This window comes from Ranitomeya variabilis, chromosome 1, assembly GCF_051348905.1.
Source record: "Ranitomeya variabilis isolate aRanVar5 chromosome 1, aRanVar5.hap1, whole genome shotgun sequence".
Taxonomy (NCBI): domain Eukaryota; kingdom Metazoa; phylum Chordata; class Amphibia; order Anura; family Dendrobatidae; genus Ranitomeya; species Ranitomeya variabilis.
The window spans coordinates 327923226-327995314 of record NC_135232.1 but is presented as its reverse complement, the minus strand read 5'-3'; the positions used below and the strand labels follow the sequence as shown (position 1 = coordinate 327995314).

General features: G+C 46.9%; 1 protein-coding gene across 1 annotated transcript; it reads left to right on the top strand.

Moving 5' to 3' along the window:
- The first annotated feature begins 32364 nt into the window (after positions 1 to 32364).
- Positions 32365 to 50644, top strand: LOC143795407 (uncharacterized). Its single transcript, XM_077281009.1, has 5 exons — positions 32365 to 32638; positions 43286 to 43363; positions 43445 to 43537; positions 43614 to 43688; positions 50477 to 50644. Exons 1-5 carry the CDS (start codon positions 32365 to 32367, stop codon positions 50602 to 50604), a joined length of 648 nt encoding a protein of 215 aa, XP_077137124.1. The 3' UTR covers positions 50605 to 50644.
- Positions 50645 to 72089: the final 21445 nt, after the last annotated feature.

Sequence of the window (72089 nt, the reverse complement as noted above, 5' to 3'; positions counted from 1 at the left end):
CATTGAGGTGAGCACTGGCGGGTGCAGCAGACTCGGCTACCATTGAAGGAAGCACTGGCTGGTGCAGCAGACTGAGATGCTAGTGCAGCGCCCCAGAGTCATGGTCGTTGCAGTACTGTGGCTCCGCCGCTAAGGGGGGCTATGGTACGTCTGATGGCACTGAAGGAGTTCATCTGACCAGGTATCACATACACCAATACATTTCACAGTCGGGCCTCCAGGGGGAGCTAAGGGTGCTATTTATTAGGCCACTCCTCACCACTGTGGGTAAACTGGGGGTCAGGCAGGAAGTTAGAGGAGAAAGCTGACTGGGTTGGACCAGGCAACACCTTGTGGCAGAGGGTGTTGTGGGGGAAGATTCGGTAGGGTCCCTGTCAGGTTTGGGACCCTGACAGAGGCCTGGCTACAAGAAAGAACGTCACGGGACCGTGCCTGCTCAGCATAGCGGCGGTGCCCTAAGAAAGGATTAGAAGCGAGATATATTGTGCTGAGTGAGAAACAAGATCAAAGCAAGAGGAGAAATACCAGTAGGAGTCGTGCTGTAAGACCGAGGCAACATCCTACTGAGGCGCACAACCGGCGGCCGGAACGCCGAGGGAGTATTTATATATCTAGCTCCAAGCAATACTTCAAACCAACGGCAGGACAGTCAGTCTCAGGCGGGCTGTCTCACATACATCACCTATGAAGACATGGGGGGCGCACTAGGAGAGGGGCGACTCTAGGGTCCCGGAAGAGCTCCGAGCCTACTCGTCATACGGGTGCCGTCCTAACCAAAACATCAGGGAGGGACGGAGGAGAAGAACATCATCCGAACGAGTTGTGAGGGAACATCAGAAACAGACACAACAGTTGTGGGGTACTATCCCGTAAGCACAGCAGGGGAGGACCACAACACATAGCGCTAGCAGGAAGGCACAGATTTCCACCTGCAAAGAGAACTCTGGAGGTGCTATTGGACCGGCCGGACTTGCGCAGCCTGGTGAACCGTATTCCGGACTGAGGACCTAGAGATCTTCAGTAAAGAGGTAAAGAGACTGCAACCTGGTGTCCTCGTCATTTACTGCACCGCACCACCACCACCACTACCATCATTTACATCTATCATTCACTGTGCGCCCCTCGGCAGGGTCACGGACCGGGGCCTAGCCACCGTGACAACCCCAGAGCAGAGACTCAGAGGCCCGGTACCGGGTACCCCTCGGCCCTGCGGCAGTGGGGGCGCTGCACTAGTACAGGGACCTGAGAACTGACAAACGTTTAAGGAATGCACAGACACCTCCATGTTGGAGGAGATGTTTTAAATAGTAAGAGACCTCCAGCCATTGGCTGGGAACACTTTAGAGGAACGTGTGTGGCCCAATTAAGAAAGAGGAAGTGTGTGTGCGCACGCTCTGAGCACAGTGCCTGGAGACCCGCTAGGAGTGTAGCACCCCAGGCAGCAGCAGACCCGAAGGAGCAGGACGGGAGCCTTGGCAGTGAGTACGCTGATGTCTCTGCAGGGAGAGAGGAACTGCAGGCAGAGATGCAGGTGCTACATTCAGATGATGCTCCTGTGATCTGTTGTAGCCATTTTCCCAACTTAGTGGTCTCTGCTCCAAGTGCTCCTTTCACCACAGGAATCACTGTTGCCTTCACCTTCCATATGTTCTCCAGCTCTCCTTTGAGGTCCTGGTATTTCTCCAGCTTCTCATATTTCTTCTTTCTGATGTTGCTGTCACCTGGCACTGCCATATCTATTATAATTGCTGTCTTCTGATCCTTGTCTACTAACAAAATGTCTGGTTGGTTAGCCAAGACCTGAAGACCTGGAAGAACATGTGCAACCCCCGTTTTTGCATACATATATATTATACTGTGCTATGTCCGATTTCATAGTGGTTAACAAGTCTGCCAACTCTGTCTTCCCCAATTTGTTCAATAAACCACTAATATTAAAGTATCTGAAAAACCCTGGCTAATATTTATGACTTCTGGAAGGACACGAATACTTCTGCAGAAAACATCTGTAAAAAGATGTGTCACAGGTTTGGAATACCTCAAGAGGGCCGGTTTTCATCATCAATTTTGTCTGCGTGGCAATGGGTTCTTGATAATTTGAGGAAGATAGGGTCCAAATATAAGAGTGTGACTGATCAGAGACAATGGTGGGTCTTGGGGACTTGATGTGGTTGTCCACAAGGAATATTAACTTGAAGGTGGAAACTGGGTACCAAGTTTATCAGTCATTAGAAGAGTGTGACCGTCATCAATCCCGTAGCATTCCGCCTTGCTTTGCCGCCCACTTTTAGGATCCATAATGTGTTTTATTGCTCTCTACTCAAAAATTACATTGCGTTTTCTCTACCATCATCACTACCGCCGTCATCTCTGATCATTGTGGATGGAAATTTGGAATTTTAAATAGCTGAGATTGTTGATTCTCGCTTAGATAATACGGTCCTGAAGAGAGGATGTACCGTGTTTTTCATATTATAAGACGCACTTTTTTTCACCCAAATTGGGGGGGGGGGGGGGGGGATGGGGGTGCATCTTATAATGCGGATATACCTTACCGGTACCGTTGCTGCAGGCCGCAGGCTGGTATGAGTGGGTGTCCGGCGGTGCTGTGGTAGCTCTGCCGACATTTTGTGAAAGGCCAGAGCCCCTGCAGTTCCATGGTTTCCTATGCGGTGGACTCCGGGAAAATGGCCGCTGGGGTGCGGCACATGCACAGATGGAGATCTCTGTGGTCGGCGCTCATAGCAAGAGAGCAATTCTGCTACATACAGGCGATCTGATTATCGCCTGCATGTAGCAGAGCCGATTGGGTTATGGCAGCTTTTAGTCTGCCATGGAGACTATTGAAGCATGCCAAAAGTAAAAAAAAAATGTTTTTAAAAATATATAAAAAAAAAAATTGAACTTCAAATTACCCCCCCCCCCTTCACTCCAGTGAAAATAAAACAATAAGAAAAAAATCAAACATACACATATTTGGTATCGCCGAATTCAGGTTGCCCAATCTATCAATATACAAAAAGAATTAACCTGTCCACTAAATGCCAGAATTACGTTTTTTTGGTTGCTGCAACATTGCATTAAAATGCGATGATGGGCAATCAAAAGATCGCATCTGCACGAAAATAAATAAAAACTCAGCTTGGCATGCAAAAAAAAGCCCTCACTCGACCCCAGATCACGAGTGGAGACGCTATAGGATTCGCAAAATGGCGCAATTTTGTTTCCAAAAAATTTTGGATTTTTTCTTTCACCACTTAAGAAAGAACCTATACATGTTTGGTGTCTATGAACTCATAATGACCTGGAGATAATGGTAGGTCAGTTTTAGGCTATGCGCACACATTGCGGAATAGGCTTAGGAACTTTCTGGTGCGGATTTGTCACGTTTTTTGTGCGTTTTTGTTGCAGATTTTTTGCGTATTTAATACGTTTTTTACCCCTGCGGATTTCTATAATGGAATGGGTACAAAAACGCTGCAGATCTGCAAAAAAGAAGTGACATGCTACTTCTTTTAATCCGCAGCGTTTCCGCATGGAATTTTCCGCACCAACTGCACAGCGGTTTTTTTTCTCATTGATTTACATTGTACTGTAAATCAATTGCGGATCTGCAGCGTTTCTGCACTGCAAAAAAATGCTGCGGATCCGCAGGAAATCCGCAACGTGTGCACATACCCTCAGCATTTAGTGAATATGGTAAAAAAGAAAACTTTTTTGCAATTTCACCCCACTTGGAATTGTTTTCACATTTTTCAGTACATGATATGTTAAAACCAATTGTGTAATTCAAAATTACAACTCGTCCCGTAAAAAATAAGCCCTCACATGGCCATTTTCACCCAAAAATAAAAAAGTTATGGCTCTGGGAAGAAGGGGAGCAAAAAATGAAAATCCAAAACCAAACGTACCTCTGGTGATTAAGGGGTTAATTTATAAGTCTGAGTCCATGGTCTACTGCAATTTGAGGCAAGGCAATCCTTTCACATGCCCATATCAGGTTTCTCACCAGTAAGGACAATTTAATTAGCCATGTTTGTAGATCTTGCTCAAAATTATGATTTTAATTTTCAGAGAATAAATAATAATCTTTATTTTTATATAGCGCTAACATATTCCGCAGCACTTTAAAGTTTGCACACATTATCATCGCTGTCCCCAATGGGGCTCACAATCTAAATTCCCTATCAGTATGTCTTTGGAATGTGGGAGGAAACCGGAGAACTCGGAGGAAACCCACACAAACACAGGGAGAACATACAAACTCTTTGCAGATGTTGTGCAGGGTGGGGCTTGAACCCAGGACTCCAGCGCTGCAAGGCTGCTATCCACTGAGGCAGAGAACCCTTGGAAGCTTGCCTTGCATGCATGACAGTACATTTAAGTGACAAACCGCCATCTAGTGATTTTGAAGTCTATCTTCGAAAAAGACTACATAAAGTTGCAAATATACTGAATAAATATAACCTAAATAGTGTAACTTGTGCTGTATACCTTAATATCAATGAATATAACGAACAATAAATAAATCGCTCAACATTATACAATTTAATTGTAGTCCTGAATCTTCCACTCTCTTAGTGCCACATCCTTTCACTGTTTAGCGTAGAAGTCTGTGCTTTAGATTTTATTCTATGGATTGTAATTTAGGATGTTAGGCCAGTGTCACACTTGCAACTGCAATGCGAGAAACTCACGCAACTCTCTCGCCTCAATACCCGTCACTGCCACCGGCACTAGGGACGGAGTGTGTGATGCATGCATTTCTATACAGCTCCGGTCCGAACCGCCGGCAGCAGTGCCAGGTATTGAGACTCGCACGAGTTTCTCGCATTAGAGTTGCAAGTGTGACAGCGACCTTTCAAACAGAGTCATAAAATAGAGAGCTGCTTTAAAGGGTTCTGGAACATGATCTGATAATACCACATTTCCTGGGCAGGAGGGAAAGCAAAAGAGAGTTTACAAACATTACAGCATGGGATTGGAGTGCCCCCATGGGGCCGTGGGGTACTCGGTACCGGGTCCTTCTGTTCACTGGAGGATGTCACGGTGGCTGACCCGGTCCGTGGCCCTGGGACGTCCATATTAAATGGAAAGGTCTTTAAAGGGATAGAGTTTATGTTCGTGAAGCCACCTGTGGTTTTCGGTCAGAGTGACCGACGCTGCTTTAAGGGGTCCGCTGGGGTGATGTTAAGGCAGCTGGATGGTATACCTTCCCACAAGTGAAGTATATCCCCAGGGCTCCCGGTGTGTAGATGGTGATATGGTGAGAGGGTGCAGATAAGAACGAGGACACAAGGTTGCAGTCTCTTTACCTTTACTGAAGGCTTCAGCATCCACTGTCCAGAGCACCAGATCACAGGGCAGGCAGAGAAGTCTGGGCAGTCCAGAGACAAGCAAGTTCCCCTGGGTAAGCAGGGGGGAGCCTACCACTCTGCGCTTTCTGTCTCCTTAAGTCCCTGCTGCCACTAAGTGTCTCAACAAGGTCTGTAATCGTTCTGCTGTCCTAGGACAGGTACCTGTATGGCAGGCAGCTCGGGCCGTGTGAACTGGGGTCTGTTTGACTCCAGGCTCCTAGGTGCTGCCGTTCCACAGGTAGTTATGGGCAAAGTCCTTGTAGAACAATACCCTCCAGTTCTGCTCTGTGTTTTATAATCCACAAAAGCCTCGGGCTCCCGGTACCCGGATTCTTGCGCTGATACTCTTCAGAGGCCTGCTTGTGGCCTCCTGGAGCTTTCACTTTCCACTCTGTGCTCCACTCCTGTCTGTCCTCACACACAGACTTCTGCTACAAACTGAAATCTCTCTGCCTCCAAACCAAGATCTTTATTGAAGGAAGCTGCCCTAAAACAGGGCTTGGAGCTCCCCCTCCTGGCCTGGAAGTGGAAGGTGTTGTGTGTGTGTAAACCTACCAAAGGAAATCTCATTTGTCTCCAGACATAGCACTATCCTCCCCGTGAGGAAGACAGTACTACGGTGGTACCCGAACTCCTGGAGTGCCCCAGGATCACAGTTTAAAAACTTGTTTACCTCACTGGAAAAATCAGCTGTGATCCCCTGCTGTAATGTCTGTATACTCTTTTGTTTTCTTCCCTGCCCAGGCGCTGTGGTATATACGACCATGTTCCTGTATGGTCAGCCACATCCATTACAAAAGGACACATTTATAAGATTATCTCAGAACAGGAACAATTTTTTAAACCATCCAATTGTGGAACTTACTTTTATTCTGAAATCTATTAATTAAAATCTACTTTGTGAAAAAACCTCTTTAAGGCTACTTTCACACATCAGGCTTTCGCGCCATGCTGATTCCGGCGTCTCGCCGCAGCGCCGGATCCAGCATAGTTTTAGAAAATCAGATGGAACGGATCCAGTATTCTGCCTAATCCGTTTTTTAAAAACGCCCCTGGGAGGCTCCAAAATGTGATTGGCCCCTGAAAACTATATATACAGTGTTCCTACAACCCATCAGTGACAAGTTGGAGAGGAGCAAGTGTTTGGAGAGCAAGATGGATGTCATTATTGCGAAGATTCTGCAGAATAACATGGATTTCATTGTGGAGGCGAATTGCTTGAAAGAAATTGTTCTGGAGAAGGACCGAGAGAGACAACGCATCATGCGTCTGCGCCGACGCCGTTTGTGGATCCACCCCATCACCGCACAGAGAATGACACATGGGGTGTTTTATACACTGTACATGGAGTTACGAGGAGACCCAGAGAAATTTTTCTCATATGTGCGGATAAAAGCGGAGAACTTCGATGGATTGGTGGACTGAATTGGACATGTAATCCGAAGGAGTGATACGTATTGCCGATTCTCTATTTCACCGGCCGAGCGTCTGATGGTCACTTTTTGGTAAGCCATTTTTATTGTATGTACTCCTATAGTACACTTTAATTGATTGTAATTTGATTTTGTAGTACTTTCTGCCTTCCTTTTGTTCACAGATTCCTTGCTACTGGAGAATCCCTTTCATCACTAAATTTCCAGTTCAGACTGAGAATTTCCACCATCTCCGAAATTGTCAAGCACACTTGCCGTGCACTGTGGGACTCTTTGCCCGGTGAATTGATACCACATCCCACAATGCAGAATTGGTTGGAAGTAGCCAAGAAATTCCAGCAAGTGTGTCAGTTTCCCAATTGCTTGGGCGCAGTGAACATATCCGTATCGTGAAACCGGCTGGTTCTGGCTTGGAATATTTTAACTATGAAAAATACTTTTCCATTGTGCTGATGGCCATCGCCGATGCGGAGTACAAATTTATAGCGGTGGATATTGGGGCGCATGGCCGCTCAAATGATTCCCAAGTTTTCAAACTGTCTGCAATGGGGCGTCATCTGTATGGAAATGCAGCGCCCCAGAGTCCTGGTCGTTGCAGTACTGTGGCTCCGCCACTATGGGGAGCTATGGTACGTCTGATTGCACTAACGGAGTTTCTCTGACCAGGTAACACCTCACTACACTTCACACTCCGGCCACCAGGGGGGGTGGTTTTATCTACTAGGCCACTCCTCACATTCTGGTAAAACTGGGGGTTGGACAGGAAGACAGGGAGAAGTAGCTGGGAAGAGCTAGCGAGAGGACCTGTCAGGGATGGGATCCTGGCAGACTCCTCAGAGCAGGACTAACCAGTGCACAACGGGAATACAGTAAAGAGGAATTGGGACCAGAAGGAGTCGTGCTGTTAGACCGAGGCAACATCCTTCTGAGGCGCAAACAGTCGGTGGCCGGAACGCCGAGCAAGTAAGAGACTTTAAGTACACTGCAAACCACGGCCGGACAGCCAATTACAGGTTGGCTGTCTCACTTAACACCTAAGCAGACAACGGAGGCAGCTGTGGGAGAGGGGCGACTCTAGGGTCCCGGAAGAACTCCAGGCCTACCCCGTCATACGGGTGCGTCCTACCATATCACCTGGAGGACGGAGAGAACGAACATTAGAGAAAGACAGAACCAGTTGTGAGGACTATCCCGGGAGCTCAGCAGGGAAGGACTACAACACCCAGCGCTAGAAGGTAGACACTGATCCCCACCTGTAAAGAGAACTCCTGATGTGCCTTTGGACCGGCCGGTCTCTGACAACCCTGTTAACAGCGCTCTGGACTGAGGACTCTAAAACCTTCAGTAAAGAGGTAAAGAGACTACAACCTGGTGTCCTCATTATTTACCGCGACCTGCACCCCACAACCGCACCATTATCACCACTTATTGCACCGGACATCCCCCACTGATAGACAGGGCCACGGACCGGGTCTAGCCACCGTGACCACTCCAGGACTGAGACTCAGAGGCCCGGTACCGGGTACCCCTCGACCCTGCGGCGGTGTGGGGGCGCTCCATTTTTGGCGTCACGAACAGGATCTACTTAAGCCTGAAGAATCAGGTCATGTGTGCCTTGGAACTGTGAATTATTGTGCTCGAACTGTACTTTATTGAAAGGACTGTGTATTGCCAATTTCCGCCAAAATTCGCCATTGCCGCGCACGGAGGGAGGAGCCTTAGCTACGTGGGCGGAACCAGCCAAAAGAAGCGCGGAACGGAAAGCGCGGTAAGGCGCCAATCCCGGAAGAGGAACTCCGACCTCCAGCAGGTTAGTGGGAGGAAGGGACAGCCATGTCCGAGTCGGGAGGAGAGGAGGTGGCGGTCACAGCCGCGGACGCAGGGGCAGCTCCGGTCCCCGCAGCGGGCGAAGCCGCGGCCCTAATACCACCACCGGTTGCCGCAGAACCCGCTGCCCCCGTCAGCCAGTCGGACAATGCCGCTAACGCAAATGGCATAATGCCCTTCTCTATGCCCTACCTGCCCGGAGCGGCCTGGCTCCCACGATACTCTGGGGAGTCGCATACATTCACTGACTTTAAAGAGGGGCTCTGCAGCCTGCTCGAGTTCTATCCCCTAACCGAGCCTCAGAAGGTCCATATGATAACCGGCCAACTCTTTGGGGCGGCTCTGAGAGAATTGAAATCCTGGCCCGCTGAGGATAAAGGAACTGCACAACAGATTTTTGCCAAGCTTAAAGCCACCTTTGATACTCGCACTGCTACAGAAATTAAACTGACTTTTTATGGATGCAAACAAAGGCCACAGGATAGCTTACGGGACTATGCCCTTAATCTCCAGGAGGCGATGCGGGCCATTAAGCAGAGTGACTCCGGCAGCATGCAGGATGAGGATAAACTTCTGAAGGAGCGGTTCATTGAGGGGCTCCTGTGCAGTCACCAGCGGGGCCAATTGCACTTCCTGGCCATGCAAAATCCAGACTTGACTTTTGCGCAATTCAAAGATAAAGCTATCCAGGCATTGCAGGAGCGACAGCCCAGCCGTGCAATACCACCCAGGCGCCCCGCTATCACATACCACCAGGAGGTGGCATCGGATACCCCAGTTGCCGCGGAGGTCGACACCCAGAGCTTCGAGGACGACTCCCCTGCAGGACTCCGTCTTCAGATGCAGGAGCGTTGCTGCCCTAGCCCGGACGGTGCAGTCCCTACAGGAGGCCCCCAAAGAAAAGATCCAGCTAGCCTCCGGACCAGAGGATGTTCCCTGGACTCGACAGAAGAGGACCCCACCGACCAGAGGCCGGGACAGCGATCGCTTCCATCAGGACGGACGACCCATCTGCCGCCGATGTCACCAGGTGGGCCATCTTGCAAGGTACTGTCCTTTAAACGAGCAACCCCTGGGGCAAAGGGCCAACCCCCAGGAGTAGGACGGTCAGGCCCGCAGCATTGGAGAACCAAGTATATTGGAGGACGACCAGTTCTCCCTGTAGTGATTGATGGAATCCCCTTGAATGCTTTGCTGGACACCGGTTCTCAGGTGACGACTATACCTTACGTGCTCTACAAACGGTATTGGGAGGACGCTGATATTACTGGCCCTGACGATGATTTCACCATAATAGCTAGTAATGGTCAGCCGTTGCCACAAGTGGGGTATAAGGAGGTCACCATCAAAGTGGGGCGGGTGGAATTGAAAGCCCAAGGGATTGTGATTGTTGATATTGATCGTCGAGAATGTAATCCCATGATGACTCTTGGTACTAATGTTATAGAAAATTGTCTTGCAGAAGTGATTGTTTTGTTGCAACAGGTGGCAGAAACCGCTGGCCACAGTGAGCAACGCGCCCTGCAGAAGGAAATCAGGGCTCTGATGCAGAGACAGCAGGTAGAGCTGACTGGTGGTGAGATTGGTCGTGTCACTGTGAGTGATTCAAACCCCATCGCGATACCCCCCAAGAGCGAAATGTTAATATGGTGTCAAGCAGCCATAGGTCTCAGGGGTAAGGACTACCAGGCCTTGGTAGAACCCGTATATTCAGACAATAGGCCTACTGTTCTGACAGCCCGGGGGGTGGTCGACGTCCGTCAGGGGAGAGTGCCTGTACGTGTCCTCAATTGTGGGGAGGAAGAGGTCCACCTAACCAAGTATACCACGCTCGCCAAACTGTTCACTGTCAATAATAGTGTAATACAGACACCTGAACCCTTGGTCCCGTCAAACGTGGCGGAGAACAAAGGTTCTGCAGAGCACTCGAAAGACTGGTGTCGGGAATTGCATGTGGGCACTGACTCTACCCCATCTCATCAAATACAGGGAGCTTACAGGGTGGTACACGAGTACGAGCAGGTATTCAGCAAACACCCCTTAGATTTTGGGCAGGTGAAAGGGATCCAACATCACATCCCCACGGGAGATCACCGACCCATAAAAGAGAGATATCGCCCTGTACCCCCAGCTCATTACCAGTGTGCCAAGGACATGTTGCGGGAAATGAAGGAGGCTGGGGTGGTGAGAGACAGCTGTAGCCCCTGGGCAGCTCCGTTAGTCCTTGTTAAAAAAAAAGATGGTACAATGAGGATGTGTGTGGATTACAGGCAGTTGAATCGCATTACACATAAGGACGCATACCCACTGCCCAGGATAGAGGAGTCCCTGGCTGCTTTAAAATCTGCTAACTACTTCTCTACCTTAGATCTCACCGGTGGGTACTGGCAGGTTCCTGTAGCGGAGGCGGACAAAGAGAAGACGGCCTTCACGACACCAATGGGTCTCTGCGAGTTCAACTACATGCCCTTCGGATTGTGCAATGCTCCCGGGACGTTCCAGAGGATGATGGAGTGCTGCCTGGGACACATGAACTTTGAAACTGTGCTGCTGTATCTGGATGACGTCATAGTCTTCTCTAAGACCTACGAAGACCATCTGAAGCACCTGGCCGAGGTGTTTGAAGCCTTGTCCAACTTCGGCCTAAAGGTGAAAACCGTCCAAGTGTCATCTGCTGAAACCTAAAGTGCAGTACCTGGGCCATGTGGTGAGCACTGAAGGAGTGGCCCCAGACCCCGACAAGGTCACAGTGATCAAGGACTGGCCAAAGCCCAGTGACCTCCACGAAGTCCGGCAGTTCCTCGGGCTGGTAGGCTATTACCGGAGGTTCATTAAAGACTTCACCAAGAAGGCCGCACCCTTGCAAAATCTGTTGGTGGGCCAACCAAAGAAGACCAAGGGGAGGAACACCCCCTTTGACTGGAACGGGGAGCTGGAGGAATCCTTCACCTGCTTGAAGTCGGCGCTGACGGGAGAAGAGGTACTGGCTTACCCCAAATACGACCAACCGTTTGTGCTGTACACAGATGCCAGTAATGTGGGACTAGGAGCCGTGCTGTCTCAAGTCCAGAAAGGCAAAGAAAGAGTGATCGCTTACGCCAGCAGGAAACTCCGTCCCACGGAAAGGAACCCTGACAACTACAGTTCCTTCAAGCTGGAATTCCTTGCCCTTGTCTGGGCAGTGACGGAGAGGTTCAAGCACTACCTGGCCTCCGCGAAATTCACCGTTTTCACGGACAACAATCCACTGACGCATCTGGGTACTGCCAAACTCGGGGCTTTGGAACAGCGGTGGATGGCCCGGCTGTCCAACTATGATTTCACCATCAAATATCGGGCAGGACACCAGAATGCCAATGCCGATGCCCTGTCCCGAATGCCCAATTTACCAGAAGTGGGAGAAGACCCGGAGGCACTTGAAGAGGTGGAGCTGCCTGCCTTCCATCGCCCCAAAGCCACTCAGAACTCTCACCATGTGAAGAACAGGCACAAGAACCCACCGGATGCCACGCTGAATCCCCTGCCCCACCACGGATGGGCAGAAACCCAGGATAGTGACCCCGCGGTCCGTCAGGTGAAGGAGCTCTTGAAGCAGGCTGGGTTGCACCCTGGCCCAGATGATCCACAAGAAACCCAACTGCTGTGGAAGGGGAGAAGCAAACTGTTTATCCATGATGGCAAGCTGTGCAGGAGGAGCATCGACCCACGTACTCATGAATTGGTGTGGCAGATAGTGGTGCCAAGGCGAGATGCGCCCATGGTTCTGGGAGCCTACCATGATGGGGCCGGACACTTCGGATGGAGGAAGCTGGAGAAGCTGCTCCGAGGGAGGTTCTATTGGATTGGCATGAAGAGAACCATTGAGAAGTGGTGTCGGGAGTGTGGTCCATGTAGTCTGCGCAGAAAGGACCGTGACAGTCAATGGGCTCCCCTGCGGCCTATCATCACCAAACGGCCCCTTGAACTGGTCGCGCTGGATCATGTGAAGCTGACACCTAGCCGGTCGGGCTATATCTACGCCCTTACCATCGTGGACCACTACTCCAGGTTTTTGGTGGTTGTGCCTGTTAAAGATCTAACGGCCAGGACTGCCGCCAGGGCCTTCCAGCAGCACTTTTGTAGGCCCCATGGCTACCCAGAGAAGGTACTGACCGACCAGGGACCTGCCTTTGAAGCAGAAGTGTTCCAGGAATTCTGCCAACTGTACGGGTGTAAGAAGATCAGAACCACACCGTACCACCCTCAGACCAACGGGATGTGCGAGAAGATGAACCAGGTGGTAATCGATTTATTGAAGACCTTGCCTGTGGAAGAACGGAGCCTGTGGCCGATAAAGTTGCCTGACTTGGTGGATATGTACAACCACATCCCAGTAAGTTCCACCAACTGTACTCCAGCGTACCTGATGCGAGGAAGATCTAGTCGGTTACCCGTTGATCTGGATATGGGGGTCCTAGTACCCGAAGATACCCCGCCGGAGGCAGATTGGGATACAGAAAGGCAGCGAAGATACCGCGAAGTACAGGAGTGTGTAGAGAGGAGCCTCGCCCAGGCTAGGCAAAAACAAGAAAGGGACTACAACCAACACGCTCCTGCGATTCCTCTATCACCTGGTGAGCAAGTACTTAAACGAAAGAGGAGGTTACATAAACTCGATGACCAATGGGAAGCGGAACCGTATACCATCCTGCCGTCCGATTTCGACAACACAAAGGTCTGCCTCATCAGCAAGGACCAAGGGGAGACCTCAACAGCGGTATCCAGGGATCACCTTAAGGTCTGCCCCGATAAGTTGAAAGAGAGAGAGATGGTCCCAAAGATCTCCCCGCCGGAAGAAAAGGAAAAGATGTTCCATACCGTCCTTGGTGAATTTCCTGGAGTCCTGGACTCAGATAAATCAAGCCATCGTGGTGCCTGTTCTAATGTTTCAACAGCCGGACCCGCCAGAAACAGTGGTGGCACCAGATCATCCAGCCCCGCTACCTCAACAAGCCTTACTTGATGATGCCATGCCAACCGTTGAACCGGTAAATCCTCCCTCTGCTGTCAGTGAATCTGCTGTACCCACTGTTGATAGCAGCAGCTCTGAGAACCCCAACCTGCCAGTGCTACCCCGACTCACTAGAAGTGTAGCTAGAAGACAGTGCACTACACCAGCGGTAGCAAGCATAGCGGGCCCCGTTAGGCCAATAGCAACCCCTGCGCTGCGAAGGTCCACACGCAGCACTCAAAATCAAACTCCCCTCCGCTACAAAACTTGGAGGTATTAATAAGGGCTGCTCTTTAGTTAAGAATGTTTTTGTGTATGTCTTTTGTTACAGGTTTTAAATGGACAATAGAGTAATTGACGGTGAATTGCTCAAAAACTTTCACAAGGGGACCCCTTTGTTTACCCGGGGTCCCCGCTGTTTCAACCACTGAACTGAGAGTCATAAACTGTGCATGACCTAACTTTTGCAACGTTCAAGAATCCTCACCTCCCGTAAAGGGAAGCACTGTTATGTTCAATTGTTATGCTATTTCAAAAATTTGTGTGTTTTCTGTTAACGTGTTATTGTTCTTGTTTTCCCAGTCCCGGAGTACTGGATTTAACCGGGGGGGGGGGAGTGCAGCGCCCCAGAGTCCTGGTCGTTGCAGTACTGTGGCTCCGCCACTATGGGGAGCTATGGTACGTCTGATTGCACTAACGGAGTTTCTCTGACCAGGTAACACCTCACTACACTTCACACTCTGGCCACCAGGGGGGGTGGTTCTATCTACTAGGCCACTCCTCACATTCTGGTAAAACTGGGGGTTGGACAGGAAGACAGGGAGAAGTAGCTGGGAAGAGCTAGTGAGAGGACCTGTCAGGGATGGGATCCTGGCAGACTCCTCAGAGCAGGACTAACCAGTGCACAACGGGAATACAGTAAAGAGGAATTGGGACCAGAAGGAGTCGTGCTGTTAGACCGAGGCAACATCCTTCTGAGGCGCAAACAGTCGGTGGCCGGAACGCCGAGCAAGTAAGAGACTTTAAGTACACTGCAAACCACGGCCGGACAGCCAATTACAGGTTGGCTGTCTCACTTAACTAAGATAAAACAAAGTCCAGCTCACCATGTCGACATTCCCGGAGGCTCGGAGCACGGAACCGCTGTGTCAGGGCGCAGGCAAACATAAAAGGAGAAGAATCCAGCTCAACGATGCAGTGAAGAATCCGTAACTTTATTTCACTTCAAAATAGCGTGTAAGGACAAGACATCAGCATGATAAAACCAAGATCGACGCGTTTCCGGTGACTAGGCACCCTTAATCATGATACCAGATATCAGGTATCATGATTAAGGGTGCCTAGTCACCGGAAACGCGTCGATCTTGGTTTTATCATGCTGATGTCTTGTCCTTACACGCTATTTTGAAGTGAAATAAAGTTACGGATTCTTCACTGCATCGTTGAGCTGGATTCTTCTCCTTTTATGTCTCACTTAACACCTAAGCAGACAACGGAGGCAGCTGTGGGAGAGGGGCGACTCTAGCGTCCCGGAAGAACTCCAGGCCTACCCCGTCATACGGGTGAGTCCTACCATATCACCTGGAGGACGGAGAGAACGAACATTAGAGAAAGACAGAACCAGTTGTGAGGGCTATCCCGGGAGCTCAGCAGGGAAGGACTACAACACCCAGCGCTAGAAGGTAGACACTGATCCCCACCTGTAAAGAGAACTCCTGATGTGCCTTTGGACCGGCCGGTCTCTGACAACCCTGTTAACAGCGCTCTGGACTGAGGACTCTAAAACCTTCAGTAAAGAGGTAAAGAGACTACAACCTGGTGTCCTCATTATTTACCGCAACCTGCGCCCCACAACCGCACCATTATCACCACTTATTGCACCGGACGTCCCCCACTGATAGACAGGGCCACGGACCGGGTCTAGCCACCGTGACCACTCCAGGACTGAGACTCAGAGGCCCGGTACCGGGTACCCCTCGGCCCTGCGGCGGTGTGGGGGCGCTCCAGAAACACCTTTCAATTCCCCCCCTCCCAAGACCACTGCCTCAAACCTCTGGGCCACCAATGCCTTTTGTTTGTGTGGGGGATGAAGCCTTCCAACTATCGGAACATCTGTTGAAACCATACTCCAGCAGAGGATTAACACAAACTAAAAGAATTTTTAACTACCACCTCACACGTGCACGGAGAATGGTGGAGTGCGCTTTTGGGATTTTGACCGCCAAATGGAGAGTTCTACTGACAGCTATAAACTTGAAGACTGAGACTGTTGACGAGGTGGTGAAAGCCTGTGTGGTCCTGCACAATTATGTGATATGCAAGGAACAAATTTCCATTGAAGACCACTCTGAAGAAACCACCTTGGCTTATTATAACAACATTACATATAGAAGTTCTGCCGCAGTTTCCCAAATGAGGGACCAATTCGCAGAATACTTTATTTCACCTGAAGGAAGAATACTGGCAGGATGAGAGAGTTTGAACAATTTGTCTTGGACCTTGTAACCTTATTTTACCATATTGTACTCAAGTTGTGTACCTGTTTGTGTTCACACCAAAGTATTAAACCTTTAATTACCCAATTTGTGTACTTGTTGGGTTGTACCCAAGGTATGTTACCTTCTTTTACCCAATTTGTGTACCTGTTTGAGTTGTACCCAAAGTATTTTACCTCTAACCAATAAACCTTGTTTAACCCAAGTGTTAATTATACCTTATAAAGAAAATATAAATTTGCTTTAAACAACAGTTTTATTTCACATTTTTTTACAAAACAAAAATAAACTTGTATTTGGCAATACAAAAATAAACTTTATTTGGCTGCCCAAAAAAACTTTTATAAGTTTGAATAAGTCAGGGTGGAGATATTGCTGGAGCTATCCTATAGGGACACTTCGACAGTGGGAGTGTGGAGAGAGGAATGTGGTGGTGGTGGGGAAGGATCAGTAGGTAGCAGTGAAGGGGTGGAGAAAGCAAGTGAACGGGTGGACAGGATACTGGGAGTTGGGTTAGGAATTTGGTATGATGGAGGGGTGTAGCTGATGGATTGGGAGGCAGAATCGGTGATGGGTGGAGAAGAGGGTTGGGTTAGTGACATGACGGGTGAAGGAGGCTGGTGATAGTGGGCAGGGAGAGGAGGTGCGGAAGATGTTGTTGGGAACTGGTATGGGGTGGGATGTTCATACTAGTCTGGATGGTGGGACAGGGCACAGGCGGGATGCTGGTAGTGGTATGGATGGTGGGACGGGGCATGGGCACAATGCTGGTAGTGGCCTGGATGGTGGGACGGGGCACGGGCACCATGTTGGTAATGGTGAGGTTGCTGGGTCGGGGCACTGGCAGGATGCTGGTACGGGTCAGGAGGATGGTAGTGGCTGTAGTGAGGGACAGTCGCTGAAGGAGGGGCAGGTGCAGGAGGGGGGGCAGGTGTGGTGGCTTGGGAGGCAACGAGCGCTAGAGTAGACTGGCATGCTTCCATTACTTGCATCTGCTGCTCAGTAGATAGCTTATCCATGCACTCGAGTACCGACCGGAAAACAGTGTGGTTCGGTGACTGACTTGCCTCTGAATACATCCGTAGCAGAAGTGTATGCAACTCGAGAATACTTTTAGTTATTAAATTAAAACCTGCAGCTATTTGCTCGGACAAAACTTTGAAACAGTTCTGGAAGGATTCATTCAGGTGCAAGAACTCTGGCGCATAGCTCTGTACCTGACCCCTCTGCTGCTGCCGCCCCGAAGCCACAGGTGTACTAGAGGTGGCAGCAGCAGAGGGGTGGGGTACAGGAAAAGCTATATCCTCACCAGCAGATGCATGCAATGGAACAGGCCAGGATGCTCCAGCGCTGGAGGATGGGACTGAGGGATCAGATGTGTGGGAAGGTGTAAAGTGGGAAGGTGCAGAGGGGCCAGGACTGTTGAAGTGTCCCTCAGTGATGGACTCCTGAGGGATCGCCCCAGAAGGGTTCAACTCACCTGCAGGCTCCCGAGTGCTCCCGACTGTGCTGTGGAACAAAGAGAAAAAAAAATATAATTAATATACTGATATTGCATGGCTCTGGCTGAAACAGCAAAAGAGGGTTAGACATGTAAAACTAGGAATTAGTCCTATGGTAATGGTATTTCCAGGAGTCCATCATGACAGCACCACCAGGAGGTTGCCCTTCATATCCTTGATAGGGACAGGAACACAGAAGAGGTTAAATAGCCCCTCCCCACCTCCACCCTTCAGTGATTTTACAAAGTACCACACCAGGATGGATACAACGCAATTTTATTGAACTTCCTCTTTATAGATGTTTATGTCACACATCAGACAGGAGTTTAAGGGGGGGTAAATAATGGATGCTGTCATGATGGACTCCTGGAAATACCATTACCGGTAGGATTTCTAGTTTCCAGGTCGTCCCTCCTGACAGCACCACCAGGAGAAATACCAAATAACTCCTATTCAGGGCGGGATTACAGCTTGGAGGACCTTCCTCCCAAAGACAGTCTGTTGATTTGACAGAATGTCCAGTTTAATTGAAAAATACTGAAACACTATTATAGATAGTACTGGGGAGCAAACCTCATAAGCTCCCTCAACACACCCACCGGGTGTCTGAAAAAAGGAATAGCTCCAAGCAAAGATTAATATAAAACAACGGAGCAAAAACATCCATGACCACATTATTATTTATATAAAATTGAAACTTTATTAAATACTTATAACTCAATAGTATCACAATAATGACATAAATACTGCGGTCAGTGCTGTACGCACTCCGCAAAAACAAGGAGGCAACAAACAAAGGGACGTGATGATAGCCAAGTACAGTAGGGGGAAGCACATATAAATAAATGTGCCCCTAAACTCTCTTGCCCATTAGAGTGCCTAGCCCATATAGTATGACAAGCAAGGTCCTTGCGGTATCCTAATAACATCTAGTACAGGGCTCTGATGCCAAACAGGCACCAAACATTAAATCAGGCTTACCCATAATGGCTGCTTGAAAAGGGTTCCCCCTCGTGACGTGGCTCCCCTGGACGCGCGTTTCGCGTGACCGCTTTCTCAGCAGGGTTAGTGTGTAGCCATTCTTGTGCCATTTAAATATTAAAAAGACCGGAAGTGGAGCTGGTATTGCGGCGCATGCGCGGTGACGTCCGGGGCGCGTCATAGCCTAGACCGTCACAGCAGGGCGAGCATAGGGGGAAAACACCTCCCATAGACGTCATATGATGCTCGCCCTGCTAGTAAGGACGGACACAGCACAGAACGCTCTCCCCGGGCGGCAGCGGGCATGCGCTCACCAAACGTCCATTTTTAAGAAGATCACAGCGTCGGCCATATTTTCAGAGAACCAAAGGGCTGGATGTCTTAGTCCACCATGTAAGTGTACTAAATATAATGTATCATTGCGCACACGTGATGTGATAATATATGGGGCAAACAGGGTATATAATATACCTCTGTGCTTCTAACGTAAGTGTGAAATTAAAACATAGATCTACAACAGTATAGATCAATATCAGCAAGTGCATAAAGTGACAAGTGCATAGTACTAATGAAATATATATATATATATAATGCAAAATTAAATATAAAAAACTATATAAAATTAAGAGACTTGGCAATCCGATCTTCTTAAATAGAACATCAGTTGCTCCTTTATATTCTTTATTTCTTCACCAAACTGCGAAGTGATAATATTGCATGGAGACAGGAAACATCATACCGCCCAAATGATACCAATGGCCATTGACATGTACAGATGAACTAAAATGAAAAACAAACACAAGAACAATTAATAAAACAGTTAAAACAGAATGTCCAGTTTGTAGTGTTTGCAAAAGGTATTTGAACTAGACCAAGTTGCCGCCCGGCAAATTTGGTCCATGGATGCACCCGCACTCTCTGCCCACACTCAAGTGAGTGGGCTTTTAGGTGTTCTGGAGGAGATTCACCGGCTGAAACATACGCAGCACAGATGGTAGATTTAATCCATCTGGCTAGAGTAGCCTTTGAGGCTTTGCCTCTATTCTTCCCCGACATCTGGATAAAGAGGTTTGAGTCAATTCTCCAGCCGTCTGTAAGTTTAAGTTATTGCAATACTGTTCTTTTAACATCCAGGGAATGAAGAGAACTTTCTTTATCATTGTTATAGTTCTGGCAGAACATAGGCAAAATAATTTCCTGGTTTCTGTGAAAGTCTGTCACAACCTTTGGAAGAAACGAAGGATCAAACTTTAGAACGAGTCTTGAATGTTACAGACTTTAGGTCTGCCTGATCTAGTGGCTCATATGGAGCCTTCCATAATTCATTTAGTACCAAGCTGAGGTTCCATGGGGGTACTGAACTACGTATTGTTGGTCCGATACGTTGCGTAGCTTTGATGTGCCTCACTATCCAGGGGTGATCCGCTAGCAGATAATCATAAAAGGCACTTAAAGCTTAGATTTGTACTTTTAGCGTACTAGACCTCAAGCCCATATCAAAGCCTGCTTGGAGGAAATTTAAGATCTGAGGAATATCTGGTTCTTGGGAAACGGATATTGGAGTATTGCTCTGTGCACAAAATTTCTTTCAAATTTTTAGGTATATAGCTGAGGTCACAGGCTTTCTGCTTTTTTGCATGATTGAGATGACCGAATCCGATAATCATTTTGATCTTAGGATCTCTTTTTCAAGATCCATGCTGAGAGTTGTAGCATGTTTAGATTCTGATGGACCAGCGGTCCTTGCGTTAGAAGATCCCACCTTAGTGGAAGTAGAACTGGTTCTTCCACTGCCATCCACCTCAGCAGAGGAAACCAGCTCCTCTTGGGCCAATATGGCACTATTAGGATTACCACTGCCAGACTTTCTTGAATCTTCCTGGGAATTAAAGCAAGTGGAGGGAACGCATACGCAAGTTCCATGTCCCAGTGTTGAGCCAAGGTGTCTACGCCAGTTGGATTGTCTCTTGGATTTAATAAAAAGAATTCTTTTGTCTTTGTATTTTGCCTTGAGGCGAATAAATCTATTTGTGGAGTGCCCCATTGTTGAGTTAGCTGAACAAAGACTTCTCCGTTTAGAGACCACTCCGAAGGTTGCACCTTTTCTCTGCTGAGAAAGTCCGCTATCTGGTTCTCTGAACCTTTTAGATGTACCGCCGTGATGGACTTCATGGTGCCTTCCGCCCAAGAGAATATTGATTCCGCTAGTCCCTAGAGGTGACGGTGCCTCGGACCTCCCTGATGAAGAAAGGATACCGTGGTCGAGTTGTCTGAGAAGATTCTGATGTGATGCCCCTGGATCTCGTTTTGGCACCTTTTAGTGCTTCCCAAACCGCTCTGAGTTTTCTGTAATTGGAGGAACTGTTGCGTACCGATGATAGCCATGTTCCCTGAAGGTAATGTCCTTCTATGTGGGCTCCCCAGCCTCTTAAGCTTGCATCGGTGGTCATAATTACACATGGAGATACTCTCCAAGGTTTCCCTTTTTTGAGGTTTTTTATGTTGACCCACCATGAGAGGGACTGTTTTACCTCGCTGGGTAACCACATTTTGTTGTCTAATGAACTTTTCTTTCCATTCCATACCGAAAGAACTTCTCGTTGAAGCATTGTGGAGTGAAACTGGCTCCATTGTACGCTGGGGATTCATGAAGTCATTAATCCTAGAACCCTCATGGCTTTCCTGATGGAAATGTATTTTTGTTTTCTTAATGTTTGAAGTTATTTTTTGATTGACCGTTGTTTTTGGTCTGGTAGGAATGAGTATTCCAGTTCGGAATCTAGTAGCACTCCCAGAAATATTTTCTGTGTTTCTGGTTTGAGACTCGACTTTTTTGAATTTATTATCCACCCCAGACACTTCAGGAGTGATATGGTAATTTTTAAGGATTCTTCCATTTGTTGAGATGAATCTGCTATCAGCAACAGATCGTCCAGGTATGGCGTGATGAGAACTTCCTTTTCTCTTAGATGAGCCATGACCTCTGTCATGAGCTTTGTGAATATCCTTGGGGTAGAGGCGAGACCGAATGGTAGACACTGAAACTGGAAATGAAGTATCTTCTTGCGGCTTGTTATTGCAAACCTGAGGAATCTTTGATGTGAGGGATGGATGGGCACATGATAGTATGCATGTTTGAGATCTAGCGTGCACATTACAGAGTTCTTTTTTATTAACGGTATGATCGATCTAAGAGATTCCATCTTGAATAGTGTTGAGCATTCCGATACCGCAAGTATCGGGTATCGGCCGATACTTGCGGGTATCGGAATTCCGATACCGAGATCCGATACTTTTGTGATATCGGGAATCGGTATCGGGATTAATATCAATGTGTAAAATAAAGAATTAAAATAAAAAATAGGGATATACTCACCTCTCCGACGCAGCCTGCACCTTACCGAGGGAACCGGCAGCCTTCTTTGCTTAAAATGCGCGCTTTTACTGCCTTCCGTGATGTCATGGCTTCTGATTGGTCGCGTGCCGCCCATGTGACCGCGACGCGACCAATCACAACAAGCCGTGACGTAATTTCAGTCAAGTAAAAAAGGCAGCACACTGCAGCGCTAAGACATGCAAACATGAAACATGAAAACTGAACTGCAATACTGCACTAGAAATATGAAAAATGAGAGCGTTTAGCGCATAAAAATGGCCAATTTTATGTGTACCTGATAGCCCCTTTACGGCATCTCTCTTATATCAGGTCCTACGCTTGCCTACCTCGCTGAGAATAAACGTCTCCATGTGAATGGGTACCTGTGAAAAACCTCTTCCTAGACTCATATTCTCTCTCTCTGTGGAGGGGTACTGGACCTGCTGTAATTAAAACACCTGAGGCTAGGAGGCGGAGTGCTCAGTCAGAAGGCTAAATAATATATTTGAAAAAACTGACCGTCACATCCATACATAGACTAAGTGTGAACAGGTGCTGAACCTAGAGTAACCAACTCATATACAGTCAAGTAAAAAAGGCAGCACACTGCAGCGCTAAGACATGCAAACATGAAACATGAAAACTGAACTGCAATACTGCACTAGAAATATGAAAAATGAGAGCGTTTAGCGCATAAAAATGGCCAATTTTATGTGTACCTGATAGCCCCTTTACGGCATCTCCGCCTCCTAGCCTCAGGTGTTTTAATCACAGCAGGTCCAGTACCCCTCCACAGAGAGAGAGAATATGAGTCTAGGAAGAGGTTTTTCACAGGTACCCATTCACATGGAGACGTTTATTCTCAGCGAGGTAGGCAAGCGTAGGACCTGATATAAGAGAGATGCCGTAAAGGGGCTATCAGGTACACATAAAATTGGCCATTTTTATGCGCTAAACGCTCTCATTTTTCATATTTCTAGTGCAGTATTGCAGTTCAGTTTTCATGTTTCATGTTTGCATGTCTTAGCGCTGCAGTGTGCTGCCTTTTTTACTTGACTGTATATGAGTTGGTTACTCTAGGTTCAGCACCTGTTCACACTTAGTCTATGTATGGATGTGACGGTCAGTTTTTTCAAATATATTATTTAGCCTTCTGACTGAGCACTCCGCCTCCTAGCCTCAGGTGTTTTAATTACAGCAGGTCCAGTACCCCTCCACAGAGAGAGAGAATATGAGTCTAGGAAGAGGTTTTTCACAGGTACCCATTCACATGGAGACGTTTATTCTCAGCGAGGTAGGCAAGCGTAGGACCTGATATAAGAGAGATGCCGTAAAGGGGCTATCAGGTACACATAAAATTGGCCATTTTTATGCGCTAAACGCTCTCATTTTTCATATTTCTAGTGCAGTATTGCAGTTCAGTTTTCATGTTTCATGTTTGCATGTCTTAGCGCTGCAGTGTGCTGCCTTTTTTACTTGACTGTATATGAGTTGGTTACTCTAGGTTCAGCACCTGTTCACACTTAGTCTATGTATGGATGTGACGGTCAGTTTTTTCAAATATATTATTTAGCCTTCTGACTGAGCACTCCGCCTCCTAGCCTCAGGTGTTTTAATTACAGCAGGTCCAGTACCCCTCCACAGAGAGAGAGAATATGAGTCTAGGAAGAGGTTTTTCACAGGTACCCATTCACATGGAGACGTTTATTCTCAGCGAGGTAGGCAAGCGTAGGACCTGATATAAGAGATATGCCGTAAAGGGGCTATCAGGTACACATAAAATTGGCCATTTTTATGCGCTAAACGCTCTCATTTTTCATATTTCTAGTGCAGTATTGCAGTTCAGTTTTCATGTTTCATGTTTGCATGTCTTAGCGCTGCAGTGTGCTGCCTTTTTTACTTGACTGTATATGAGTTGGTTACTCTAGGTTCAGCACCTGTTCACACTTAGTCTATGTATGGATGTGACGGTCAGTTTTTTCAAATATAGTGACGTAATTTCAGGTCCTGAATGCCTAATTCTAGGCATTCAGGATTTGAAAATTACGTCACGGCTTGTGATTGGTCGCGTGCCACCCATGTGACCGCGACGCGACCAATCACAACAAGCCGTGACGTAATTTCAGGTCCTGAATGCCTAATTCTAGGCATTCAGGATTTGAAAATTACGTCACGGCTTGTGATTGGTCGCGTCGCGGTCACATGGGCGGCACGCGACCAATCACAAGCCGTGACGAAATTTTCAAATCCTGAATGCCTAGAATTAGGCATTCAGGACCTGAAATTACGTCACGGCTTGTTGTGATTGGTCGTGTCGCGGTCACATGGGCGGCACGCGACCAATCACAAGCCGTGACGTAATTTTCAAATCCTGAATGCCTAGAATTAGGCATTCAGGACCTGAAATTACGTCACGGCTTGTTGTGATTGGTCGCGTCGCGGTCACATGGGCGGCACGCGACCAATCAGAAGCCGTGACGTCACGGAAGGCAGTAAACGCGCGCATTTTAAGCAAAGAAGGCTGCCGGTTCCCTCGGTAAGGTGCAGGCTGCGTCGGAGAGGTGAGTATAGCAATATTTTTTATTTTAATTCTTTATTTTACACATTAATATGGATCCCAGGGCCTGAAGGAGAGTTTCCTCTCCTTCAGACCCTGGGAACCATCAGGGATACCGTCTGATACTTGAGTCCCATTGACTTGTATTGGTATCCGGTATCGGTATCGGATTAGATCCGATACTTTGCCGGTATCGGCCGATACTTTCCGATACCGATACTTTCAAGTATCGGACGGTATCGCTCAACACTAATCTTGAAGTGTTTGTTAGCCACCCATTTGTTTAATGGTCTTAAGTTTATTATTGTACTGTATTCTCCGCTTGTTTTTTTTTTAATGGAGAATAGACTGGAGCAATGACCTTGAAACTGCTGGTGATGGGGTACTGGAATTATGACCTGCAGCTCTAAGGCCATGTGCACACGTTCAGTATTTTTCGCGTTTTTTTCGCATTTTTTCGCTATATAAACGTGATAAAAACGCGAAAAAAACGCTAACATATGCCTCCCATTATTTTCAGTGTATTCCGCATTTTTTGTGCAAATGTAGCCTTTTTTTCCGCGAAAAAATCGCATAGCGGAGAAAAAAAAGCAACATGTTCATTAAAATGCGGAATTGCAGGGGATTCCGCACACCTAGGAGTGCATTGATCTGCTTACTTCCCGCACGGGGCTGTGCACACCATGCGGGAAGTAAGCAGATTATGTGCGGTTGGTACCCAGGGTGGAGGAGAGGAGACTCTCCTCCACGGACTGGGCACCATATAATTGGTCAAAAAAAAAGAATTAAAATAAAAAATAGTCATATACTCACCTTCGATGTCTTCCCGCCTCTCCGCTGCATGCTGCCGCTTCGGTTTCTATAGCTGGTGTGCGGTGAAGGACCTGCGATGACGTCGCGGTCTTGTGATTGGTCGAGACCGATCATGTGACCGCTCACGTGACCGCGACGTCATGGAAGGTCCTGAGCCACACCAGCATCTATAGGAAAGGACGCCTGCAGGTGAGTATAACCATTTTTTTTATTTTTTTTATTATTTTTAAACATTCTACCTTTTACTATAGATGCTGCATAGGCAGCATCTATAGTAAAAAGATGGTCACACTTGTCAAACGCTATGTTTGACAAGTGTGACCAACCTGTCAGTCAGTTTTCCAAGCGATGTTACAGATTGCTTGGAAAACTTTAGCATTCTGCAAGCTAATTACGCTTGCAGAATGCTAAAAAAACGCAAAAAAAACAGAAAAAAAACGCAAAAAAAAGCGGATTTCTTGCAGAAAATTTCCGGTTTTCTTCAGGAAATTTCTGCAAGAAATCCGGACGTGTGCACATACCTTAAGAGTTCTTGTATGTCTGTTAGCAGCCTTTGATGTACTGCTGACGACCCTGTGCGTGTCAAACAAGTACCTTTTGGGGGGGGGGTAGATGAGTAAACGTTATTTTGTACCCCTGTGCAACTGTCTATAGAATCCACTGATTCTGAGTAATGTTCTGCCATCCCTCTAGGAAGTATTGTAGTCTTCCTCCTATATTGTTGGCGCAATGTTTGCTGGGTCCTGATGACTGGTCTCGAAAGGAACCTCTTCATCTGCCCCCTTTAGGGTAGCTCCATCTGCCGAACTTCCCTTTCCCTCTGTAGTCCTGCCTTGGGTGGGAGCGAGTTTTCCAAAAGAATTGCGTCTTCTTTGGCTTTTCTTCGGGAAAGCCTTTTTTCTTGTCGGATGCTTTCTTGAGCAGCTCATCCAAGACTGGACCAAAAACATGAGATCCTGAGAATGGAATCGAACAGTTTGTTTTTTGATTATCTCCCGTCCAAGATCTCAGCCACAAGGCCCATCTTGCCGCATTTGACAGTGCGTTATTCCTGGCAGCAAATCGCACCGACTCCACTGAAGCATCCGCCATGAAATCAGTCGCCATTTTCAGTACTGAGAGAGATTTCAGAATTTCTTCCCTGGGAGTCCTGTCTTTAATATGACCTTCCAGCTCGTCTACCCAGAGACTCATGGATCTTGCTACAGAGGTGGCCGCTATGTTTGTTTTCATAATGGCGGCTGACGACTCCCATGCATTTTTAAGGAGATCTTCTGACCTTTTATCCATTGAGTCTTTTAACCCCGACGAGTCTTCAAAAGGAATAGCTGTTTTCCTTGAAACTTTAGCTACCGGAATATAAATTTTTGGAACAGTTTCCCAGACTTTAGTTTCTTCCGGATCAAAGGGAAGATGGTACTTGAAGTCCCTCGGGACTACTAGCTTTTTCCCCACATCTTCCCATTCTTCCAGTGTCAACCCCGTTATATGGTTGTTGACTGGAAATACTCTATTTCTGCGGGTTCTCAGGCCCCCGAACATCTCATCCTGAACCAATAATGGTTCAGTCAAGTCTTCTATTTTCATAGTGCTCCTGACTGCTTTTAGTAGCACATCTGTGTTTTTGGATGAGAACAGGTATCTTTTGCATTCTTCCGGAAACACAACCGAGGAATTGCCCCCTTCATCAGAGTCTGGATCGGAATATCCTGAAACCTCTCCTTCTTCAGAACTTAAGTCCATATCCCATCTGGGCCTCTTAGGGTGAGGAGACTGGGGTGGCACCAATGTTGATACTGTAGCCTGCATGTCATCTCTAGTCATGGTTTTAATATTAGTTACTAACGAAGCTTGTTCGTCTTTTAGTAGTTTAGCGATGCACACTTCGCATAACTTCTTATTATAACCATCTGGGAGCTTGGTGGTACATAACGGAGATCTGATAGTCCTTTTCTTAGCGGCAGACCGTTTGGGAATGTCCTTGTCCTAAAAACATGTAAAGGAAAACCCTGTAGCTACGGATCTAAAAGTCCCGCTAGATACTTCCCCACCACGACTACTCACATGGTCCGTGGGCAGCTCTAAGGATTGGACGTCTGGACGACTAGCACCTTCCATCTTACTAAGTCAAGTGTGCTGTCAGTTGTCCGTCATTAAATAGTCAGTTTTACCCGACTTGAAGACATCTGATTCGTCCTCCTTCCGAGCTCAGCTGCTGGCATCTAAGGTGATTGCAGGTCCCCAGCTGTACTGCGTATGCGCTATGTGGAACGCACGCCGACCACCTCGGGACCCTGCTCCTGGCGCCCTGATCCCGGCGCCATCCTGTTTCGGCCTTCTGTTTCGCCGTAGTATCCCTGCGCTCCCGGAAATCACCGGCGCCGCCAACCCCGGGAATCCAGACACGCCCCCGGAAGTCGTCATCAGCAACCTCCGACCCGGAGTGCCGGACCGGAAGTTCAGGGAATGCCACCGGCACCGGCTGCATGTGGAGCCTGCAGGAACAGCGCCGGACACCGCAGCAGCAGCTGCTGCCTCAGAGCCCCTTTGCGAAGGGATGAGGCAGCCAAACGTGAGGGAGCACACAGCTCTACCTTGTCGCGGAGGGACCTCCATCGGTATCCTGCGACTTGAGGAGTCCTGCATGTGGAGTCTGCTTCCACGAGACTCCCACGGCCAGAGCCCCCTCCAGGAGGAAAAAGACTGCCCTTGGGAGCGCCTGCTCTACCGAAACCTGACTCCGGCATCAGGTAAATCTGATCTCTTGTGGAGAACTCTCTCCTGCGTCTGTCCCTGATAGGGACAGGAAAAATACTGAAGGGTGGAGGTGGGGGGGGGGCTATTTATCCTCTTCTGTGTTCCTGTCCCTATCAAGGATATGAAGGGCAACCTCCTGGTGGTGCTGTCAGGAGGGACGACCTGGAAACATTGGTTATTACATGTGGTGGGTAATATTTACCTTCGCGTCACCATTGTTGACCTGAGGAAAGACAGGGCTTGGGCATATTTATATCTGCTCCTGCGTCGTCCAGAACCACTCGGGGCCCGCATCTTTGTTGAACTCCTTCTTAAAGTGATCCCTGATTGACCGCCACCGCTTGACAATCCTCTCACCTGTTAAAAAAGGAGAAACACAAATTGGTTAAGATACAATACTTTGAATCCATCAACATAACTGAACTGTGTATACTTACGTGCTTGATTCTGGGCCCGAACATCGAGGTCCTCCCAGTTATCTACCAGCTGTTCGCAGACTTGCTCCCAGAGTTGATGGGTCACTATGACATCAGCATGGTGGCGGTCACCCATGTTCCACAGTGGCTCCCTGTCTCAGATCAGATCGATGAGGAGGTCAATATTGAGGCCGACCTCCTCACCGTCCGAATCAGGAGCACGCTGTGAAGCCTGTTATAAAAAAGGTAAAAAAATAAATAAAATTGGATTCAAAACAGCATAAGGAAAAAAAAAAAAAAAGCTGCTTACACGATGAGGGCCGCCCACACTCTCATGCCGTCGACCCTGGGAGCCACTCGGAGGACCTCTGGATTGAGCACCAGAATCCGAACTCTAGAAGAAAAATAACATAAAAATTTTGTGCTTAGCCTTTTTATGTGTTGTGTACATTTTGATATCTATAATGATCATTCTGTTTATGTTGTGTGATGTCGCTAATGATCTGTTTCTATGTGTTTTGTGCAGTGTTCTTTCTGTAAGGATCTTTGGCTTTTATGTGTTGGGTGTAGTGTGTGGTTTGTGGTTCCGCGATGCATGAAAGAAACATACCAATTGTGATCCCACTCCAAGTCTCTCTCCACCCCTTCGTTCTTCTTCTGGAAGCACCTCTTCTGCTGCTGCAGCAGCAGCTTCCTACAAAAATGAAAGATTGAGAAATATATTAATATATATAGACACAGAGAGAGCGAGAGAGAGAGAGCGAGAGAGAGAGCGGGAGAGAGAACAATTCTATAAAAAAAAAAAATATTTACCTCAGTGCGCTGCCGACTCGGGGGAGGGCCCCCAGAAGAAGACATGGCTGATGGCTGGCTGGCAGGCTCGGCTCTCAGGGTGGCTGGCTAGGCTCTCAGGCTGGCAGGCTCGGCCCTGTGTCTGGCTGGCTAGGCTCTCAGGCTGGCAGGCTCGGCTCTGTATCTGGCTGGTTAGGCTCTCAGCCTGGCAGGCTCGGCTCTGTGGCTGGCTGGCTAGGCTCTCAGGCTGGCAGGCTCTGCTCTGTGGCTGGCTGGCTAGGCTCTCAGGCTGGCAGGCTCTGCTCTGTGGCTGGCTGGCTAGGCTCTCAGGCTGGCAGGCTCGGCTCTGTGGCTGGCTGGCTAGGCTCTCAGGCTGACAGGCAGGCTTTCTGCTGGCAAGCAGGCTCTCTGGCTGGCAGGGTAGGCTCTTTGCAGGCAGGCTCTCTGCAGGCAGGGTGTGGGCTTTCTGACACTATGGCTGGAAATGAGTGAGGGCCTCAATGGCATTGTTTTATATATGTGTCCTGGTGGCAGGCCAATAGGTTCTGAGCATGCTCAGATTAAAAAACTTGATCAGGCCGCCTGATCCGCCTTTTTCCGGATTCGGCGCATTCCGACATCCATAGACATGCATTGTAGCGAAAAGCCGGAAGAGCCCGTCCCTTCCGGCTTTCTCGCCACAGACAAAAAACATTACTGTAGACTTTTTCCAAATGCCGGAATCGAAATTTTGGCTGGATCTGGAAAAAGCAGGAAGGAACGCTGGGCCATGTGTCACAATCTGGCGCTAATACAAGTCAATGGGAAAAAAACAGTTCTGGTTTTTATTTTCGCCGGTTCCGGTTTTTCTCAAGAGCCGTAACCGGACGGAATGAAAAAACCTGATGTGTGAAAGTAGCCTAAGGGTACTGTCACACAGTGCAATTTTGATCGCTACGACGGCACAATCCGTGACGTCGCAGCGATCGTATGATTATCGCTCCAGCGTCGTAGACTGCGGTCACACGTTGCAATCACGGCGCTGGAGCGATGCCGAAGTCCCCGGGTAACCAGGGTAAACATCGGGTTACTAAGAGCAGGGCCGCGCTTAGTAACCCGATGTTTACCCTGGTTACCAGCGTAAACGTAAAAAAACAAACAGTACATACTTACATTCCGGTGTCTGTCCCCCGGCGTTCTGCTTCTCTCCACTGTGTAAGCGCCATAGCCGGAAAGCACAGCGGTGACGTCAGACGTCACCGCTGTGCTCGCTTTCTGGCTGGCTGGCGCTCACACTGCAGAGAAGCTGAGACGCCGGAGGACAGACACCGGAACGTGAGTATGTACGGTTTGTTTTTTTTAACTTTTACGCTGGTAACCAGGGTAAACATCGGGTTACTAAGCGCGGCCCTGCGCTTAGTTACCCGATGTTTACCCTGGTTACAAGCGAACACATCGCTGGATCGCTGTCACACACAACGATCCAGCGATGTCAGCGGGTGATCAAGCGACGAAAGAAAGTTCCATACGATCTGCTACGACGTACGATTCTCAGCAGGATCCCTGATCGCTGCTGCGTGTCAGACACAGCGATATCGTATGGATATCGCTGGAACGTCACGGATCGTACGGTCGTAGCGATCAAAGTGTGACTGTGTGACAGTACCCTAAGGGTTCCATGGGCTGAGGTAATCTATTGTGCCCACTACACTAGTGAAACGGGTTTCTCTGGGTGTGTGACTAATTAAGATCTTCAGATTTTTTTCACTATTAGGCTGGAGTCACACTAGCGTATTGCATCTAATGCGAGAGCATCGGATGCGATATGCTAATGACCCTCGGCTCCTGCTCTGCTGCCTCTCGCAGAGCCAATCGGAGCACAGCTGTGGAGGAGGCGGAGAAATGACTTTTTCCATCTCCTCCATTGCCGGGGTCAGCATTTAGCGCACAGCACTCGGATGATATCCGAGTGATGTGCGCTGTCTCACTCACACCCATAGGCTTATATGAGTGCGAGTGAGACATTTCTCGGCCGAGTGTCGGTGATTTTACTCGCACACTGAAAACGGCCGAGGAAAAAACTGGGGATGTGAGCTGCCCCATAGCAGAATACTGGTCCGAGTGCTATGCGATTTTCTATCGCATAGCACTCGTCCGCATTGCAGACTAGTGTGACTCCAGCCTTAGGCTGGAGTCACACACAATGTATAAAAAATCTATCCGATTTTGTCTGCTGAGAATCGCACAAATGTTCTCCGTATGGTGATCCGTATCTCATCCGTGTGCAATGCCAGGATGCGTTTTTTTCTCAAAAAAGTATCCGTGTGTCATTTGTATGTCATCCGTATGGTGAGATTTTCTCACACACTTGCAAAATGAGCAAATAATGGCTGAGCCTTTCCTGTCACCTGCCCAATGCTTGAGAATTTCTTGCAAGTCATACTGATGGTCCGTGTGCAGTGCGATTTTTTTTTCTCGCACCCATAGACTTGCATTAGCGTTTCTCAGCTGAGATACGCGGACAATCGCACATGCTGCAATTTCACTTGCAAGTGTAATACGGACAAGAAAAAAAAGAGAGGATGTGAGCTGCCCCATAGAGAAATACTGGTCAGAGTGCTATGCGATTTTTTATCTCTTTTTTCTTGAGGCAACAAAGATCTCTCTGGTTTTCCTGACTGCCTCTATGATTCCAGCAGTTACTTTCTCAAAAGAACTGGTCTTGGCAGCTTATCTTAATTCAGTCTGAAAGGAGACTTTCTTTGCTTCTTTCTGCAGGTCTCAGGTCTGGACACAACAACAACTTTCCCAGTATTCCATGGGACTGTGCTAACCATTCCCAGTCTCTTGTAACCATGCTAACCCCTCTAGTCAGGGCCGCCATCAGGGCATGACAGGCATTACACCTGTATGGGGCCCGGTGATGAGGAGCAAAAGGGGGGGCCCGAGCACGCTGCCAGCCCGGTCCGCGCTCCGCTCGGGCCCCCCTGACATTTTATTCAGGCTGCGCCGCCGCGCCGGCATCCCTGTTTGCAGTGGCGCAGCACAGCAGCCTAAATGAGCGCTGCAGCTTTAAGGCCTGGTGCATCATGGGCCATGGGACGTCACACGCTGCCCTGCTCCACTTCCTCATTCCGGAGCAGAGCAGCGTGCGGTGTGCCACGTGGGTGGCTGCGGACGGCGGAGGAGCAGATGGCGGAGGACCGGGAGCCGGGAGGAACAGGGGAAAGTCGGCAGCGGGGGACCACCGGACGACGAGGGACTGGACGAGGCGACGGGGGAGTGGGGACACTGGCAGGACGTGCAGGCTGCTGCAGCAGCTCTGCAGACCGGAGGAGCAGGTGGAGGCGGCGGGCCAGCAGGGTAAGTACCGGTCTGTCCGGATTCAAACAGGGCCCGGGGGTGGGGGACTTTGTTTGCTGGCTGCACACACCTGCATGGATTCAAACAGGGCCCAGGGCTCGGTGGGGGGGATTTGTTTGCTGCCTGCACGGATTTCAACAGGGCCCAGGGCTTGGGGGCTTTGTTTGCTGGCTGCACGCACCTGCACGGATTCAAACAGGGCCCGGTGCCTAGGCAGCATCAATAGAAAAAATGTCATGTTAAAAATAATAATAAAAAAAAAACCTGCTATACTCACACTCCACCACCTTTCCCGCTCCTCGCCACGCTCCCGGGACCGCTCCATTGCAAGCGGCAGCTTCCGGTCCCGTCGCAGGACTGGTGTGCGACAAGGACCTGCCGTGACGTCACGGTCATGTGACCGCGACGTCATCATAGGTCCTGCTCACACCAGACCTGGGACCGCAAGCTGCCGCTTGCAATGGAGCGGTCCCAGGAGCGTGGCGAGGAGCGGGAAAGGCAGCAGATGGTAAGTATAGCACGACTTCAACGGGCTATAGGTGAGTATATTTGTTTATTTTTATTTTTTAAAGTCTCTATACTACGTGGCTGGGCAATATACTACGTGGCTCTGCTATATACTCCGTCGCTGGGCAATAGACTCCGTCGCTGGGCAATAGACTACGTGGCTGGGCAATAGACTACATGGCTGGGCAATATACTACGTGGACATGCATATTCTAGAATACTCGATGCGTTAGAATCGGGCCACCATCTAGAATATTATATTCAGATAAGTTTAGAGGTGTATTTTATTTCTAAAATTTCTAGTAAATTTTTGTTAGTGTATAACCAGTGATTATATATGCTATACACCTTCCGTTTATTTATTTATTTGATTTGCAGGCTGAGGCGGCAGAGGTGGGCAGGCTGAGATGACCATTATTCTTGACTGGGTAGTGGGCGCGGTGGTAACTTCAGCTGTGTGAGTAAATAACAAGTCCATGTATTCGTTTGTCCACCATATCAGTACGGGATTGTGTGATAAGGCCCCGTCTCACATAGCGAAATCGCTAGCGAGATATCTGCTGAGTCACAAGTTTTCTGACGCAACAGCGACCTCAGTAGCGATCTCGCTATGTTTGACACGTACCAGCGACCAGGCCCCTGCTGTGAGATCGCTGGTCGTGTCGGAATGGCCTGGACCTTTTTTTGGTCGTTGAGGTCCCGCTGACATCGCTGAATCTGTGTGTGTGACACGGATTCAGCGATGTCTTCACTGGTAACCAAGGTAAACATCGGGTTACTAAGCGCAGGGCCGCGCTTAGTAACCCGATGTTTACCCTGGTTACCATCGTAAATGTAAAAAAAAACAAAACAGTACATACTCACATTCCGGTGTCCGTCAGGTCCCTTGCCGTCTGCTTCCCACACTGACTGCCGGCCGTAAAGTGAAAGTACAGCACAGCGGTGACGTCACCGCTCTGCTGTTAGGGCCGGCGCTCAGTCAGTGCAGGAAGCGGACGCCGGGGACGCGAAGGTGAGTATGTACTGTTTGTTTTTTTTACTTTTACGCTGGTAACCAGGGTAAACATCGGGTTACTAAGCGCGGCCCTGCGCTCAGCAACCCGATGTTTACCCTGGTTACCCAGGGACCTCGGCATCGTTGGTCGCTGGAGAGCTGTCTGTGTGACAGCTCCCCAGCGACCACACAGCGATCGGCATCGTTGTCTGTATCACTGCAGCGTCGCTGTGTGTGACGGGGCCTATAGTCATACCTTCCCCCTTACCTTCCTCCTCCTCAACAGCAATGTGTAAGCTACTGGATGATCCTGACCTGCTGCAAAACCAAATGCCCAATTTATATCATCAGGCAGCAGTTCAGGATAATCCAGTAACTAAGGCCACGTTCACACTTTGCGGTGTGCTCTGCGGGTTCTCCCGCAGCGGAATTGATAAATCTGCAGGGCAAAACCGCTGCGGTTATCCCTGCAGATTTATCGCGGTTTGTTCCGCAGTTTCCGCTGCGGGTTTTACTCCTATACTATTGATGCTGCATATGCAGTAATATACAGCATCAATAGTAATGTTAAAAATAATAAAAAATGGTTATACTCACCCTCTGACGTCCTGATTTCCTCGGCGCTGCACGCGGCGGTCTGGTTCCAAAGATGCTGTGCGAGAAGGACCTTCGTGATGTCACGGTCATGTGACCGCGACGTCACCACAGGTCCTGCTCGCACAGCAACCTTGACACCGGACGGCCGCGTGCAGCGCTGAGAGGTGAGTATAGCATCATTTTTTATTTTTATTCTTTTTTTTTTTACACTGTTTATGCTTCCCAGGGCCTGGAGGAGAGTCTCCTCTCCTCCACCCCGGGTACCATCTGCACATTATCCGCTTACTTCCTGCATCGTGGGCACAGCCCCATGCGGGAAGTTAGCGGATCAATGCATTCCTATGCGTTCAGAATCGCAGCGATTCTGCAAAAAGAAGTGACATGCTGCTGAATGTAAACCGCTGTGTTTCTGCTCGTTTTTTCGCGCAGCATGTGCACAGCGGATTGCGGTTCCCATAGGGTTTACATGTAAATGTAAACGCTATGGAAACTGCTGCGGACCCGCAGCTGCAGAAACGCTGCGGATCCGCGGTAAAACCCGCAAAATGTGAACATGGCCTTATAAGTTTTGGTTGTGGTTTGGAAGGGGGGTGGGAAAGTTTTGTTGCAAGTGGGTACATGTGATCAAGAAACATCTTTATTATTATTATGGCAGTTTAATTTTTGAAATGGGGCTATCAGTCTGTGCTTTCACAGCAGTGCATACACGACGTGGTGCAGAAGTGGGGTGTTTCAAAGAAAGGGCAGAGGGACTGGAAAGTTTGCAAGGTGGAGGCGGAGCTAGGGTGGAGGCAGAGCTAGGGTGGAGGCGGAACTGGGGCGGAGCCTGGGTGGAGTCTGAAGGGGGGCCCCGAAAATTTTGTCAGTATGGGGCCCCAAAATTCCTAGTGGCAGCCCTGCCTCTAGTTGCTGGATGACTTTAAATCATCAATGCAGCTTCTGCTTGTCCCAATTACCCTTCTTTCACTGTTCACTTCAAACTGCTGACTAAGTGAAACTAGGAAATATCTCCCTTCTTAAGGAACCTTCACACGAAACGACTTTGTAACGATAACGATAGCGATCCGTGACGTTGCAGCGTCCTAAATAACGATATCGTTGTGTTTGACACGCAGCAGCGATCTGGATCCCGCTGTGATATCGTTGGTCGGGGCTAGAGGTCCATAACTTTATTTGGTCGTTAGGTCGGCGTGTATCGTCATGTTTGACATTAAAAGCAACGACGCCAGCAACGATCAAAGGGGGCATCGCAGCGTCTCGTTCTAGCCAGGTAGGCGTTTAACATTACAAAAAGAGACACCCTCAGTCGTGATGGCAAGGGAGGTGACAAAATCATTACGCCACAAAAGGTGACGTCTTTTCTTTTCAATTACAATTAAAAAGGAGACACTATAACGTAAATCACATTAAAAAGGAGACGCCATACAATACTGACATTATAAAACGGGACGCCTTTTAATAGGATTTAATTTTAAGGAGATGCTATCGTGACATACATAAACAAAGGTGATGACTAGTGTTGAGCATTCCGATACTGCAAGTATCGGGTATCGGCCGATACTTGCTGTATCGGAATTCCGATACCGAGATCCGATATTTTTGTGATATCGGGTATCGGTATCGAAACAACATTAATGTAAAAATGTGTAAAAGAGAGAATTAAAATAAAAAATATTGCTATACTCACCTCTCCGACGCAGCCTGCACCTTACCGAGGGAAGCGGCAGCGTTCTTTGTTTAAAATTCGTGCTTTTCTTTCCTTTACGTGAGTCCCGGCTTGTGATTGGTTGCGTGCCGCCCATGTGACCGGGACGCAACCAATCACAGCAAGCCGTGACGTAATTTCAGGTCCTTCAGGATTTTAAAATTACGTTCCGGCGTTGTGATTGGTTGCGTCGCAGTCACATGGGCGACGCAACCAATCACAGCAAGCCGTGACGTAATTTCAGGTCCTTAAGGATTTTAAAATTACGTCCCGGCTTTGTGATTGGTTGCGTCGCAGTCACATGGGAGACGCAACCAATCACAAGCCGTGACGTCACGGGAGGCTGGACACGCGCGCATTTTAAAATGGGCGCGTGTCCAGCCTCCCGTGACGTCCCGGCTTGTGATTGGTTGCGCCGCGATCAACCAATCACAAGCCGGGAGGCTGGACACGCGCGCATTTTAAAATTTTAAAATGCGCGCGTGTCCAGCCTCCCGGCTTGTGATTGGTTGCGCCGCGGTCAACCAATCACAAGCCGGGACGTCACGGGAGGCTGGACACGCGCCCATTTTAAAAAGCGCGCGTGTCCAGCCTCCCGTGACGTCACGGCTTGTGATTGGTTAATGGCGGCCATGTTGCCGGGACGCGGACCAATCACAGCAAGCCGTGACGTAATTTCGTCACGGCTTGCTGTGATTGGTCCGCGTCCCGGCAACATGGCGCCGTGACCAATCATAAGCTGGGACGTCACTGGAGGCTGGACACGCGCGCTTTTTAAAATGGGCGCGTGTCCAGCCTCCCGTGACGTCCCAGCTTGTGATTGGTTAATGGCGGCCATGTTGCCGGGACGCGGACCAATCACAGCAAGCCGTGACGTAATTTCGTCACGGCTTGCTGTGATTGGTCCGCGTCCCGGCAACATGGCCGCCCTGACCAATCACAAGCCGGGACTTCACGTAACCAAGTAAAAGCGCGAATTTTAAACAAACAACGCTGCCGGTTCCCTCGCTGAGGTCCAGGCTGCGTCGGAGGGTGAGTATAGCAATATTTTTTATTTTAATTCTTTCTTTTACACATTTATATGGATCCCAGGGCCTGAAGGAGAGTTTCCTCTCCTTCAGACCCTGGGAACCATCAGGAATACCGTCCGATACTTGAGTCCCATTGACTTGTATTGGTATCGGGTATCGGTATCGGATTGGATCCGATACTTTGCCGGTATCGGCCGATAGTTTCCGATACCGATACTTTCAAGTATCGGACGGTATCGCTCAACACTAGTGATGACTCATAACAGGACATACCAAACGAGACGCCTTTGTACATTACAAAAAGGGGGCTTTTCCAAAACATTTAATTAAAGGTGACGCTTTTCAGTCCAAAAGATGACGGCCTGGGAGGTGTCATGTACATTAAGGGGGCTCTATAACAATACATTACCTTAATTTAAATGTGCCTGGAATGACTGGCTGTGACACCGTCTACCTGTGAACGCTGATTGGCCATAGTGGGATCATCTATAGCTGCGTTCCGAAATATAAACCGCGACTCTATACAGTCTTGCCTTTGGAATCACTTGTGCGTCCTCCGCTACCTGTGCGTCCTATTTTGCAATCCAGAACTCTGCAAGGTCTTCATTCTGAATCCCATAACTGCATCAAAAGTAAGTCATATCTTTGTGCAGTTTGTTTCATCTGCCATGCAGCAATGCTAATTTATGTGATGTATACGAGATCTCTGCAGAGATCCATTTGAGCTTGCAAGTTTTTAAACAATTACGCTGTTGCGCTTGTTGGCAGCCATTTTGAGCGTTCAATATACACTCACCGGCCACTTTATTAGGTACACCATGCTAGTAACGGGTTGGACCCCTTTTGCCTTCAGAACTGCCTCAATTCTTCGTGGCATAGATTCAACAAGGTGCTGGAAGCATTCCTCAGAGATTTTGGTCCATATTGACATGATGGCATCACACAGTTGCCGCAGATTTGTCGGCTGCACATCCCAAAGATGCTCCATACAAGGCAGGATGGATCCATGCTTTCATGTTGTTTACGCCAAATTCTGACCCTACCATCCGAATGTCGCAGCAGAAATCAAGACTCATCAGACCAAGCAACGTTTTTCCAATCTTCTACTGTCCAATTTCGATGAGCTTGTACAAATTGTAGCCTCAGTTTCCTGTTCTTAGCTGAAAGGAGTGGTACCCGGTGTGGTCTTCTGCTGCTGTAGCCCATCTGCCTCAAAGTTCGACGCACTGTGTGTTCAGAGATGCTCTTAGGCCTACCTTGGTTGTAACGGGTGGCGATTTGAGTCACTGTTGCCTTTCTATCAGCTCGAACCAGTCTGCCCATTCTCCTCTGACCTCTGGCATCAACAAGGCATTTCCGCCCACAGAACTGCCGCTCACTGGATTTTTTTTCTTTTTCGGACCATTCTCTGTAAACCCTAGAGATGGTTGTGCGTGAAAATCCCAGTAGATCAGCAGTTTCTGAAATACTCAGACCAGCCCTTCTGGCACCAACAACCATGCCACGTTCAAAGGCACTCAAATCACCTTTCTTCCCCATACTGATGCTCGGTTTGAACTGCAGGAGATTGTCTTGACCATGTCTACATGCCTAAATGCACTGAGTTGCCGCCATGTGATTGGCTGATTAGAAATTAAGTGTTAACAAGAAGTTGGACAGGTGTACCTAATAAAGTGGCCAGTGAGTGTATTTATAGCAGGGGTGAGACACATGGGGAGCGTCATTGGGAATAGAGAGATATATATGGAATGGCAGGGGTGAGACACATAGGGAGCGTGATGGGGAGAGAGACACATGGAATGGCAGGGGTAGACATCGGGAGCGTCATGGGGAGAGAGACACATGGAATGGCAGGGGTGAGACACATGGGGAGCGTGATGGGGAGAGAGATACGTATGGAATGGCAGGGGTGAGACACATCGGGAGCGTGATGGGGAGAGAGATACATATGGAATGGCAGGGGTGTGACACAAATCCGGAGCGTGATGGGGAGAGAGATACATATGGAATGGCAGGGGTGAGACACATCCGGAGCGTGATGGGGAGAGAGATACATATGGAATGACAGGGGTGAGAAACATCGGGAGCGTCATGGGGAGAGAGACACATGGAATGGCAGTGGTGAGAAACATCCGGAGCGTGATGGGGAGAGAGATACATATGGAATGGCAGGGGTGAGACACATCCGGAGCGTGATGGGGAGAGAGATACATATGGAATGGCAGGGGTGAGACACAAATCCGGAGCGTGATGGGGAGAGAGATACATATGGAATGGCAGGGGTGAGACACATCCGGAGCGTGATGGGGAGAGAGATACATATGGAATGGCAGGGGTGAGACACATCGGGAGCGTCATGGGGAGAGAGACACATGGAATGGCAGGGATGAGAAACATCCGGAGCGTGATGGGGAGAGAGATACATATGGAATGGCAGGGGTGAGACACATCCGGAGCGTGATGGGGAGAGAGATACATATGGAATGGCAGGGGTGTGACACAAATCCGGAGCGTGATGAGGAGAGAGATACATATGGAATGGCAGGGGTGAGACACAAATCCGGAGCGTGATGGGGAGAGAGATACATATGGAATGGCAGGGGTGAAACACATCCGGAGCGTGATGGGGAGAGAGATACATATGGAATGGCAGGGGTGAGACACATCGGGAGCGTCATGGGGAGAGAGACACATGGAATGGCAGGGGTGAGAAACATCCGGAGCGTGATGGGGAGAGAGATTCATATGGAATGGCAGGGGTGAGACACATCCGGAGCGTGATGGGGAGAGAGATACATATGGAATGGCAGGGGTGAGACACAAATCCGGAGCGTGATGGGGAGAGAGATACATATGGAATGGCAGGGGTGAGACACATCCGGAGCGTGATGGGGAGAGAGATACATATGGAATGGCAGGGGTGAGACACATCGGGAGCGTCATGGGGAGAGAGACACATGGAATGGCAGGGGTGAGACACATCGGGAGCGTCATGGGGAGAGAGACACATGGAATGGCAGGGGTGAGACACATAGGGAGCGTGATGGGAAGAGAGATACATATCGAATGGCAGGGGTGAGACACATCGGGAGCGTGATGGGGAGAGAGATACATATGGAATGGCAGGGGTGAGACACATCGAGAGCGTGATGGGGAGAGATACATATGGAATGGCAGGGGTGCTTATATATATACATCTTAAAATCAGTAAAGCACGAGGACAGACAATGCTGCGGACTCCCAAGATTCATATGTCTGATACAGAACTAGAGTATGTTGCATACATAGATATATTTATTCTTATGTTTGATACAGAAGTTGAGTACTGTGAATAGATTGAAACAGAAAATGATTTTAATGGGTCTTCAACCAAATGGAACACGAGAGCACATCTACCCCACAGAATGTAGTGCATAATACATGCTAAAAGTTATGACACGTAATGACAACAGTTGTGCTACTGCTGAAGATGCTGCCATGGGACAGCCCCTGGCCCATTGAAAAAGTTACAGTACTTCTCCCTGCAGATCATAGCATCATCAGAGTTCCTTCCGGATCCCAGACTTTCCAAGCCAGAAACCCTGTGCTCCTCTAGACGCCATTCGCCCTGGGTTACATCTCCGTTTGCAGGGTCAACAGAGTCAACATACTGTGGAGGGCTGTATGCAGTGGCATCACGGCGGCGGAGAAAGTTGTGCAGGACGCAACAGGCAAACACCACTGAGTCAATAGAGGTTAGTTTCATGTGTAGTGCAGTGTGGAAAACCCGAAATCGGTTTGCCATAATGCCAAAAGCATTCTCCACAACGCGGCGAGCTCTTGAAAGTCGGTAATTAAAAATGCGCCGCTCCGGTGTCAGAGTTTTCTGGGAAAAGGGCTTCAGAAGGTTGGGATGCAGTGGGAACGCCTCATCTCCGACAAACACAAAGTTCAGGTTTTCAGTAGTGTCGCTGTTGGGCGGCAAGGCCAGTTTCTGTTCTTTCAAGCGTTCCCCAAAATCGGTGTGCTCCAAAACTCCGCCATCAGAAACTCTACCATTGATCCCAACAGACACAGTTATAAATTCGTAGTTCGCATTAACGAGTGCCATGAGAATTACGCTGAAATATCCCTTATAGTTGTAATAAAAGGAGCCGGAGTGTGGTGGTTGGGTGATGCGGACATGTTTCCCATCCAAGGCCCCACCGCAATTAGGGAAGTGCCATTGCTCATGAAATCCCCGGGAAATCTGTTGCCAATCATCCGTGGTCTCCGGGAAAGGCATGTAATTGCGGTGTTAAGCAGAGATAATTGCTTGACATGTCTCTGGGATGATGACGGTGAGTAGGGATCGGGAAATTGCGGCGCAGTAATGCAAGTCTTGCATAGACCTGCCAGTCGCCAGGAACCGCAGCGTGACAGCCAGTCTCTCATCCACAGGGACAGCAGCTCGCATGTTCGTATTTTGCCGCCTGATATAAGGATCCACAGCAGCAAGTAGCACATTAAAGGAATCCTCCGACATTCGAAGGTAGTTCCTGAAATCATGCGGGTTGTTCTCCTGCAGTTCCCTTATTAGGCCCATATGGGACAATTGATCCCTCTTCTGCAGCCACTGTTTGGTCCACATGCGGCGCTGACGCTTAGCACGATTCTTTCGCGCTTGAGCCTCAAGCTGGTTGTGAGCTTCTAACAACAACACAGCCGCTACAAGCACAGGAACATCAGAAGTAGACATGGCAACCTGAAAAAGAAAAAAAAAAAATTTGTACATATGATTAGCTAAACTGACACAAGACATCCAATAGTGTTACGTAGCGTTCACACATGTTAATTTTTTTCTACGATTTTATGGCTACATTCACATTTTCTATACATAAGGTACATTATGTAGACACAACAACCATACTGATATAATACCCAAAAATTACTGTACAAGCCACTGAAAAACAAACCAGGACGATGAGCGCTGCGGCTTGATAATGGCAATGCCAAAAAGAGAGTTCGGGAGCCAGCGTCACAACCGCGACGCTGTGCATAAACGGAGACGCTATAGCGATGTGGATCGCGCGGTAGCGAGGCAGAGTCAAGGACGTTCTCTGGGCGTGGTTGGGCGTTGCCGAGCGTCTCATTTTCTTAAAATGGCGGCGAGACAGCGGTCTGCTCCTCTGGGGCAGACTGAGGTTCGTTTTTTTGTGGGAGAAATGGATGCCCTCGATTACGAGGGTCGGGAGAGTCGCCCTACCCACCCCAATCTCCACAAAAATGAGGTCCTGCGCCGCATTGGGCGTATGATGGAGTGGAGATTTGGCCTCCGCCGCAGTGCGCTCGAGCTGCGGAAGAAGTGGGCCGATCTCCGTTACAAGCAGCCACTTCTTCTGGCAGAGTTGCTGGTGGAGACAAGGCGAGGCAAGTACCAGTATGGGGTATTTGGGTGACGCACGGTACTGGGAGGGGGGAATTGGGATAATCGTGCTCGTGGTTGCCAACTTGTCCTGGACATGCCACTTTGTTCTCATGTCCGTATTGACTGAGAGCAAAATGCGGTGTCCGTGATAAAGTGGTCACGGGCATCGGCGGCAGCCACAACTGCGGCCACCAGCGGCAGCCCACAGCCCGGACCGTCCCATAAGTTAACCGTCATATATTGCAATGTTATAACAGCTTACGGGACATTAGAGGGGAGCTGAAATATTGTATACATAACAAATGCATGCCAATTTCCATTGGCTCCTAACTTTTGCTGTCAATGGCGCCATTTTTTTTTTTTTCTAAGTATGGAGATCTGTAGTTTTGGTGTCTAATCCTTGCATTTCTTTTTTTTTTTGGTGTAGAGAGACGCCACCGGCATCGGGCATCGGCGGCAGCCACTACTGCGGCCACCAGCGGCAGCCCACAGCCCGGACCGTCCCGTAAGTTAACCGTCAAATATTGCAATGTTATAACAGCTTACGGGACATTAGAGGGGAGCTGAAATATTGTATACATTACAGATGCAGTTACACCACCGCTGCAAACAACCCCGCCCTTCCGCCACCCATCTTCCTCCCCCGGGTCGGCGTGTTTCTCCCCTGCGGCGAGCAGTCGTAAGTGACCAAAACTGCGCGCGCCTCCCCACACCGAATTCATTTGTTAACCAGATATGTATTTGCTTCATTTTAGCAGCGTTAGCTCTGGCCCACGCGAGGGGATGGGTGGTCAGCAGCTCCAGTGATGAGCAACAGGCGTCCTTTCTCCGTAAGTATACAGACAGTGGGAGGGGTTATCGGTGGGATGTCACATTTTACAACTACAAAAGCAACCCAAAAAAATTGCACACAGACAGCTCGCCAGCGACCAACGATGCCGAAGTCCCCCGGATAACCAGGGTAAACATCGGGTTACTAAGCGCAGGGCCGCGCTTAGTAACCCGCTATTTACCCAGGTTACCATTGTAAATGTAAAAAAAAAAAAAAAAACATACTCACATTACGGTGTCTGTCACGTCCCTAGCCGTCAGCTTCCCGCACTGAATGTGAGCGCCGGCCGTAAAGCACAGCACAGCGGGAAGCTGTCGGCGCGGAACTTGCCCAACACCACAATGTGAGTATGTACTTCTTTTTTTTTTTGCCACACGCCAATTTAACCCCTTAAGCCCCGAGGGTGGTTTGCACGTTAATGACCGGGCCAATTTTTACAATTCTGACCACTGTCCCTTTATGAGGCTATAACTCTGGAACGCTTTGACGGATCTTGGCGATTCTAACATTGTTTTCTCGTGACATATTGTACTTCATGTTAGTGGTAAAATTTATTCGATATAACTTGCGTTTATTTGTGAAAAAAATGGAAATTTGGCGAAAATTTTGAAAATTTCGCAATTTTCCAACTTTGAATTTTTATGCCCTTAAATCACAGACATATGTCACACAAAATACTTAATAAGTAACATTTCCCACATGTGTACTTTACATCAGTACAATTTTGGAACCAAAATTTTTTTTTGTGACGGAGTTATAAGGGTTAAAAGTTGACCAGCAATTTCTCATTTTTACAACACCATTTTTTTTTAGGGACCACATCTCATTTGAAGTAATTTTGAGGGGTCTATATGATAGAAAATACCCAAGTGTGACACCATTCTAAAAACTGCACCCCTCAAGGTGCTCAAAACCACATTCAAGAAGTTTATTAACCCTTCAGGTGTTTCACAGGAATTTTTGGAATGTTTAAATAAAAATGAACATTTAACTTTTTTTCACACAAAATTTATTTCAGCCCCAATTTGTTTTATTTTACCAAGGGTAACAGGAGAAAATGGACCCCGAAAGTTGTTGTACAATTTGTCCTGAGTACGCTGATACCCCATATGTGGGTGTAAACCATTGTTTGGGCACATAGCAGAGCTTGGAAGGGAAGGAGCGCCATTTGACTTTTCAATGCAAAATTGACTGGAATTGAGATGAGACGCCATGTTGCGTTTGGAGAGCCCCTGATGTGCCTAAACACTGAAACCCCCTACAATTGACACCATTTTGGAAAGTAGACCCCCTAAGGAACTTATCTAGATGTGTGGTGAGCACTTTGACCCACCAAGTGCTTCACAGAAGTTTATAATGCAGAGCCGTAAGAATAAAAAATCATATTTTTTCACAAAAATGATCTTTTCGCCCCCAATTTTTTATTTTCCCAAGGGTAAGAGAAGAAATTGGACCCCAAAAAATGTTGTGCAATTTGTCCTGAGTACGCTGATACCCCATATGTGGGTGTAAACCATTGTTTGGGCGCATGGCAGAGCTTGGAAGGGAAGGTGCGCCATTTGACTTTTCAATGCAAAATTGACTGGAATTGAGATGGGACGCCATGTTGCGTTTGGAGAGCCCCTGATGTGCCTAAACATTGAAACTCCCTACAAGTGACACCATTTTGGAAAGTAGACCCCCTAAGGAACTTATCTAGATGTGTGGTGAGCACTTTGACCCACCAAGTGCTTCACAGAAGTTTATAATGCAGAGCCGTAAAAATAAAAAATCATATTTTTTCACAAAAATTATCTTTTCGCCCCCAATTTTTTATTTTCCCAAGGGTAAGAGAAGAAATTGGACCCCAAAAAATGTTGTGCAATTTGTCCTGAGTACGCTGATGCCCCATATGTGGGTGTAAACCATTGTTTGGGCGCATGGCAGAGCTTGGAAGGGAAGGAGCGCCATTTGACTTTTCAATGCAAAATTGACTGGAATTGAGATGGGACGCCATGTTGCGTTTGGAGAGCCCCTGATGTGCCTAAACATTGAAACTCCCTACAAGTGACACAATTTTGGAAAGTAGACCCCCTAAGGAACTTATCTAGATGTGTGGTGAGCACTTTGACCCACCAAGTGCTTCACAGAAGTTTATAATGCAGAGCCGTAAAAATAAAAAATCATATTTTTTCACAAAAATGATCTTTTCGCCCCCAATTTTTTATTTTCCCAAGGGTAAGAGAAGAAATTGGACCCCAAAAAATGTTGTGCAATTTGTCCTGAGTACGCTGATACCCCATATGTGGGTGTAAACCATTGTTTGGGCGCATGGCAGAGCTTGGAAGGGAAGGAGCGCCATTTGACTTTTCAATGCAAAATTGACTGGAATTGAGATGGGACGCCATGTTGCGTTTGGAGAGCCCCTGATGTGCCTAAACATTGAAACTCCCTACAAGTGACACCATTTTGGAAAGTAGACCCCCTAAGGAACTTATCTAGATGTGTTTTGAGAGCTTTGAACCCCCAAGTGTTTCACTACAGATTATAACGCAGAGCCGTGAAAATAATTTTTATTTTTTTTTCTCAAAAATGATTTTTTAGCCCCCAGCTTTGTATTTTTACAAGGGTAACAGAATAAATTGGACCCCAAAATTTGTTTTCCAATTTGTCCTGAGTACGCTGATACCCCATATGTGGGGGGGAACCACTGTTTGGGCGCATGACAGAGCTCGAAAGGGAAGGAGCGCCATTTGGAATGCAGACTTAAATGGATTGGTCAGCAGCCGTCACGTTGCATTTACAGAGCCCCTGATGTACCCAAACAGTACAAACCCCCCACAAGTGACCCCATATTGGAAACTAGACTTCCCAAGGAACTTATCTAGATGTGTTTTGAGAACTTTGAACCCCTAAGTGTTTCACTAAAGTGTATAGCGCAAAGCCGTGAAAATAAAAATTCTTTTTTTTTTTTTTCACAAAAATGATTTTTTAGCCCCCAGTTTTGTATTTTCACAAGGGTATCAGGATAAATTAGACCCCCAAAGTTGTTGTCCAATTTGTCCTGAGTACGCTGATACCCCATATGTGGGGGGGAACCACTGTTTGGGCGCATGACAGAGCTCGGAAGGGAAGGAGCGCCATTTGGAATGCAGCCTTAAATGGATTGGTCTGCAGGCGTCACGTTGCATTTGCAGAGCCCCTGATGTACCCAAACAGTACAAACCCACCACAAGTGACCCCATATTGGAAACTAGACCTCCCAAGGAACTTATCTAGATGTGTTGTGAGAACTTTGAACCCCCAAGTGTTTCACTACAGTTTATAACGCAGAGCCGTGAAAATAAAACATCTTTTTTTTCCCACAAAAATGATTTTTAGCCCCCCAAATTTTTATTTTCCCAAGGATAGCAAGAGAACTTGGACCCCAGAAGTTGTTGTTCAATTTGTCCCGAGTACGCTGATAACCCATATGTTGGGGTAAACCCCTTTTTGGGCGCACGGGAGAGCTCGGAAGGGAAGGAGCACTGTTTTACTTTTTCAACGCAGAATTGGCTGGAATTGAGATTGGACGCCATGTCCCGTTTGGAGAGCCCCTGATGTGCCTGGACAGTGGAAACTTCCCAATTCTACCTGAAACCCTAATCCAAACAGACCCCTAGCCCTAATCCCAACGGTAACCCTAACCACACCCCTAGCCCTGACACACCCATAATTCTAATCCCAACCCTAATCCAAACCGTAAATGTAATCCAAACCCTAACCCTAACTTTAGCCCCAACCCTAACTTTAGCCCCAACCCTAACCCTAACTTTACCTCCAACCCTAGCCCTAACCCTAACCCTACCCCTAACCCTAAACGTGACTGAAATACGTGGCACTGAAATACGTGGCACTGAAATACGTGGCACTGAAATACGTGGCACTGAAATACGTGGCACTGAAATACGTGGCACTGAAATACGTGGCACTGAAATACGTGGCACTGAAATACGTGGCACTGAAATACGTGGCACTGAAATACGTGGCACTGAAATACGTGGCACTGAAATACGTGGCACTGAACTACGTGATACGTGGCACTGAAATACGTGGCACTGAAATACGTGGCACTGAAATACGTGGCACTGAAATACGTGGCACTGAAATACGTGATACGTGGCACTGAAATACGTGGCACTGAAATACGTGGCACTGAAATACGTGGCACTGAAATACGTGGCACTGAAATACGTGGCACTGAAACACGTGGCACTGAAATACGTGATATGTGGCACTGAAATATGTGGCACTGAAATATGTGGCACTGAAATATGTGGCACTGAAATACGTGATATGTGGCACTGAAATACGTGGCACTGAAATACGTGGCACTGAAATACGTGGCACTGAAATACGTGGCACTGAAATACGTGGCACTAAAATATGTGGCACTGAAATATGTGATACGTGGCACTGAAATACGTGACACTGAAACACGTGGCACTGAAATACGTGATACGTGGCACTGAAATACGTGGCACTGAAATACGTGGCACTGAAATATGTGGCACTGAAATACGTGGCACTCAAATACGTGGCACTGAAATACGTGGCACTATGACTGTCAGAAAATGTTCATTAAACGGTTAGGGGTGAGGTTAGGGGTAGAGTTAGGGTTAGGGTTTGGATCCCTTTATCACCTTGATGGTGGTGGGTGGCTTTTCAGTGTGTTTTCTGTTTTTTTTCGATAAAAACGCATGCGTTTTTAACGCAAACGCATGTGCTTAAAAACGCAAGAAAATACTGCAGGCTGTATTTCTGAAAATGAACACATGCAGAAAAAAAACGCATGCGTTTGAAAACGCGACCAAACGCGTACAAAAAAACACATGCGTTTTCAATGTTAAATATAGGGAAAAAACGCATGTGTTTTTTTGTGCAAAAAACGCTGCAGACAAAAACGCAAGTGTGAAACCAGCGACGCTTTTTATAGCAAAAAAGTTTTTGCGTCTCCACATTTTGAGACCTATAATTTTTCCACATTTTGCTCCACAGAGTCATGTGAGGTCTTGTTTTTTGCGGGACGAGTTGACATTTTTATTGGTAACATTTTCGGACACGTGACCGTTTTTGATCACTTTTTATTCCGATTTTTGTGAGGCAGAATGACCAAAAACCTGCTATTCATGAATTTCTTTTGGGAGAGGCGTTTATACCGTTCCGCGTTTGGTAAAATTGATAAAGCAGTTTTATTCTTCGGGTCAGTACGATTACAGCGATACCTCATTTATATCATTTTTTTATGTTTTGGCGCTTTTATACGATAAAAACTATTTTATAGAAAAAATAATTATTTTGGTATCGCTTTATTCTCAGGACTATAACTTTTTTATTTTTTTGCTGATGATGCTTTATGGCAGCTCGTTTTTTGCGGGACAAGATGACGTTTTCAGTGGTACCATGATTATTTATATCAGTCTTTTTGATCGCGTGTTATTCCTCTTTTTGTTCGGCGGTATGGTAATAAAGCGTTGTTTTTTGCCTCGTTTTTTTTTTTTTTTTTTCTCTTACGGTGTTTACTGAAGGGGTTAACTAGTGGGGCAGTTTTATAGGTTGGGTTGTTACGGACGCGGTGATACTAAATATGTGTACTTTTATTGTTTTGTTTTTTTTATTTAGATAAAGAAATGTATTTATGGGAATAATATATATATATTTTTTTATTATTTATTTAGGATTTTTTTTTTTTTTTTGACACGTGGAAAATTTTTTTTTTTACTTTGTCCCAGGGGGGGACATCACAGATCGATGATCTGATAGTGTGCACTGCACTTTATCAGATCACCGATCTCACTTACATCGGTGCAGGCTTACCAGCGTCTGCTCTGAGCAGGCGCTCGGTAAGCCACTTTTCTCCCTGCAGGACCCGGATGCCGCGGCCATCTTGGATCCGGGACCTGCAGGGAGGAAGAAGGTAGGAGACCCTCAGAGCAACGTGATCACATCGCGTTGCTCCGGGGGTCTCAGGGAAGCCCGCAGGGAGCCCCCTCCCTGCGCGATGCTTCCTTATACCGCCGGTACACTGCGATCATGTTTGATCGCGGTGTGCCGGGGGTTAATGTGCCGGGGGCGGTCCGTGACCGCTCCTGGCACATAGTGCCGGATGTCAGCTGCAATAGGCAGCTGACACCCGGCCGCGATCGGCCGCGCTCCCCCCGTGAGCGCGGCCGATCGCGTATGACGTACTATCCCGTCACCGGGAATTAAGTCCCAGGTCACCTTGACGGGATAGTACGTCATACGGGATTAAGGGGTTAATGGTACCTGAAATATCTGGGTATGTAAACACATGCCATATTTGCAGCTTTGGCTACTTTCACACAAGCGTTTTTTGAAATACGTCGCAAATGCGTCCTTTTGGACCAAAAACGCACCCTGCAAAAGTGCTTGCAGGATGCATTTTTCTAAATTGACTAACATTAGTGACGCATTGCCACACGTCTCAATAGTTGTGCGAACGTTGCGCCGGGTTGTGGCTAACCACCGGATGCAAAAACTGCCGGATGCAAAAAACGTTACATGTTAAGGTCCGCCATTTTCGGCAGCGCATGCGCGGTAGGGGACTCCTCCCCCACCTCCCCGCACCTCACAATGGGGCAGCGGATGCGCAGGAAAAATGCATCTGCTGCCCCCGTTTTGCGGCGCACACAACGCTAGCATTGGTAACCTCGACCCAACACACTGCGGCAGGCCAAGCCAGACGCTAGTGTGAAAGAAGCCTTAATCACCGTCCCTTCTCCAACTTTTTCTATCTTCTATCCACAGAACCGGACACCGTGAGAGGGCTGCTGGCCAAGCAACAGCGGATGGAGAGAACTGTTGCTCTCCTCATGCAGCAGGTACAGCAGCATGGCCGCACGCTGCGACACCTGTTGAGGCACGGGAGGATTTAACATTTTTTTTTTTGTTTTTCTAATTGTTTGCAAACACCAACCCCCCCCCACCCCAAAAAAAAAAAAAGTTAAGTATTTCAAAAACAATTTTAAAAAAATATATATTGTTACCGTTAATATGTGTGCTGTTTTTATTTACTAGCGGAGCAGGCCAGGGCCAGCCAAGCCAAGGCAGACACAAAAGAGTTGGTTTACCTTTCCATATAGTGTGTGGCAAAAATGGCAGACAGCACAAAAGAGTTTGCAAACCGCATCGTAAAGTGCTTCCATCTTGTGCGTCCGCTTGCCAGATGCACAAGATGGCTGCCGGAGATGGTGTATACATAATTATACCATGTATGTAGATAAGCATTGCTCCATAACCATAACTATACTATACATACATACATACATACATACATACATACATACATACATACATACATACAACTATACATACCGTTGATAAGAAGAAAAGAACCAATGAAGACGCCGGCAGTATAGAGTACGGCGTTCCGGACAGAACGTTCACGGGTGAAGAGGATCGTAGCTGGCGAAGGATCGTTCCGGACAGGACGCTGGAAAGGCTATAGAACGTGGACGCTGCTCTGAAACAATATGAATCAATCGCTGTAGCGTCGTGGTTTATATTCCGTGATGCCGGTACGTCACATCCTGGGTGTCTCCCAGCGGGGAAACACACCTATCTGGCTAGGTTTGCTATCATCACATCGTTACAACTGCTGCTGTTTGACATGGAGCAACAACCAGCGAGAACGATATGTGAGTCGCTGTTACGTCATGGTATCGCTCCTGCATCGTTCGTAAGTTGGTGTGTTTGACATCTCTACAGCGACCTAAACAGCGACGCTCCAGCGATCGCGTTTTGGTCGGCTCGCTGTCGTTATCGCTGCAGCGTCGTTTCCTGTGAAGGTACCTTACTCGTAAATAAACCTCCCACCAGCTATAACCCTTCCTTTCTCAGCTGCCTATTCTTCCATTGCTATGAACCATAGGTACGGTTCATTAAAGGGAACCTATCACCCCCAAAATCGAAGATGAGCTAAGCCCACCAGCATCAGGGGCTTATCTACAGCATTCTGTGAGCAAAATACTGCAGTGCGCAGACGCCGGGCCTCTCTGACCTTTCCGGGGCCTGCGCACTGCAGTACTTTGCTCTGCCCTCAACGGGGCAGACAAAGTACGCCTGCGCCGGAGCTGCGGCGTGATGACAAGAAGAGGACGTCATCCTATGAAGATGGGAGGCCTCGGACCGGACCGTGACGCCCATCGGACCAGAACAGAACTGGGACTGCCCCTGGGTGAGTATAATCTAACCTCTTTTTCTCATCTTTCAGGATGCATCGAGGGCTTATCTACAGCATTACAGAATGCTATAGATAAGCCCCTGATGCCGGTGGGCTTAGCTCATCTTCGATTTTGGGGGTGACAGGTTCCCTTTAATATACAGATGATGCATTAGAGACATATGAACTCATGAAAGCAATACAACGGTTCTTCAAGAGAGTACCAGCTGTTGTTCCTCTACTTAATATTTTCATAAGATAAAAAAGAACTAAAAATGATTAAAATTAGTACTTTGTCTTAATTGAATCCAGATTAGAGTATTTCAATCAGGAACATGCTTATACGTTTTGGATGACACACTTAACTCTGACCAAGGATTTACATTCAACAGACTTAAATAGGGTGTTAATTGCATAGTAGTACATATTTGTGAAGTATTTTAGTAATAGCAATATAATATTGTTACAGTGAAGTACCATAAAAAGCCTCTAGACCAAACAAGTAGCATTATTTTATTATGCTTTGCTTATATAGCACCATCATATTCTACAGCACTTTACAGACATTATCATAGCTGTCCCCAATGGTACCACTATCTTTTCTGTCTCTTAGTCTTCTAAATCACAACACTAAGGGTGACATTATTTTACTCACTTACATAGCGCCATTGATTTCTACAGCACTTTACATACGTCATCATCACTGTCCCCATCGGGTCTCACAATCTAAATTCCCTATCAGTATGTCTTTGGAGTGTGGGAGGAAACTGGAGAACCCCGAGAAAATCCATGCATACACGGAAAGAACATACAAACTTTTTGCACATATTGTCCTTGGTGGGATTTGAACCCAGGACCCAAGTGCTGCAAAGCAACAGTGCTACCCACTGAGCCACCATACTGCCCACATTATATTTTTGCAGTAGAAAAACATTAAAAAAGTTGCCTACTACTTACAACCCCTTATTAATAGGCCCAGAAAGGAAAAAAAAGATTGATATTCCCAGACCGATGCTAATCTTCCATACTAAGCACTTTGGCCCCGTTTTTTTCTCAAAACATATAGACTGCAACCAATCAGAGGATTCAGATTGGCTGCAGTGCTCGTGTTAAGTGTTATGATCTGGTGGCCTAGGAGCAGCATGAGACGTACTCTGGAGAAGGTGGTACCTGTACTGACCGCTGACCCTGAACTTAACACCGCAACTAGAAGTAGCCGTGGAATGTTCCTGACACTCCCTAGACACCTCGTCACAGCCGGAGGACTAAATACCCCTAGAGATAGAAACGGAAAACTATCTTGCCTCAGAGAAAATCCCCAAAGGATAGACAGCCCCCCACAAATATTGACTGTGAGAGGAGAGGGAAAAAACATACGCAGACTGAAATCAGGATTTAGCAAAGGAGGCCGGTCTAGCTAAACAGAAAGGATAGGACAGAGTACTATGTGGTCAGTAATAAAACACTAGAAAATATCCACCACCTAAAATACAAAATCTCCACATCTAACTAAAGATATGGAGGGTATATCTGCATCTCCAGAGATACCAGCTTGGCTGAACAAATCCTTACACAGACCAAGCTGGACAAGACATAAACATGGAAATGTACTGAACTATAGGCCCACAGCATGTGGACTGCAAAAAACAACACCAGAACTTATCTTTGTTGAAATGAACAGCAAAGCAGGAGAGACCAAGCAGGGATGTGAATCCTCCAGGAACAATGGACAACTGGCACTGACTAAAGGGTCAAGCAAGACTAAATAGCCCAGTCAGGATTGCAATAAGTGGACACACCTGATGATCCAAAGACAGCAGCGCTACCACTTATAACCACCGGAGGGAGCCCAAGAGCAGAATTCACAACAGTTAAGTCCCTGCCAGATGGTGATGCGAGGGGAAAGGTGGTGTAAGTATGGTGGAACAGATTATGTTTTTCACCTCTCAGAACCTATTAAGAAGAGGTTGTCCAGGAGTGGAAACCCCCTGTAATGTTTTTCTCCCACAGATATATAATGACACTGTTTGAATTGCATCTTCAAATCTAAATTTCAACGAATGTACAAGATTGTCAACAAAGAATTTGGTTCAACATACAAGTAAAGTTGGACACTTTACCTTATGGTTTTTCACATGGCTCTCATCTTAAACCGTTACCCTTCTGTGCATTATGGGCCTTAAAGAGTACATACCATCAATTTGGTTCTCCTTTTTATTTAATAAATCAATGGGCAGCCCCAAAGTGGTGCTTTTTCTAAATATTATACAGTAAAAAAACTTTTATTTGGGTGCTTCTGTCTCGATTGGGCGTTTAATTGACATTAGTGTATACCGTTAGATGACCAAGAAAACATGGAGGAAGCTAAAAAGAGGATTAGCTATGTGAATAAGTTACAGCCTTTATTAATTAAAGTTAATAGACTTACGCAAATATTTAAAAGCGTCATACACGCAGTGTCTTATGGGTATATATTGATCACTATAGCATGCCTAGAAATTTTGTATGTGCTATGCAACTGTGAGCCAATAAAGTCCAGATTTGCAGTTTACAGAGTATTATAAATTAAATAGTCTTAAGCCAATATCCCTCATATAATTAAAGAGGTTGTCCACTACAATGTGTAGTGGGCAGATTGATATAAACCTTGGAAATAAGGCTTTCTTCAAATACCTTGCGTTTTCAATTGTAACTGTGAGCGTGATATCGCTGTCCACTCATCCCCATCACGTGACCCCCGGCTACAGCTGCCTCTGATGTCCAGTGATGTCCCATCAACGCTGACCCGGCATCACTGTGGCAGGACCCAGACTCCATGAGTGACTGGGCTGTTGGCAGAGCGTCACCACACGTTTCAGCCCAGTATCGCATGGGCTTGCTGCATTCTACTAATGAAAAAAGGGCAGGAGAGAATACGCGCCATGCTGGGCTGTGACGTGCAATGAAACTCCGCCCAAGCCCAGTAACTCAACGAGACTGGGTCCCACCTCGGTGATATCGGACAGCAATAGCGCCACTCACAGGTGCATTAGGAAACACAAGGTATTTGAAGGAAGCCTTATTTCCAAGATTTAAATCGGCCAGCCCACTGCACATTGTAGTGGACAACCTCTTTAAATTGGCTGGAGCTACAGGATCTATATATATAAATTTAATAGCCAGTTTACATGGAAAGTAATCAGTTACACAGAGCTGAGTGATCAGGTATTGCTGATCTTCATGTGATCACTGCAGTCAGCTCATTATACGGATGTGCCGAGCACGACCATAAGCAGTGTGGGTATAGTCTCAGTGTGTAAAGTGGCAAGGTAGGCACTCTGTGCTCTATCGTGTGATAAATAGCTGTCAACAACGTAATTGCATTAGGTGCTTTCATTTAGTGAGAAATGGCGCCTTTCTGCCAACATAATCGGTGTGTTAACCATAGACACAATGTTTAAGCATTCCACCTAAGTGAGATATCTCACTGTGTCGGGCACAGTAGTCGCAGACAGATATGGCCCCTCGCTATGCTGACCGTGTCTTACCTGATCATTATTGGCTATTACTGACTGATCCTCTACTCTCCCTGATCTGCAGAACGGACATGTATCCCTGATGCACATTTCATTATAGTCTAAGAGAAAAAAATGTCCTCACATACTGTTCTTGCACAGAGGAAGTTATATCTTAGCACTGGGTGTATATTGGCTGGCTGATTCTTGTACAGAGCTGCGGTGTGTCAGTGTCAGTGTGTCTCTCACTGCACAGTAGTACACAGCTGTGTCTTCCCCCTTCGCACCCGTTATATGAAGCTCGGTAGTGAGAGCGGCTCTGTCTATAGTCATTGAGTATCTCGGGATCAGGTAAGAAGCTGCGGACACACCATGAGCACAGATCTCTAAGCCGCGTCCTGCGATGTGCTTGTACCAGATCAGAAACTGGTAACTTGATATTTTGTGAGCACATTTCAGGGTGACATCTTCGCTTTCTATAGCGAGAATATCGGGATCCTGTGACACCTGAGAATCCGACTGCACATCTGGAAATGACAAAAAAAAATATTATTTTTTATATATTTTTACTATGTCAGAATAACATGATAATTCTTTTTAAGCTTTAGAAAACTTACAACTTTCTATTTAGCAGGAAAAGCTTTACAAAGTTTTGACATCCTCACCCATAATGAGAGTAACCAGTAAGAGGCCAGGAAGGGTCGCCCTGCTCCGACTCCACATCTTGTTGTGCTGTGTGCGCCACACGTTGTGTCTTCAGGTGTCGGAGGAGACGTGACACATAACACAGACCACACCGCAGTCTTTCCTGTCAGGTCACATGTCAGATGCCACAACTCTTCTCATCTATGTGATATTATATATAGTAATGGATGATTTTCTGGTCACAATTCTTATTATTCATGTTTGTGTGAGTTCCACATCTTACAGAGCTATTAATGGCAGTCAGTGCAACTATTATGACTCTTGCATTACTTCTTCAGAAATTAAAGAGAATCTGACAGGTCCCACATAACCCCCAAACTTCCAGCATGGATGTACGCTTCCTGGCCTGAGAGGTGCAGTCAGCCTGTCCAGAAGCAGAGAAGAAGACTGACTTCAACAAAGGAGTCAAAGAAGAAGCTTAATCTTTGCTTTTGGATAAGCTATGTGCAGTACACCTCTGAAGCCAGGAAGCGTATATCCAGCTTCAGAGGCACAATGACTTGTATGAAAGAAAGTCAAGCGCAATTTTCACATTTTGAATTTTTATTCTGTTAAACCAGAGAGTTATGTGACACAAAATAGTTAATGAATAACATTTCCCACATGTCTACTTTACATCAGCACAATTTTGGAAACAATTTTTTTTTTGCTAGGAAGTTATAAGGGTTAAAATTTGACCAGTGATTTCTCATTTTTACAACAAAATTTACAAAACCATTTTTTTAGGGACCACATCACATTTGAAGTCAGTTTGAAGGTTCTATATGGCTGAAAATACCCAAAAGTGACACCATTCTAAAAACTACACCCCTCAAGGTGCTCAAAACCACATTCAAGAAGTTTATTAACCCTTCAGGTGTTTCACAGCAGCAGAAGCAACATGGAAGGAAAAAATGAACATTTACCTTTTTAGTCACAAAAATGATCTTTTAGCAACAATTTTTTTATTTTCCCAAGGGTACATGGAGAAACTGGACCATGAACATTGTTGTCCAATTTGTCCTGAGTACGCTGACACCTCATATGTGGGGGTAAACCACTGTTTGGGTGCACGGCAGGGCTCGGAAGGGAAGGAGCGCCATTTGACTTTTTGAATGAAAAATTGGCTCCAATCTTTGGCGGACACCATGTCGCGTTTGGAGAGACCCCGTGTGCCTAAACATTGGAGCTCCCACACAAGTGACCCCATTTTTGAAACTAGACGCCCCAAGGAACTTATCTAGATGCATAGTGAGCACTTTAATCCAACAGGTGCTTCACAAATTGATCCGTAAAAATGAAAAAGTACTTTTTTTTCACAAAAAAAATTATTTTAGCCTCAATTGTTTCATTTTCAAATGGGCAACAGGATAAAATGGATCCTAAAATTTTTTGGGCAATTTCTCCTGAGTACGCTGATACCTCATATGTGGGGGTACACCACTGTTTGGGCGCACGGCAAGGCTCGGAAGGGAAGGCGCGCCATTTGACTTTTTGAATGGAAAATTAGTTCCAATCGTTAGCGGACACCATGTCGCGTTTGGAGAGCCCCTGTGTGCCTAAACATTGGAGCTCCCCTACAAGTGACCCCATTTTGGAAACTAGACGCCCCAAGGAACTTATCTAGATGCATAGTGAGCACTTTAAACCCCCAGGTGCTTCACAGAAGTTTATAACGCAGAGCCGTGAAAATAAAAAATAATTTTTCTTTCCTCAAAAATGATTTTTAGCCCGGAATTTTTTATTTTCCCAAGGGTAGCAGGAGAAATTGGACACCAAATGTTGTCCCGTTTGTCATGAGTACGCTGATACCCCATATGTGGGGGTAAACCACTGTTTTGGCGCACGGCAGGGCTTGGAAGGGAAGGCACGCCATTTGGCTTTTTGAATGGAAAATTAGCTCCAATCATTAGCGGACACCATGTCGCGTTTGGAGAGCCCCTGTGTGCCTAAACATTGGAGCTCCCCCACAAGTGACCCCATTTTGGAAACTAGACCTCCCTAGGAACTAATCTAGATGTGTGGTGAGCACTTTGAACCCCCAAGTGCTTCACAGAAGTTTATAACGCAGAGCCGTGAAAATAAAAAATAATTTTTAATTCCTCTAAAATTGTTTTAGCAAGCAATTTTTTATTTTCGCAAGGGTAACAGGAAAAATTGGACCCCAATAATTGTTGCCCAGTTTGTTCTGAGTATGCTGGTACCCCATATGTGGGGGTAAACCACTGTTTGGGCGCACGTCGGGGCTCGGAAGGGAGGGAGCACCATTTGACTTTTTGAACACAAGATTGGCTGGAATTAATGGTGGCGCCATGTTGCGTTTGGAGACCCCTGATGTGCCTAAACAGTGGAAACCCCTCAATTCTAACTCCAACACTAACCCCAACACACCCCAAACCCTAATCCCAACTCTAGATATAACCCTAACCCCAACACACCCCTAACCACAACCCTAACCCCAACACACCCCTAACCCTAATCCCAACCCTAACCCTAATCCCAACCCTAACCACAACCCTAACCCCAACACACCCCTAACCATAACCCTAACCACAAGCCTAATCTTAACCCTATTTCCAACCCTAGCCCTAATTCCAACCCTAACTCTAATTCCAACCCTAACCCTAAGGCTATGTGCCCACATTGCGGATTCGTGTGAGATTTTTCCGCACCATTTTTGAAAAATCACCTGCAGATTTACCGTAGATTTCCAGTGTTTTTTGTGCGGATTTCACCTGCGGATTCCTATTGAGGAACAGGTGTAAAACAGAATCCGCACAAAGAATTGACATGCTGCGGAAAATACAACACAGTGTTTCCGCTTGGTATTTTCCGCACCATGGGCACAGCGGATTTGGTTTTCAATAGGTTTACATGGTACTGTAAAGCTGATGGAAAACTGCTACAAATCTGCAGTCAAATCCACACCATGTGTGCACATAGCCTAATCTAACCCTAACTCTAGTTCTAACCCTAATTCAAACCCTAACCCTAGCCCTAACCCTAGCCCTAACCCTAGCCCTAACCCTAGCCCTAACCTTAACCTTAACCCTAGTGGGGAAGAAAAAAAATATATATTTTCTTTATTTTATTATTGTCCCTACCTATGGGGGTGATAAAGGGGGGTTCATTTACTATTTTTTTTATTTTGATCACTGTGATAGGTTTTATCACAGTGATCAAAATGTACCTGGAACAGCAGATTCGGCGGGCGCACTGCGCATGCGCCTGCCATTTTGGAAGATGGCGGCGCCCATGAAGAAGACGGATGGACACTGCGAGGCTCAGTAAGTATGAGGGGGGGGGGAGATCGGAGCACGGGGGGGATCGGAGCACGGGGGGTGGATCGAAGCACGGGGGGTGGATCGAAGCACGGGGGAGCGGACAGGATGACGGGGGAGCGGACAGGAGGACAGAGGGGAGCGGACCACTGTACAGGGCAGAAAGGAGGACTGGGGAGGCGATTGGTGGCGGTGGGGGGGGGGGCAGATCAGGGTTTCCATCCATGGCCGATGATATTGCAGCATCGGCCATGGCTGGATTGTAATATTTCACCATTTTCATAGGTGAAATATTACAAATCGCTCTGATTGGCTGTTTCACTTTCAACAGCCAATCAGAGCGATCATAGCCACGGGGGGGTGAAGCCACCCCCCCCTGGGCTGAAGCACCACTCCCCCTGTCCCTGCAGATCGGGTGAAATTGGAGTTAACCCTTTCACCCGATCTGCAGGGACGCGATCCCTCCATGACGCCTACGTGGCGTCACAGATCGGGAAGGGGTTAAAGAAATAAAATAGTGCTTTTATCTCATCTGTGGAAGTGCCGTTCATTACACTTTTTCTATAAATAACCAGGATACAGGTTAAAGTCCCCTAAGTGGATAAAATAAAACATTGTAAATTGTTTAAAGAAAACAGAACAAAAATATTATCAAAGAGAGAAACATAATGATTAAATACCTTGCAGTAAATACGGTACATAAATAGCATAATGCTTGAAAATAATATACAGTTCTTAGTTAACATGCTTTTTTGATCAAAAAAATGTGAAAGCCATCACACCTCTCCATGGTGACCTAATTGGGACAGTCCTAACTCTGCTATTAAAAACCTTACTGTTTGTCAAGTGACATGCATGTGTATAAGGGCTGAGAAGGACTGCTCCCAACTAGTGGGCACACAGCAATGGGAGACCACATCAATATAATGCTCAGCTCAAAGGAATGGCAGGCTACACCTTTATATGAACATGATGCAAAACAGACTAAAAAAACTAAAGTATGAACTGGGAAATAAACTGGTGTGCATGCAGCGTGTAAGCGTATGTGCACACTAGCCACTGAACAGAAATAAACAAAGACAGAAATATAATGATTTAACACCCTGCAGGAAATAAATAAATAGCATAGGGCATGAAAATCCCACCACTCCACGGTGACCGTAATTGGGACAGTCCAAAGTCTAATATTAAAAACATTACCGTTTGTCAATTGACATGCATGTGAACAAGGGCTGGGCCCAACTAGCGGACACACAGCCATGGGAGACCACATCAATAAAATGTCAGCTGATTTGTCAAGCATTTTACACTTGTTGTGGTTAAAATTTCATAGCTTACTTTGATTATAATTTCAGTAATTTATATCTACATATCTAGCTTTATTATTTGTGTGTTTGTATTCTCCGCATAAGTTCTGTCTGTAAATTTGATGACAGGGGATGCAGGTTTGCTGATTCTGAGAAACTTCTTAAGCTGTGTGTTATGGCAAAGCTATCATAAACTCTTATTTAGTCACATTGGATATAATATTTTCCTCAGATTCCATGTCTTGTTCATAAAAGCAGAAAAACAGGCGTTGTCTTTCAATAAACTGTTTGAAGACTTCGAACAGCCATGAAGGCAGAAATTATTTACTCGTTTTGGCTAAGCAAGTAATCTTCATTCATCTGTTAGGTCTTCTGTTCACAGTGGTGTGATACGTCCCCTTTTAGCTACTCAATAAAAACTGTCAGCAGGGTGGACAAGCCTTGCATACTGGCAGGTATGCCTGTTTACTTTTTTGTTTTGATTCTGCACTTCTAATTTGAACAAAGCCAACAGATCTGGAGACCCCTTGTGTCTCAGTCCAAATTAGCTTTTCCAAGAAAGGGGTTTCCATGACACACTGTATACATTTGAGCTTTTTGAAAAATTGTTAGTGTTACTCTTTCTACATGAAAATTCAGATGTTATGTCATAATAATAATCTTTTAATTTGAAACAGCTTTTTCACATTGATTTTTATCTTTAAAAGGCTCATGAGTATTGGAGGGTTCTACACCCTCAATACACGAACTGCTTTCTGATAAAGATAAACAATAGACTGTAATTTTATATAAAAACTAGATGGTGGCCCGATTCTAACGCATCGGGTATTCTAGAATATGCATGTCCACGTAGTATATAGCCCAGTTACGTATGTGGCGCCCCTAGGGGTATTTGCCACAAAAATAGTTATTGACACCAAATACAAATATTAAAATAGCAAGACTGCACTACCATCTCCGGCCAGAAAAGGGAGCTCCAGAGACTCCCCTTGATCTATTCTGGTCTGAGAAAAAGATTGGCAGTTGGGTTGAGGAGCTGAAAGTGAGAGGTCGTATAACTGAACTCCTAACAGCCCTATGATGGATTATAGGCCCGTAATACTCATAGTAGGAAAAGAGGAACAGAGAAAAAGGACATTGTGCGAACCGGGTAGCAATAACCTCTACCCAGAATAGGCGCAGAGACGGATACCGGATCCGTGGCTATATTCATTATACATAATACAGCAACCGGAAGCAAGTGAGGTGATATCAGCTTCACCAGGGTAAGACGCAGCAACAGACACAGAGTTCAGCAGTACTCCCAGAGGGGGTAAGCTGACAAAAAGGACTCGGGTTGTCCGTCGAACAGAGCACAGAAGAGACAGATTGGGTCGGCAGCCAGTTCACAAACAGCAGCAGGGCCATACAGAAACTGCGCATAATAAGAAGTGGAAATCCTGACAGGGTCAAAGTAATTCAGGGTTCTTATACAGACTCCGGTGACAGTATTGGTGGCATATCCCTCTTTGTTGAAGTAAACTGGTTAAACGTTTCAGCGCCTCAGTCTTTCATTTGGACAATAGCCGTCGATCCAGGATCGGGGTCATCACAGCTGAGAGGACCTGCTGCTGATCAAGTAAGTGTCTGTTCCTTCATGATATCCCTTACACTGTGCATCGCCTGAGACCACAGCACCGGGTCAAGCCACTAGTGACATCCCCCTCAAGAGACGGACCTCATTGATCTGGTGCTGGGTACCTCGGTCTCCCGGGCGTCACACGTAGTATATTGCCCAGTCACGTAGTATATTGCCCAGTCACGTAGTACATTGCCCAGCCACGTAGTATATTGCCCAGCCACGTAGTATTTAGTATATTGCCCAGCGACGTAGTATATTGGCCAGCGACGTAGTATATTGCTCAGCGCTGTAGTATATTGCCCAGTTACGTAGTATATTGCCCAGCGACGTAGTATATTGCCCAGTCACGTAGTATATTGCCCAGTTACGTAGTATATTGCCCAGCCACGTAGTATATTGCCCAGCCACGTAGTATATTGCCCAGTCACGTAGTATATTGCCCAGTCACGTAATATATTGCCGAGCCACGTAGTATATTGCTCAGCGCTGTAGTATATTGCCCAGTTACGTAGTATATTGCCCAGCGACTTAGTATATTGCCCAGTCACGTAGTATATTGCCCAGTTACGTAGTATATTGCCCAGTCACGTAGTATATTGCCCAGTCACGTAGTATATTGCCCAGTCACGTAGTATAAGGCCCAGTCACGTAGTATATTGCCGAGCCACGTAGTATATTGCTCAGCGCTGTAGTATATTGCCCAGTTACGTAGTATATTGCTCAGTGACGTAGTATACAGCACAGAGCCACGTAGTATATTGCCCAGGGACGTAGTATATTGCCCAGGGACGTAGTATATTGCCCAGTTATGTAGTATATTGCCCAGTGATGTAGTATACAGCACAGAGCCACGTAGTATATTGTACAGCAAAGTAGTATAGAGCACAGAGCCACGTAGTATATTAGCCAGTCACGTAGTATATTGCCCTGCCACGTTTGTCACAGGTTAAAAAATAAAAAATAAACATATACTCACCTTTCCGAGGGCCCCTTGTAGTCCACGGCAGCTTCCGGTCCCAGGGTTGGTCTGAGCGCAGGTCCTGTGATGACATCACGGTCACATGACCGTGTAGCGGTCACATGACCGTGACGTCACATCAGGTCCTTGCCGCGCAGGCGCGCAGGACTTGTGATGATGTCACGGTCACATGACCGTGACGTCATGGCAGGTCCTGCTGCCATACCATCTTTGCCACCGCAAGCTGCAACGGAAGATGGCGGGCGGCGTGAGCGGCTCACCGGACTACAGGGGTGAGTATAGCAGGTTTTTTTTTTTATTTATTATTTTTAACATTACATTTTGTACTATTGATGCCGCATAGGCAGCGTCAATAGTACAAAGTTGGGGACACACAGGGTTAATAGCGGCGGTAACGGAGTGCGTTACCCGCGGCATAACGCGGTCCATTACCGCCGGCATTAACCCTGTGTGAGCGGTGTTTGCGGGCGCCGGGCAGTGAGTGCGGGGAGTAAGGAGCGGCCATTTTTTTCTGGACTGTGCGTGTCGCTGATTGGTCGCGGCAGCCATGACAGGCAGCTGTTGAGACCAATCAGCGAACGAATAACCGTGACAGAAGGACAGAAAGATGGAAGTACCCTTAGGCAATTATATAGTAGATAGACTGATACTTTATTCAAGGACTGTATTTAGTATGTGTTCTTAAGAAAGGACTGTGTCTATGAACCGTCACCAGCCAAACAGGACGATAATGAGAATATTATACTCTGTTGCTATGCTGCTTTGTCATTCAGATTCTGAGTTGCAAAGGATGGCATACATTAACGAGTGGGGTCTGTAAAGTATTGGAAAACTGGCGGCATTCCTCTTTATTATGTATTATACTCTGTGTCCATCCATTTATGCTGATACATTTATTCTGACTTTGTGCTGAATTAAATGTACAATGCACTGTATTACATTGGATGTGGCAGTTCTAGAGAGGACATTGTTGAAACAGAACCAGGGAAGGGTTACTAGCTAGTCAGGCCATGGGGCAGGAAAGAGTTATGGAACAGAAGGGAGAGTTCACCTGCAACAGGTACAAAGTGGAAGTTGGGCCAGACCTGGAAACGTTATTGTAAGAAGACAGGGCACAGGTACTTGGCAAAAGGGGGCTGTGGGCAGAATAATGGAGAAATGACTGAAAGTATGGAGGGCTCATATAAGCTATGCCATGTAATTGAAATGTTGCTCACAAGTGATGTGCCGACACATGCAACCATTAAGCCTCTACCCATGTTCAATACAGAAAATGTAATCACTAACTTTTATACTTGGTATCAACTGTATATACAAGTGCTTCTCACAAAACTAGAATATCATCAAAAAGTTATTTTATTTCAGTTCTTCAGTACAAAAAGTGAAACCCCCTAACCTACTGTCTTCTTCCCCACCATCCTGTAGAAAGTAAGCCTACAAGGGCAGGGTCCTCTCCCCTCTGTATCAGTCTGTCATTGTTAGTTTGCTTACTGTAAGTGATATCTGTAATTTGTATGTAATCCCATCTCATGTAGAGCACCATGGAATCACTTGTGCTATATAAATAATTAAATATATGTTATATTGCAAACAGTGTGAGCTATTTCAAGTGTTTATTTCTGTTAATGTTGATGATTATGGATTGCAGCCAATGAGAACCCAAAAGTCATTATCTCAGTAAATTAAAATTCTTCATAACACCAGCTTGAAAAATGATTTTAAAATCCGAAATGTTGGCCTACTGAAATGTATGTTCAGTAAATGCACTCAATATTTGGTCGGGGCTCCTTTTGCATCAATTACTGCATCAGTGCAGGGTGGCATGGAGGCGATCAGACTGTGGCACTGCTGAGGTGTTATGGATGCCCAGGTTGCTTTGATAGCAGCCTTCAGATCATCTGCATTGTTTGTTCTGGTGTCTCTCATCTTCTGCTTGACAATACCCCATAGATTCTCTATGGGGTTAAGGTCAGACGAGTTTGCTGGCCAATCAAGCACAGTGATAGTATTGTTTTTAACCCCTTAATGACCGCCGATACGCCTTTTAACGGCGGCCGCTAAGGGTACTTGAACCACAGCGCCGTTAATTAACGGCGCTGTGGAAAAAGTGAATAGCGCCCCCCAGAGTCGGATTTTCTCTGGGGTCTCGGTTGCCGAGGGTAGCCGAGACCCCAGAGAACATGATTTGGGGGGTTTTTACCGACCCCCGAGTTGCGATCGCCAGTAAATAACCATTTACCGGCGGTCGCAACAAAAAAAAACAAAAACGCGATTTGCCATTTAATTTCTCTGTCCGCCGATGTGATCGCACATCAGAGGACAGAGAAATAGGGTCCCTGATCGCCCCCGATAGCCCCCCAATACTCACCTATCTCCCTCGGTGCTCCTCGTGGCTCCCGATGGGCGCCGCCATCTTTTTTCCGGGGAAAAAATGGCGGGCGCATGCGCAGTGCGCCCGCCGCCCGGCACTCGGAAGATCTTTGGGGTCTCAGCTGCCGGGGGTAGAGAGACCCCAAAGAACATGATCGGGGTCGGTTTTTACTGACCCCTGTTTTGCGATCGCCGGTAATTAACTGTTTACCGGCGACCGCAAAAAAAAAAAAAAAAAAAAAAGCGATCTGTAATTCTCTGTCCTCTGATGTGATCGCACATCAGAGGACAGAGAAATAGGGGTATTTGGGGACCCTATCATACTCACCCGGTGTCCCTGGGTCCTCTTGAGTCTCCTCCTGCCGGCCGGCTTTTTCCTAGGGAAAGAAAATGGCGAGCGCATGCGCAGTGCGCCCGCCATCTGCTGCCATCTGCTGGCCGGCAGGAGAGACGAGTTGGGGCTAAAATTAGGGTTAGGGTTTGGGTTAGGGCCAGGGTTAGGGTTAGGGTTAGGGCTAGGGCTAGGGTTAGGGCTAGGGTTAGGGTTAGGGTTAGGGCTAGGGTTGGGGCTAAATTTAGGGCTAGGGTTAGGGTTAGGCTACTTTCACACTAGCGTTCTTTGGCTTCCGTCGCAATGCGTCGTTGGAGAAAAAACGCATCCTACAAAAATGCTTGCAGGATGCGTTTTTTCTCCATTGACTTGCATTAGCGATGCATTGCGACGGATTGCCACACGTCGCATCCATCGTGCGACGGATGCATCGTGCTTTGGCGGACCGTCGGCACAAAAAAAGCTACATGTAACTTTTTGTGCGACGTGTCTGCCATTTCTGACCGCGCATGCGCGGCCGGAACTCCGCCCCCGCCTCCCTGCACCTCACAATGGGGCAGCGGATGCGTTGAAAAAACAGCAACCGCTGCAGTCGTTGTGCGGCGCTTACAACGCTAGCGTCGGTACGTCGGCCCAACACACTGCGATGGGCCGAGTACGACGCTAGTGTGAAAGTAGCCTTAGGCTTCTTTCACACTTGCGTCGGTACGGGGCGGTCGCAATGCGTTGGCCCGACGTACCGATGCACGTTGTGAAAATTGTGCACAACGTGGGCAGCGGATGCAGTTTTTCAACGCATCCGCTGCCCAGTCTATGTCCTGGGGTGGAGGGGGCAGAGTTACGGCCACGCATGCGTGGAAATGGCGGACGCGACGTACAAAAAAAAGGTTACATTGAACTTTTTTTGTGACGACGGTCCACCAAAACACAACGGATCCAGTGCACGATGGACGCGACGTGTGGCCATCCGTCGGTAATACAAGTCTATGGGCAAAAAAGGCATCCTGTGGGCACATTTGCAGGATCCGTTTTTTGTCCAAAACGACGGATTGCGACGGATGCCACATGACGCAAGTGTGAAAGTAGCCTTAGGGTTAGGGTTGGGGCTAAAGTTAGGGCTAGGGTTAAATTTAGGGTTAGGGTTGGGGCTAAATTTAGGGTTAGGGCTAGGGTTGGGGCTAAAGTTATGGTTAGGGTTGGGGCTAAAGTTAAGGTTAGGGTTGGGGCTAAAGTTAGGGTTAGAGTTGGGATTAGGGTTAGGGTTTGGATTAGGGTTGGTATTAGGGTTACGTTTGGGATTAGGGTTGGGATTAGGGTTACGTTTGGGATTAGGGTTGGGATTAGGGTTGGGATTAGGGTTAAGGTTAGGGTTGGGATTAGGGTTAGGGGTGTATTGGGATTAGGGTTAGGTTTGCGGTTAGGGTTGAGATTAGGGTTAGGGGTGTGTTGGATTTAGGGTTTTGATTAGGGTTATGGTTAGGGTTGAGATTAGGGCTGTTTTGTGGTTAGGGTTGTGATTATCGTTAGGGTTGTGATTAGGATTATGGATCGGGTTGAGATTAGGGTTAGGGGTATGTTGGAGTTAGGGTTGGAGTTAGAATTGGGGGGTTTCCACTGTTTAGGTACATCAGGGGGTCTCCAAACACGACAGCCAATTTTGCGCTAAAAAAAGTCAAATGGTGCTCCCTCCCTTCTGAGCTCTGCCGTGCGCCCAAACAGTGGTTTACCCCCACATATGGGGCATCAGCGTACTCGGGATAAATTGGACAACAACTTTTGGGGTCCAATTTCTCCTGTTACCCTTGTGAAAATAAAAACTTGGGGGCTAAAAATCTTTTTTGTGGGAAAAAAAATATTTTTTTATTTTCACTACTCTGCATTATAAACTTCTGTGAAGCACTTGAGCATTCAAAGTTCTCACCACATATCTAGATAAGTTCCTTAGGGGGTCTAGTTTCCAAAATTTGGTCACTTGTGGGGGGTTTCTACTGTTTAGGTACATCAGGGGCTCTGCAAACGCAACATAACACCCACAGACAATTCTATCAAAGTCTGAATTCCAAAATGGCGCTCCTTCTCTTCCGAGCCATGCCGTGTGCCCAAACAGAGGTTTACCCCCACATATGGGGTACCAGCATACTCAGGACAAATTGGAGAACAAATATTGGCATCCAATTTCTCTTGTTACCCTTGAGAAAATAAAAATTTGGGGGCTAAAAAATCTTTTTTGTGGAAAAAAAAAATATTTTCTATTTTTACTACTCTGCATTATAAACTTCTGTGAAGCAGTTGGGCATTCAAAGTTCTCACCACATATCTAGATAAGTTCCTTGGGGGGTCTAGTTTCCAAAATGGGGTCACTTGTGGGGGGTTTCTACTGTTTAGGTACATCAGTGGCTCTGCAAACGCAACATAACGCCCGCAGACCATTCTATCAAAGCCTGCATTCCAAAATGGCGCTCCTTCCCTTCCGAGCTCTGCCGTGCGCCCAAACAGTGGTTTACCCCCGCATATTGGGTACCAGAATACTCAGGACAAATTGGACAACAACTGTTGGGGTCCAATTTCTCTTGTTACCCTTGTGAAAATAAAAATTTAGGGGCTAAAAAATCTTTTTTGTGGGAAAAAAATATATTTTTTATTTTCACTACTCTGCATTATAAACTTCTGTGAAGTACTTGGGCATTCCAAGTTCTCACCACATATCTAGATAAGTTCCTTGGGGGGTCTAGTTTCCAAAATGGGGTCACTTGTGGGGGGTTTCTACTGTTTAGGTACATTAGGGCTCTGCAAATGCAACATAACGCCCGCAGACAATTCTATCAAAGTCTGCATTCCAAAACGGTGCTCCTTCCCTTCCGAGCTCAGCCATGCACCGAAACAGAGGTTTACCCCCACATATGGGGTACCAGGATACTCAGGACAAATTGGACAACAACTTTTGGGGTCCAATTTCTCTTGTTACCCTTGTGAAAATAAAAACTTGGGGGCTAAAAAATCTTTTTTGTTAAAATTTTTTTTATTTTTTATTTTCACGACTCTGCATTATAAACTTCTGTGATGCACTTGGGCATTAAAACTTCTCACTACACATCTAGATAAGTTCCATGGGGGGTCTAGTTTCAAAAATGGGGTCACTTTTGGGGGGTTTCTACTGTTTAGGCACATCAGGGGCTCTCCGAACGCAACATGGCGTCCGATCTCAATTCCAGTCAATTTTGCATTGAAAAGTCAAATGGCGCTCCTTTGCTTCCGAGCTCAGCCATGCGCCCAAACAGTGGTTTACCCCCACATATGGGGTGTCGGCGTACTCAAGACAAATTGTACAACAACGTCTGGGGTCCATTTTCTCCTGTTACCCTTGGTAAAATAAAAATTTGGAGGCAAAAATATCATTTTTGTAGAAAAATGCGATTTTTTCATTTTCACGGCTCTACGTTATAAACTTCTGTGAAGCACCTGGGGGTTTAAAGTGCTCACCACACATCTAGATAAGTTCCTTAAGGGGTCTAGTTTCCAAAATGGTGTCATTTGTGGGGGGTTTCCACTGTTTAGGCACATCAGGGGCTCTCCAAACGTGACACGGCGTCCGATCTCAATTCCAGCCAATTCTACATTGAAAAAGTAAAACGACACTCCTTCTCTTCCAAGCTCTGCGGTGCGCCCAAACAGTGGTTTACCCCCACATATGGGGTATCGACGTACTCAGGAGAAATTGCACAACAACCTTTGTGGTCTAATTTCTCCTGTTACCCTTGTGAAAATAAAAATTTTGGGGCAAAAAGATCATTTTTGTAGAAAAAATGCGATTTTTTATTTTCACGGCTCTACGTTATAAACTTCTGTGAAGCACTTTGGGGTTCAAAGTGCTCACCACACATCTAGATAAGTTCCTTAAGGGGTCTAGTTTCCAAAATGGTGTCACTTGTGGGGGGTTTCCACTGTTTAGGCACATTAGGGGCTCTCCAAACGCGACATGGCGTTCGATCTCAATTCCAGCCAATTCTGCATTGAAACAGTCAAACGGTGCTCCTTCACTTCCAAGCTCTGCGGTGCGCCCAAACAGTGGTTTACCTCCACATATGGGGTATCGACGTACTCAGGAGAAATTGCACAACAACCTTTGTGGTCTAATTTCTCCTGTTACCCTTGTGAAAATAAGAATTTGTGGGCGAAAAAATCATTTTTGTGAAAACAAATGCGATTTTTTATTTTCACAGCTCTACGTTATAAACTTCTGTGAAGCACTTGGGGGTTCAAAGTTCTCACCACACATCTAGATAAGTTCCTTAAGGGGTCTAGTTTCCAAAATGGTGTCACTTGTGGGGGGTTTCCACTGTTTAGGCACATTAGGGGCTCTCCAAACGCGACATGGCGTTCGATCTCAATTCCAGCCAATTCTGCATTGAAACAGTCAAACGGTGCTCCTTCACTTCCAAGCTCTGCGGTGCGCCCAAACAGTGGTTTACCTCCACATATGGGGTATCGGCGTACTCAGGAGAAATTGCACAACAAAATGTGTGGTTACATTTCTGTTTTTACACTTGTGAAAATTAAAAAAAATGGTTCTGAAGTAAAATGTTTGCAAAAAAAAGTTAAATGTTCATTTTTTTCTTCCACATTGTTTCAGTTCCTGTGAAGTACGTAAAGGGTTAATAAACTTCTTGAATGTGGTTTTGAGCAGCTTGAGGGGTGCAGTTTTTAGAATGGTGTCATACTTGGTTATTTTCTATCATATAGACCCCTCAAAATGACTTCAAAGGTGATGTGGTCCCTAAAAAAAACATGGTGTTGTAAAAATGAGAAATTGCTGGTCAACTTTTAACCCTTATAACTACCTACTAAAAAAAATGTTGTTTCCAAAATTGTGCTGATGTAAAGTAGACATGTGAGAAATGTTATTTATTAACTTTTTTTCGTGACATATCTGATCTGATTTAAGGGGATAAAAATACAAAGTTTGAAAATTGCAAAATTTTAAAACTTTTCGCCATATTTCTGTTTTTTTCATAAATAATCACAAGTAATATTGAAGAAATGTTACGACTAACTTGAAGTACAATATGTCACGAAAAAACAATCTCAGAATCAGCGGGATCCGATAAAGCGTTCCAGAGTTATAACCTCTTAAATTGACAGTGGTCAGAATTGTAAAAATTGGCTCGGTCATTAAGTACCAAATTGGCTCTGTCACTAAGGGGTTAAACCAGGTATTGGTACTTTTGGCAGTGTGGACAGGTGCCAAGTCCTGCTGGAGAATGACATTTCCATCTCCAAAAAGCTTGTAGGCAGGAGGAAGCATGAAGTGCTCTAAAATTTCCTGGTAGACGGCTGCGCTGACCTTAGTCTTGATAAAATACAGTGGACCTACACCAGCAGATGACATGGCTCCCCAAACCATCACTGATTGTGGAAACTTTACACTAGACCTCAAGCAGCTTGGATTGTGGCCTCTCCACTCTTCCTCCAGACTCTGGGACCTTGATTTCCAAATGAAATGCAAAATTTACTTTAATCTGAAAACATAACCTTGGACCACTGTGCAACAGTCCAGTTCTTTTCCTCCTTGGCCCAGGTAATACACTTCTGGCGTTGTCTATTGGTCATGAGTAGTGTTGAGCATTCCGATACCGCAAGTATCGGGTATCGGCCGATACTAGCGGTATCGGAATTCCGATACCGGGATTCCGATACTTGCCGCGTATCGGATACCGGAATCGGAAGTTCCCAGATTCAAAATGCAGAAATTCAGCCAATGAGAATGATTTCAAGTGTGGGCACATCCTGTTCAGCATGGAGGGCATGAAACTACTGGCATGGCTGTGATTGGCTGCTGAAATGATGTCATGATGCAGTTTAAAAGTCGCTGGCGCCATTTTGCGATCACTCTGCTGTGAATTCAGTTAGTGACAGGACGCTGTTTGCTGACTGAGGGACAGTTTAGAGATAGCGATTTGCTTCTTTGTGCTTTCCAAAGGCTAATTTAGCAACCGCTGTGTTCACCTACTATTCACCTTCCTTTTGCCTTGTAGCGCTGTTTTCACAGCGATCTGCAAGGTCTCTCTGTGTGTGTGTGTGAGTGCAGCCCACTCTCTAGTCTGAGTGCAGCCACATAGGCCATCCATAGCTGGT

Excerpts from the sequence above, each read along its gene's own strand:
- LOC143795407 (XM_077281009.1), top strand. The coding sequence starts at position 32,365 with ATGGGCCATGGGACGTCACACGCTGCCCTGCTCCACTTCCTCATTCCG. Across the intron at positions 43,364-43,444 it reads CCCACAGCCCGGACCGTCCC|ATGCAGTTACACCACCGCTG; the intron begins GTAAGTTAACCG and ends TATACATTACAG. Across the intron at positions 43,538-43,613 it reads CTCCCCTGCGGCGAGCAGTC|CAGCGTTAGCTCTGGCCCAC; the intron begins GTAAGTGACCAA and ends GCTTCATTTTAG.